The sequence below is a fragment of the Triticum aestivum genome, chromosome 4A (genome assembly GCF_018294505.1).
Source record: "Triticum aestivum cultivar Chinese Spring chromosome 4A, IWGSC CS RefSeq v2.1, whole genome shotgun sequence".
NCBI classification, from domain to species: Eukaryota; Viridiplantae; Streptophyta; class Magnoliopsida; order Poales; family Poaceae; genus Triticum; species Triticum aestivum.
Genome location: NC_057803.1, coordinates 686,623,747 through 686,689,505, shown reverse-complemented (window position 1 = coordinate 686,689,505; position 65,759 = coordinate 686,623,747). Strand labels below are relative to the sequence as shown.

General features: G+C 48.2%; 5 protein-coding genes, 1 non-coding gene and 1 pseudogene across 7 annotated transcripts; 5 read left to right on the top strand and 2 right to left on the bottom strand.

Annotated features, from left to right (window-relative positions):
• The first annotated feature begins 2,266 nt into the window (after positions 1-2,266).
• LOC123083138 (UPF0496 protein 3) lies at positions 2,267-4,799 on the top strand. 2 transcript variants are annotated; one of them, XM_044505263.1, is made up of 2 exons: positions 2,267-2,517; positions 3,496-4,799. In XM_044505263.1, exons 1-2 carry the CDS (start codon positions 2,436-2,438, stop codon positions 4,602-4,604), a joined length of 1,191 nt encoding a protein of 396 aa, XP_044361198.1. In that variant the 5' UTR covers positions 2,267-2,435; the 3' UTR covers positions 4,605-4,799. The 2 variants fall into 2 exon arrangements, with proteins under 2 accessions (XP_044361198.1, XP_044361199.1); XM_044505264.1 differs by lacking the exon at positions 2,267-2,517 and adding an exon at positions 2,915-3,350.
• An 18,213-nt stretch (positions 4,800-23,012) lies between these two features.
• On the top strand, positions 23,013-26,623 carry LOC123088148 (phosphoribosylamine--glycine ligase). The gene is made up of 4 exons (XM_044510319.1): positions 23,013-23,499; positions 23,718-24,091; positions 24,551-25,081; positions 25,954-26,623. The coding sequence occupies exons 1-4, from the start codon at positions 23,253-23,255 to the stop codon at positions 26,365-26,367; spliced, it is 1,566 nt and encodes a 521-aa protein (XP_044366254.1). The 5' UTR covers positions 23,013-23,252; the 3' UTR covers positions 26,368-26,623.
• Positions 26,624-27,345: 722 nt separating this feature from the next.
• Positions 27,346-27,541, top strand: LOC123088703 (U2 spliceosomal RNA). Its single transcript, XR_006442016.1, has one exon. It is a non-coding gene; the product is annotated as a U2 spliceosomal RNA (small nuclear RNA).
• Positions 27,542-30,908: 3,367 nt separating this feature from the next.
• Positions 30,909-32,333, bottom strand: LOC123083137 (7-deoxyloganetin glucosyltransferase-like; annotated as a pseudogene).
• A 3,198-nt stretch (positions 32,334-35,531) lies between these two features.
• On the top strand, positions 35,532-37,959 carry LOC123088147 (tubulin-folding cofactor C). Its single transcript, XM_044510318.1, has 3 exons — positions 35,532-36,639; positions 37,227-37,339; positions 37,639-37,959. Exons 1-3 carry the CDS (start codon positions 35,628-35,630, stop codon positions 37,729-37,731), a joined length of 1,218 nt encoding a protein of 405 aa, XP_044366253.1. The 5' UTR covers positions 35,532-35,627; the 3' UTR covers positions 37,732-37,959.
• A 107-nt stretch (positions 37,960-38,066) lies between these two features.
• LOC123088146 (mitochondrial inner membrane protease subunit 2) lies at positions 38,067-53,286 on the bottom strand. Its single transcript, XM_044510317.1, has 5 exons — positions 53,101-53,286; positions 52,721-52,978; positions 52,535-52,607; positions 52,285-52,450; positions 38,067-38,456 (listed from the first exon to the last, which is right to left on the bottom strand). The coding sequence occupies exons 2-5, from the start codon at positions 52,872-52,874 to the stop codon at positions 38,349-38,351; spliced, it is 501 nt and encodes a 166-aa protein (XP_044366252.1). The 5' UTR covers positions 52,875-52,978; positions 53,101-53,286; the 3' UTR covers positions 38,067-38,348.
• A 50-nt stretch (positions 53,287-53,336) lies between these two features.
• Positions 53,337-58,661, top strand: LOC123088144 (N6-adenosine-methyltransferase non-catalytic subunit MTB). The gene is made up of 7 exons (XM_044510316.1): positions 53,337-53,500; positions 54,248-56,119; positions 56,217-56,300; positions 56,647-56,751; positions 56,863-56,971; positions 58,003-58,154; positions 58,273-58,661. Exons 2-7 carry the CDS (start codon positions 54,329-54,331, stop codon positions 58,417-58,419), a joined length of 2,388 nt encoding a protein of 795 aa, XP_044366251.1. The 5' UTR covers positions 53,337-53,500; positions 54,248-54,328; the 3' UTR covers positions 58,420-58,661.
• The last annotated feature ends 7,098 nt before the right edge of the window (positions 58,662-65,759 follow it).

Here is a 65,759-nt window from a genome sequence, read left to right as displayed (position 1 = left end):
AACATGTTATTTCTCATCCTCAAACCAGAGTTCGGGTAATTCCTAAAACTTGAACTTCTTGCGTGGTCATGGCCATTAGTAAGATGTCATCTGGTAGTTTCACAATAAAAAAAATGTTATTATCCTGAATTTTTTTTTGTTCATGAGTGTTTTTCTTTTGTTCAGGAGTATCTCTCATGGGTCTCAAAATGATTTTTTAAGGTATAGGGCCTATTTCTAAGTCACCAGTGATCGATCCCCTGCCGTTGCCGTTGATCCTTGCCGAGCTTCAAAGATCCGCTATCCGAAGTTACGCTACCACAAAACGCCAGTTCACTAATGTATTCTAATTTTTTTTCTGATTTTGTGTCTATACTGTAGTCCCATGCTGTACAATTCCTCTCAATGAATTAGATAGTAACGTGCATCTTCCTATTTTTATATGTTTCGTTATCTGGTTGCTCTGGTTGATAAAGGAATTTGCATAGGTGCACTTAAATTGATTATTGTTATAGATGACATATGACTTGCATGGTTCAATTTGGTACATTTTTGTTGCGCCTAAACTTAGGTATATACATGTTCATCGAGGTTGAAAAGTCATTATCGATATTTGAAATTATCAGGATCTCAGGTGCTGTCAGGTTGTTGTACGTGATATACAGCAAGAAGAGTGCCAACCAGGACGCGGCGAGATCAAAACAAGCATAATCTTGCATGTTTTCTTCCTTGCACATTTTGCTGCCGTGACAAAAAATTAACAATGTATTCCCGTTACAACGCACGAGCAATTTTCTTACTGAATTTGAGTACACATCAGTATTCTCTCCCGTTGCAACGCACGGGCATTTGTGCTAGTATTAGCTTATAGATTCAACATTTCTTAGGAAGCGCTATGTGATGGTAACATAATATGTTGCTCCAAACACCTCTCTCCTCATCAACTAGGTGCCACATATGCAAACTTGTCTTAGGGATGTGTTATGTTACTCCCTTCGATCCTTTTTACTCTGCATATAAGAATTGTCTGAAGTCAAACTTCATAAAGTTTAACTATATTTATATGAAAAATTATTAACATCTACAATGCTAAATTTATACATTATGAAAACTAAAGTCATGACGCATCTAATGTTGTTGATTTCACATTCTGAGTGTTGGTATTTTTTTCTATAAACTTAGTCAAAGTTTATGATGTTTGACTTCAAACAAATCTTATATGCGAACTGAAAAAGACCGAAGGAAGTACTAGCTAAGTTACTCCCACTATGACCAGCCTAAGAGTATATGTTGTCTCTGTCCGCGTCCAACACGGTTCTGTTATCGACAAGCCGCCGCGCGCATGCGACCCAAGCTGGCCACCTTTATGGAGAGCGGCAGCTAGCGCTAGCGGAACCAGGACGAGGGAGAAGCCTCACCAACGTTGTTTCCCTGGCTACGTTAGCGTGTCTGTCAGCAGGGATATATGTTCCAGGATCAAAAGCCGTCTCGATCTCGATTGGTGTCGCGTGTGCGTGGCGCTCTGAGTATGTCATTTCTTCATTGATTAGCTGGTTCGGAATTTCCTAAAACAACAGCAATTCTCATGCATATGTTACTACGTCGGTCGATCTTCACGTACTGCAGTCGCCGATGAGGTCGATGTGGTGGTCGCCGGTACGCACGCACGCACGCACGATGGCGTCGGCGGCCGGAGTCGAGGTCGGTGGAAGGCGTGCCCGCGCCACCTTTCCCGATCGAACTCGCAAGGACAGACGCAAATCCAGTCATCCATCCATCCATCCATCCATCCATCCCCAGGTTCCGCGCCGCCACCCACGCAGGATGAGACGAGGATCCCATCGTGGAGCCGGCGGGCCACGCGCGAAGGCAACGCGCCGGCGATGGATAGATAGATGCTGGCCCGCGTCCGTCCGACGGGCCTCCGCACGCGGCCCCTGGAAACCCGACGACGACGACGATAACGATGGCTTGGTCGAGCCTAGCCTTGTGTCGTAGCTGCGTTCCTTCCTTTTTGATGATGGTGGCTTTGTGTTTGCCTTGGAGTGGTTGCCAACCTCGACCGGCCGGTCTTGGGCATGCTTCCAAGCTTCGTCGTCGTCCTCCAACTAGCTCCAACCGATGATTGGATTTGGAAGGAAGGTCGATGGCTTGCCTTTCCGCCCAAGCTAGCTACGATCCACTGCACCACCACCGCAGACACGGCGGTGTCTTAACGGCCGGAGCGCCGAGGCCGACAGGCTTTATAAGCTAGCCAGCCTGTGCTTGTCCCATCACAGGGCAGCCTCATTGTTTCACTTGGACGGGAAGAGACACGTACACAGACACTACGTCCTAGCTTAGCCACCCTGGTCAAAGGGAGCAGACATACCTCCGCCTGTTGTATATACGTACGCGCACACACGGGAGTGGCTAGCATCGGCGAAACAGTGCATGCACTAATTGGTTTTTCATCCATGGGCGCTGCCTACTACCTCAGGTGCTTTGGGTTTGGCGGGTGCGTGCACCCTCACCCCGCTGCGGTTGCTGACCGCCAAGGTACGTGCATACGTACGTACGTATGTTGTGTAAACAATTAATACCTGTAATACTTGCGTGCATTTTTGGCCACTTTGAGTAATATATTCAGATGGAGGAACTCCTTCCTCGGTGATTCTCAAAAAAAAAAGAAAAATACATGTAATACTTACGTGCATCGATCCCGTGCTAATTGTTCTCGTTAGCTGGTGTATATATACGTGTACTGTCTCTCTGTTCTTCATATGGTTTCACCACTCAAATTTGAGCTTTGACACCCTCAAAAAGAATTTTGAGCTTTGACTAGTATGGGAAGAACAAGAATATATACTTGCTACGTATAGTTGGCCACTAATAACTAGTAGTAATTTCATTTTTCTCCAAGAGTAGCTAGCTAGCTAGGACCAATTGTCCTAGCCATCCTGCATCGGACTCGGTAGGGCCGGAGGAGGAGCCAGCCGGCCTGTGGTATGTGCCGGGTGCGAAAGCCAGCCGCGGTAGCGTACGGCGGCGCGTGCATGCATGCGTGCCGGAGCACGGCAGACATCTCCACAAAGCAACCAAACCTTCTTTGGCGTCGCCTCGCTTCGACACATACGTACATGCCCAGGCCCAATCATCATTAGCACCACTATCCCCCTTCATTAGCCTGCCGACTTAACTAGCCGGTTTATCCACACGTATATAGCTAGACCGTTTCGCATATGTGAGATGTCCATTCACCAAAGAATTCACCTTGCTTGTTCATTATCTCGCCGGCCGGCACCCAGAGAGATCAGAGATGGCCGTCGGTACCATGATGTTCAAGTGTTTCGGCCCGTGGCCGTGCACGCGGCGGCGTCACCCGCAACAAGGTAGCCAGCCCCAGCCGCCCACAGAGCTCGCGCGCGCGCTCACCACGTCGTCCTGCACGCATCGACCGTGCACATCTTTGATGATTTCCATCAGCTGCTTCTCGTACGCCTGCTAATCCTTTCTTTCTTTGGTGATGGCACGCAGGAGCTCGCCACCGTGACCCCAAGAAGCCGACGGGCCAGCTGCAGAGCGCGGCGTCGTCGGCCTCGGCGTCGTCCTCGTCGGGGCTGGACTTCCGGGAGGAGTACACCAGCGCGTTCCGCACCGAGTCCTACAACGACTTCTGGGCGCGGGTGCTGGACATCACGCTCGCCCACGGCGCCGCCCTCGTGCCCAGGCCCGCCTCCGCCACCAGCGCCGCCTCCAAGCGCCTCTCCTCCTACCGCGTCTTCGCCGAGCACCTGCTCGACCCCGACCAGGCCGCCGCCGCCGCCGCGCTCGCCTCCGCGCGCAACCGCCCGGACGTGCACGGTCTCCTCTCCGCCTACTACGACGAGACGGCCGGCGCCTCCTTCCTCTGCAGCCACCTCCTCAAGGACATCGAGCAGATCCGCCTCCGCTACCGCCCGCTCAAGGCCGCGCTCCGCGGCAGGCTCGGCCCCGGCGGGAGCCTCGCCGACGTCTCCGCCGCGCTCGGGAGGCCATTCACCGCGCTGGCGGCCACGCAGGGCAGGCTCGGGGACGCGCGGCTCAGCTCCGCGGAACTCCTCAAGGGCCTCGACTGCGGCAGGAAGGCCGCGCGCCGCAGGATCAGGACGCTCGCCCGGCTCAGGCAGGCGCTCTCGGTGTCCTTCGTCACGGTCGTCGCCGTCGTGGCTGTCGTCGGCGCGTGCGTCGGCGTGCACGTCCTGGCGGCGTTCGCGGCGTTCCCGATGATGTCGCCCGCGTGGATGGGGCTCTTCAGCGGCCGCGCGGCGCGCCGGGCGCTGGTGCAGCTGGAGGCCGCGGCCAAGGGCACCTACATCCTCAACCGGGACATGGACACCATCAGCCGGCTGGTGGAGCGGGTGCGCGACGAGGGGGAGTACATGCTCGCGCTGCTGCAGCTCTGCGTGGCCGAGGAGGCCGCCGCCGGCGCCGGTGCCGGGAAGGGGAGGCTGGTGCGGGAGGTGCTGAGGCAGCTGTGCAAGAACGAGGAGAGCTTCAGGCAGCAGCTGGACGAGCTGGAGGAGCACCTCTTCCTCTGCTTCATGACCATCAACAAGGCCAGGAGCATGGTCATCAAGTTCATGAGCACTGCTGCAAGCCGGTGATCACTGATCAGCAGGGCACACTTCGGATTGTACATAATAGCATTCTTTTTTCATAAAACAGCAAGAAAAAAACCCCGAAAAAGTGAGATAAAAATTGGGATTTGAATTGGTCTTTTTTTGGGTTTGGTTGTTGTACATACACGCTGCATATTGCAGAATTTGAAGTAATAAATCTAGTTTAGTGATTTTTTTTCATGCATCTGCTGAACTGCAAAAAAAAATTTGTGAAGCAAAGCCCGACCCCTGCGTCCTCGCAGAGGCGACTTCGGGGGAACCCTCGCCCCCCCCCCCCCCCCTCTCTCCCCCGGACGCCGGCCCTCCCCTCCCTCCCCTCTCCCTCGCCGCTGTCGAGGGTCTCTGTCGGGCAAAGCTCAAGCAGTGCCGGCGGCGGCGAGGTCTTCCGTGGGCACGTCTCTATTGGGAAACGTAGTAGAAAACAAAAAAAATTGTCCTATGAACACCCAAGAACAATATGAAGATGCATAAACGAGTTGTGATCAATGATCGTTACCGACTCTGGAGGTGCAGTGAAAGTAGACGAGTCGGTGCAGATCGTACTTGAAATCTCTCGAGCGTTGATGGTGATCCTGCAAACCGCCCATGAATGATCCCTCGAACGGAAGACCGAAAGCACGGCCTCTCTACTTGGTTGCAAGCGTATGGTCTTCACGATCCAGTAGTGCTTCGCCGTCCAGAGCTAATCATCGCCGGAGAATTAGAAGGAGAAGATTAGAACCACACGGGACTTCGAATTATGAGGATTAGAGGTGGCCAAGGCTCGCTCTAATTAGTCAACTAGGATCAACTAGAACGCGCACTAAATCAACTAGAGGAGGATTCAAAACTTATCTAATCATAGGGTGGACATCCTCTAGTATATACTCCCTCCATCCAAAAATAAGTGACTCGACTTTGTACCAACTTTGTACTAAAGTTAGTACAATGTTGAGTCACTTATTTTGGAACGGAGGGAGTATATGATTGGGGGTGGGGGAGAGGGGGCTGTCACCAAGGGGGAATTAAGAGCCCCCTTGGGGCGCTGGCCAAGGGAGGGGGAGTAGGAGCCCCCCTCCAAGTAGGATGTGACGTCCCCGATTCAATCGTACACTAATCATACACGCAAATGTGTACGATCAAGATCAGGAACTCACGGGAAGATATCACAACACAACTCTACAAATAAAATAAGTCATAAAAGCATCATATTACAAGCCAGGGGCCTCGAGGGCTCGAATACAAGAGCTCGATCATAGACGAGTCAGCGGAAGCAACAATATCTGAGTACAGACATAAGTTAAACAAGTTTGCCTTAAGAAGGCTAGCACAAACTGGGATACAGATCGAAAGAGGCGCAGGACTCCTGCCTGGGATCCTCCTAAACTACTCCAGGTCGTCGTCAGCGGGCTGCACGTAGTAGAAGGCACCTCCTGAGTAGTAGTAGTAGTCATCGACGGTGGCGTCTAGCTCCTGGGCTCCAACGTCTGGTCGCAGCAATCGGGTATAGAAAGGGGGAAAAGAGGGAGCAAAGCAACCGTGAGTACTCATTCAAAGTACTCGCAAGCAAGGAGCTACACTACATATGTATGCATTGGTATCAAATGGAGTAAGGGTATCATATGTCGACTGAACTGCAGAATGCCGGAATAAGAGGGGGATAGCTAGTCCTGTCGAAGACTACGCTTCTGGTAACCTCCATCTTGCAGCAGGAGAAGAGAATAGATGGTAAGTTCACCAAGTAGCATCGCATAGCATAATCCTAACCGATGATCCTCCCCTCGTCGCCCTGTGAGAGAGCGATCACCGGTTGTATCTGGCACTTGGAAGGGTGTGTTTTATTAAGTATCCGATTCTAGTTGTCATAAGGTCAAGGTACAACTCCAAGTCGTCCTGTTACCGAAGATCACGGCTATTCGAATAGATTAACTTCCCTGCAGGGGTGCACCACATAACCCAACACGCTCAATCCCATTTGGCCGGACACACTTTTCTGGGTCATGCCCGGCCTCGGAAGATCAACACGTCGCAAACCTACCTAGGCACAACGAGAGGTCGGCACGCCGGTCTAAATCCTATGGCGCAGGGGTCTGGGCCCATCGCCCATTGCACACCTGCATGTTGCGTACGCGGCCGGTGAGCAGACCTAGCAACCTCCATTGCAAAGGAAGTTGCTTTACGCGGTCCAACCCGGCGCGCGCCGCTCGGTCGCTGACGTCACGAAGGCTTTGGCTGATACCACGACGTCGAGTGCCCATAACTGTCCCCGCGTAGATGGTTAGTGCGTATAGGCCAGTAGCCAGACTCAGATCAAATACCAAGATCTCATTAAGCGTGTTAAGTATCCGCGAACGCTGACCAGGGCCAGGCCCACCTCTCTCCTAGGTGGTCTCAACCTGCCCTGTCGCTCCGCCTCAAAGTAATAGTCGGGGGCTGTCGGGAACTCAGGCCCACCACTACCTGGATGGAGCCACCTGCCCCTTCAGCCCCATCTCTAAACAGTATTACCGGTAATGTAACAGTGTAAAGTATATAGTATATGCCCGTGATCACCTCCTGAAGTGATCACGGACCAGTAGTATAGCATGGAAGATGGACAAGGGTGTAGGGCCACTGATGATAATCTAGCATCCTATACTAAGCATTTAGGATTGCAAGTAAGGTATCAATAGTTGTAGCAACAATGACAGGCTATGCATCAGGATAGGATTAACGGAAATCAGTAACATGCTACACTACTCTAATGCAAGCAGTATAGAGAAGAGTAGGCGATATTTGGTGATCAAATGGGGGGCTTGCCTGGTTGCTCTGGCAAGAGAGAGGGGTCGTCAACACCGTAGTCGATCACAGGGGTACCGACAACGGTCTCGGGGTCTACCGGAAAAAGTAACCGAAGGGGAACACAATAAATAACAGAGCAATCAAAACATAACCTGACAAACGCGGTGCTAGAGGTGATCTAACGCAGGGATAGGTGATTCCGGTGAAGGGGGAAAACATCCGGGAAAGTATCCCCGGTGTTTCGCGTTTTCGGACCGGTGAACCGGAGGGAGAAAGTTGCGTGTTTGATATGCTAGGGGTGTGTGGAGGACGAACGGGCTGCGTATCCGGGTTCGTCTCGTCGTTCTGAGCAACTTTCATGTACAAAGTTTTTCCATACGAGCTACGGTTTATTTTATATTTATTTAAAAAGGATTTAATGAATTTCTGAAATTATTTTAATTCGAAAATAGAAGTTGAAATGCTACGGGTACCCAGCTCTGTGTACAGTGATGTGTAACCAGAGGCTGACATGCGGGCCAAGGGGGTCCCAGTTGACCGGTCAAAGTTTAACTTGTCAACAGAGGTGGGGCCCACTGTCATTCACTGATTTACCTAATTATAGTTTGATTAGTTAACTAGCAAGTTAATTAAAGTTAAGTTAATTAAGAAGCTTAATTAGGTTAATTAATAGATTAATTAATTATTTTTATTTTTGCTTGTTTTTTTCAGGGGCGGGTCCCACTGGTCAGCTGCCTAGAGGGGCTAACGGGCGTGCGGGGAAAGGCGGGTTGCGGGCGCAGGGGCGCTGTGAGCGCCCAGATGCACGAGCGCACGCCCCAGGCCACGGCAACAGCCACTACAGGGGCGGGCGCGTGTCGGCTGGCGAGCAGGGGGGCCACGGGTGAGGACCGGCGACGCCGACCGCCGGCGCGGCAGCGTGGGGGGTCAGTCGATGGAGGAGCCAGAGCTCCGACGGGCGCGCGAGGAAAGGCGTTGGCGGCAGCAGTCGTACGCAGCAGCGCAGCAGAGGCAGGGTGGGGAAGCGATAGTGGACGGGGCGGCGGGAACGCGGGCAAGGCCTCGTGCGGAGCGGTGAGGCCACGGGGCGCGGGCAGTGGTTGCGAGGCGCGCCCCGGCTGCGTCGAGGAGCGGGCGTGCGCGAGCAGGCGCGGCTATCGGCGCGCTGAGCGCACCGACAGAGGCGGCGGCCAGCGATGTCTTCGAGCGTTCCACGGCGACGGGAGCAGAGGAGAAGGGAGGGGACGGATGGCGGAGCTCACAGTGGAGCCATAGGGCATGGCAGCAGGTTCGGGGGAGGCTCGGGGTGGCCGGAGTCGGCGGCGGCGTGCGGAGTCCCGAGGAGGAAGTCGAGAGCGGGGCGGCATCGTGGAGGCGTCCTGGCGTGGTCGCGGTCAGCGCGGCGAGGGGTGCCAACAGGGGGAGAGGGGATGGGGCGCGAGGATGAGGGCGAGGGCCGGCGAGGCGGCCAGAGGGGGTTCGCCGGCGCAGTGTTGAGCACGAGGGAGTTCCTCTCCCTCGAGGAATGATGTGTGCGCGCGAGCGCTCCTGTGGGTGACGGCGGATCAGGGGAGAGTGGGGACAGCTTAGGGTTTGGGGCTGGACCCCTGGGGGGTTATAGCCAGGGGGCTGGGCCGGCCTAGGTGCTGCCCTGATGGGCCGAGGCCCATGGGGGAGGGGTTGGCCCTTTTTTTGTTTGTTTTGTTTTCTTTACTTTTTCTTATGTTTCTTTTCTTTTGCTCCTAATTATTTTAGTTTTAATAAAATACCAAAGTGGCTCCTAAATTGATGTTACAAATTATGTCACAACCACAAAAAGTTTCATCCCAAAATAATATAGTTTAGCATTTTACAAAATATAAAAGGCATTTAATTAATGGTTTTAACTACTGATTTATTTTGTTTGGTGCATTTTATAAGGACTTGGTTTCTCCACCAATATATCTTATGAATTATTTGTCACAGTAAGAACATTTTAGTTTTGACTTTTGAAAACTTTAATTGTTTAACTTAAATTAAATTTTGAATTTGAATCTGTATTGAACTATCGTGAGATTATCAATAGTAACCGAGGTGACATGGCATCATTAGCCGGGAATTACTGTAGTCTAATTATCCGGGCGTCACAATTCTCCTCCACTACAAGAAATCTCGTCCCGAGATTTAAGAGGGGAGTAAGGGGGAGAATAGATTATGATATTCTAACGATTCTTCTTGGTCTTGGTTGCTCTTCTCGAAGAGGTCGATCCATTACATTGAATTCTTCATTTTTCTGCTTTAGGTCCTCATGATGAAGTCATCATCCTTTCTTCGGGAACTCCGTCGCACTTACAAAAGAATAAAGGGTGGTTATTCTGGGAGAATGGACCGCTGCAAGGTTGACTATCTGGTCGTTAACATCGATGAAGGTGGCGGAAAGTAACTCTCGAATGGAAACTTAAGACAATATCGAGAGCAAAGTAAGTAGGTACCATGAGAAGTTTTGAGCGAGTAGGCAATCGTTCGATGCCTGAAACCAAGTGTGAAAGGGGTCTAGAGCAACGAGAATAAGTATTGGGTCTGATACCAGAATAGATCCCTAGGAAGGTGGCTCGCGAATTACCTACGAAACCAAGAGCAAGGGATAACTTTGTCAACAAGGTGTACAAGAGAGTCAGGTTTCGATCCTGTGGAACTGTGGGTTATGGGCCCACCATGTGGGTAAAAAGTAGGAAGGGCGGTGACGTCTTGCACGATCATGTAAGCAAGGCGTGTCAGAGGATAGCCTATCGGTTATGTCGGCAACTACCAAGGGCGAGGGACGAAGAGAACCATTTTCCTGCTCGTTGAACTAGGCGGACCAATACGCAAAGTTCTCATCCATCGGTGGTTACCGGAATGTCATCAACAATAGTATCAAGGTTACACCAGACATGATGGTACACCAAGGTGTTTGCATACGCAGAGAATTACTACTTCTCAGCTAAGTCAGATTGCAAGAAGGTTAAACAAAACAATGGAAAGGAAAAAATATGATTATCATATTAAACGGAAGAATGGAAAGGAAAATGTGTTTAAACACATATTTCAGGGGTATATCCTTCCCAAGGACAAGTAGAGCACGATATCCATGTCAGGATACAATGTAGAAAACTCTTTAGGTAAGGTGAGCGAAATTTCATGACTTTACCCATACAACGGTGTTTGGATATTTGAGCAGGAAACATTTAGCATCTGGGATTCAAATGTTCTTGTTGAAAATCAGAGTACCACATACATGCTTCGAGATAGCATTGACATGGTCAACAGGTGAAGATCAGACTCTGGAGACACAAAGGATCCATCAGGAATAACTTGAAGAATAGGTCTTACAATTCTCTCATGGAAGAAGGGATAACTTTGCTGAAAAGGAATCTATAACAACAAGTCCTCTGGCCAGGTGTGATAGGCATGACATCACCTTACCGATATATAAGGACCAATGTAATAATTCTTGGAAATATGTTCCGACCATCATATCTGACCGAGATTTAGATCAGATTGGTGCCAGGATGCCTCAGACTCGGGATGCCTGAGAAGAAAAGGTACAACATAATTGACGAGACGACATTGTAAGATTCTCGGGAAATGTACTATGGAAGCGAGTTCCGAAACAAGAGTTCATCATTAAAACCAAGGAGAGGATGAAGAGGTGGCTGATGAACTCAGCGACAATTCATTGAGATTTCCAAAAGATGGATTTCCACACTTATGTGAACAAGGAGATAACATTTGTCAGATCAAATGATATAAGGATGTATGCTCGAGGAAAACATACACAATTAAGCATTGGTTGAAAAGTGGACCCAAAATATGGTCTTAGGTAGCATGATCAATGTTAGAAAGGTGATTCAACAAGCAATAGTCTAAGAATGAAATATCGACCATTAACTTGAAAGCAATAGGGTTGCTAGAAACACGAACAAGTTTGTGTTGAATAGAAGGCAATAAAGTGGTCGATGATAACACAAACCATCAAGGGCAAGGAGGGTACTTCTCATCATGAATTCAATTGATATCTTGGAAGGGGTCAAAATGTTGATGATGATCACGACACATTTTGTCGAGAGGTTTCAAGAAGATGTAACCGATCGGCGATGACATCAAGTTAACGGAATGATGAAGCGAGAAGTTATTGAAACCATAGGTAACACACAAACTTGAAATCAAGCTTGTCATTCAAGGACAATTGTTATGACGAGGAAGATCGATGTAAGATTAGCTCACCTCGAAATTTTTGCTCTAGGAAGAAGGCCCAGGTAGCACAGTTAAAATCGGCATGACAAGGATATAGCCAAGCAGGCTAGGAATGACGTGATCGAGTTCAAACTCATAAGTCATGAAGGTTACCATGATTTGTTTAATCGCGGTGCAGACTTCAGTCAGTTATCGGTGTCTTTGAGTGTTTAATAACTCAGAGCCCGTGAAAAATTGGAATCAGTGAGAAAATAGCACTTGATGAAGAACTCATAAGAAGTATGTAGTTCCATGATAATCTCGAGATACCAGGGGGTAATACTCGACGACAAGTCATAGTAGAGGTTGGAATAGGGTAATGCTCTGCAGAAGACAAGTGCTCAAACTTGCACGACAAATGGAATCAAGGGGAAACATGGTCGGAACCATATCCACAGATACAAGATGAACTTATAACAAGTGGATAATTATTTTAAGAGAAGCTTCCTTGATAAGTTATACATCATTTTCATGGGCATGAACACAGGGTTCAAGGTCGACTCCCACTTGTTCAACGCATAACCTTTCATTTACCTCTCGTATTTTGAAAATGACATTAGTCATTGAAAGTTTTACCTGGTGCAATACCAGATAAGTATGACCTGTGAAATCTTTCGGGTTTGCACAGATTAGGGGAGGCATTAGTTCAAACCATCGGGTATCTTAGGAACATATATCACAAACTTCGGGAGTAAATAACACAAGCTCGAAAGTAGAGCATGGTTGACAAGGCAGAGGATACAATTTACCAAAGGCATTATATACCTGTGGAAAGGCTCACAAGGTTATTGAATATTAAGGACGATGTCGGATGAAATCCAACAATGGATCTGACGATCCACAACGGAGCTGATGTGAGTATCAGTACTCTACCATTAGAAGAAAGAATGCAAGGGGATCAGATGATAGAAACAACTGACTAACTCAAAGCTCAATTTCACATGAATTATGATTCCAAGACAAGGGATCAGAAGCAATGCTCTGAATAGGGATGGATAAGTTGAATAGTATTAGAGGTACAATCGTCGGCAATTTGATTGGTCGAGGTCCAGCTCATGTTCAAAATGACAACTGAGCCGGAAAGATAATTTAAAAGGATGAATTGACGTTTGCGCGCATTCGCTCACATGTTGAATCAATAGGATCAAAATGACGGTGTCAAAGGATACTAATGAATATCGCTAGACTTATGGGAAGCATCCATAATGCAAGCAGACAAGTATTTGCAGAGCATTAGTTTGGAGAGGATCCTCGGAAGATCGGATAGTATTTTCGAGTATCTTATGAAGGATATGAACAACTAGGGATGAACAGATACTCGATAAGTGCGAGGAATTATCCGTAGGGGGTATTCATGTGGTAAAGGACTGCAAGGCAGTAAACTCAAAGGATTCTCGGGACAACTGAGAGTATTTCGGGGCATCTTGGAATAACAAGAACAATGGAAAATGATTGTATGAATGGCAAGTGTATGCCGTTATCCATATGGATATATCGGTATTAGGGTATTGAAAAATCAGAGGGCACAAGGGTCTCGCGAATGATCGAAGAGTATCTTCAATATCTTCTGGTGAAGCAAGCGATCATCTGGAGTGAGGGGCTCCCCGGGAAAAAGTATTTTCGAGAACCTAAAGTTAGTCCTTTTAGCAAAATCATTTAACCCGAATAGGAGAGAGATCAGAGTCCCAGAGTATAGACGAGGAGTAAAAGATCCTAATACCACCCAATGGCAACGTGGGTCTGTAAGGCGCACAACCATGTTAGTAAAAGTTTTGTAATGACTAGACTCAACTTCGGCCAAGGAGTGTGAAAGAGGGATTCCTATAGGCAGTCGGCTCTGATACCAACTTGTGACGCCCCCGATTCAATCATACACTAATCATACACGCAAACGTGTATGATCAATATCGGGGACTCACGAGAAGATATCACAACACAACTCTACAAATAAAATAAGTCATACAAGCACCATATTACATGCCAGGGGCCTCGAGGGCTCTAATACAAGAGCTCGATCATGGACGAGTCAGCGGAAGCAACAATATCTGAGTACAGACATAAGTTAAACAAGTTTGCCTTAAGAAGGCTAGCACAAACTGGGATACAGATCGAAAGAGGCGCAAGACTCCTGCCTGGGATCCTCCTAAACTACTCCAGGTCGTCGTCAGCGGGCTGCACGTAGTAGAAGGCACCTCCCGAGTAGTAGTAGTAGTCGTCGACGGTGGCGTCTAGCTCCTGGGCTCCAACGTCTGGTCGCAGCAATCGGGTATAGAAAGGGGGGAAAGAGGGAGCAAAGCAACCGTGAGTACTCATTCAAAGTACTCGCAAGCAAGGAGCTACACTACATATGTATGCATTGGTATCAAATGGAGTAAGGGTATCATATGTCGACTGAACTGCAGAATGCCGGAATAAGAGGGGGATAGCTAGTCCTGTCGAAGACTACGCTTCTGGTAACCTCCATCTTGCAGCAGGAGAAGAGAATAGATGGTAAGTTCACCAAGTAGCATCGCATAGCATAATCCTAACCGATGATCCTCCCCTCGTCGCCCTGTGAGAGAGCGATCATCGGTTGTATCTGGCACTTGGAAGGGTGTGTTTTATTAAGTATCCGGTTCTAGTTGTCATAAGGTCAACGTACAACTCCAAGTCGTCCTGTTATCGAAGATCACGGCTATTCGAATAGATTAACTTCCCTGCTGGGGTGCACCACATAACCCAACACGCTCAATCCCATTTGGCCGGACACACTTTTCTGGGTCATGCCCGGCCTCGGAAGATCAACACGTCGCAAACCTACCTAGGCACAACGAGAGGTCGGCACGCCGGTCTAAATCCTATGGCGCAGGGGTCTGGGCCCATCGCCCATTGCACACCTGCATGTTGCGTACGCGGCCGGTGAGCAGACCTAGCAACCTCCATTACAAAGGAAGTTGCGTTACGCGGTCCAACCCGGCACGCGCCGCTCGGTCGCTGACGTCACGAAGGCTTTGGCTGATACCACGACGTCGAGTGCCCATAACTGTCCCCGTGTAGATTGTTAGTGCGTATAGGCCAGTAGCCAGACTCAGATCAAATACCAAGATCTCGTTAAGCGTGTTAAGTGTCCGCGAACGCCGACCAGGGCCAGGCCCACCTCTCTCCTAGGTGGTGTCAACCTGCCTTGTCGCTCCGCCTCAAAGTAACAGTCGGGGGCCGTCGGGAACTCAGGCCCACCACTACCTGGATGGAGCCACCTGCCCCTTCAGCCCCCATCTTCAAACAGTATCATCGGTAATGTAACAGTGTAAAGTATATAGTATATGCCCATGATCACCTCCCGAAGTGATCACGGCCCAGTAGTATATATAGCATGGCAGACGGACAAGGGTATAGGGCCACTGATGATAATCTAGCATCCTATACTAAGCATTTAGGATTGCAGGTAAGGTATCAATAGTTGTAGCAACAATGACAGGCTATGCATCAGGATAGGATTAACGGAAAGCAGTAACATGCTACACTACTCTAATGCAAGCATTATAGAGAAGAGTAGGCGATATCTGGTGATCAAATGGGGGGCTTGCCTGGTTGCTCTGGCAAGAGAGAGGGGTCGTCAACACCGTAGTCGATCACAGGGGTACCGGCAGCGGTCTCGGAGTCTACCGGAAAAAGTAACAGAAGGGGAACACAATAAATAACAGAGCAATCAAAACATAACCTGACAAACACGATGCTAGAGGTGATCTAACACAGGGATAGGTGATTCCGGCGAAGGGGGAAAACATCCGGGAAAGTATCCCCGGTGTTTCGCGTTTTCGGGCCAGTGAACCGGAGGGGGAAAGTTGCGTGTTTGATATGCTAGGGGTGTGTGGCAGACGAACGGGCTACGTATCTGGGTTCGTCTCGTCGTTCTGAGCAACTTTCATGTACAAAGTTTTTCCATCCGAGCCACGGTTTATTTTATATTTATTTAAAAAAGATTTAATGAATTTCTGAAATTATTTTAATTCGAAAATAGAAGTTGAAATGCTACAGGTACCCAGCTCTGTGTACACTGATGTGTAACCAAAGGCTGACATGCGGGCCAAGGGGGTCCCAGTTGACCGGTCAAAGTTTAACTGGTCAACAGAGGTGGGGCCCACTGTCATTCACTGATTTACCTAATTATAGTTTAATTAGTTAACTAGCAAGTTAATTAAAGTTAAGTTAATTAAGCAGCTTAATTAGGTTAATTAATAGATTAATTAATTATTTTTATTTTTGCTCTTTTTTTCGGGGGCGGGTCCCACTGGTCAGCTGCCTAGAGGGGCTAACGGGCGCGCGAGGAAAGGCGGGTTGCGGGCGCAGGGGCGCTGTGAGCGCTCAGACCGCACGGGCGCACGCCCCAGGCCACGGCAACAACCACTGCAGGGGCGGGCGCGTGTCGGCCGGCGAGCAGGGGGGCCGCGGGTGAGGACCGGCGACACCGACCGCTGGCGCGGCAGCGTGGGGGGTCAGTCGATGGAGGAGCTAGAGCTCCGATGGGCGCGCGAGGAAAGGCGTTGGCGGCAGCAGTCGTACGCAGCAGCACAGTAGAGGCAGGGCGGGGAAGCGATAGTGGACGGGGCGGCGGGAACGTGGGCAAGGCCTCGTGCGGAGCGGTGAGGCCACGGGGCGCGGGCAGTGGTTGCGAGGCGCGCCCCGACTGCGTCGAGGAGCGGGCGTGCGCGAGCAGGCGCGGCTATCGGCGCGGTGAGCGCACCGACAGAGGCGGCGTCCGGCGATGTCTTCGAGCGTTCCACGGCGATGGGAGCAGAGGAAAAGGGAGGGGACGGATGGCGGAGCTCACAGTGGAGCCGTAGGGCATGGCAGCAGGTTCAGGGGAGGCTCAGGGTGGCCGGAGTCGGCGGCGGCGTGCGGAGGCCCGAGGAGGAAGTCGAGAGCGGGGTGGCATCATGGAGGCGTCCTGGCATGGTCGCGGTCAGCACGGCGAGGGGTGCCAACGGGGGAGAGGGGATGGGGTGCGAGGATGAGGGCGAGGGCCGGCGAGGCGGCCAGAGGGGGTTCGCCGGCGCAGTGTTGAGCACGAGGGAGTTCCTCTCCCTCGAGGAATGATGTGTGCGCGCGAGCGCTCCTGTGGGTGACGGCGGATCAGGGGGGTGTGGGGATAGCTTAGGGTTTGGGGGGTTATAGCCAGGGGGCTGGGCCGGCCTAGGTGGTGCCCTGGTGGGCCGAGGCCCATGGGGGAGGGGTTGGCCCTTTTTTTGTTTGTTTTGTTTTCTTTACTTTTTCTTATGTTTCTTTTCTTTTGCTCCTAATTATTTTAGTTTTAATAAAATACCAAAGTGGCTCCTAAATTGATGTTACAAATTATGTCACAACCACAAAAAGTTTCATCCTAAAATAATATAGTTTAGCATTTTACAAAATATAAAAGGCATTTAATTAATGGTTTTAACTACTGATTTAATTTGTTTAGTGCATTTTATAAGGACTTGGTTTCTCCACCAATATATCTTATGAATTATTTGTCACAGTAAGAACATTTTAGTTTTGACTTTTGAAAACTTTAATTTTTTAACTTAAATTAAATTTTGAATTTGAATCTGTTTTGAACTATCGTGAGATTAGCAACAGTAACCGAGGTGACGTGGCATCATTAGCCGGGAATTACTGTAGTCTAATTATCCGGGCGTCACAATTCTCATCCACTACAAGAAATCTCGTCCTGAGATTTAAGAGGGGAGTAAGGGGGAGAATAGATTATGATATTCTAACGATTCTTCTTGGTCTTGGTTGCTCTTCTCGAAGAGGTCGATCCATTACATTGAATTCTTCATTTTTCTGCTTTAGGTCCTCATGATGAAGTCATCATCCTTTCTTCGGGAACTCCGCCGCACTTACAAAAGAATAAAGGGTGGTTATTCTGGGAGAATGGATCGCTGCAAGGTTGACTATCTGGTCGTTAACATCGATGAAGGTGGCGGAAAGTAACTCTCGAATGGAAACTTAAGACAATATCGAGAGCAAAGTAAGTAGGTACCATGAGAAGTTTCGAGCGAGTAGGCAATCGTTCTATGCCTGAAACCAAGTGTGAAAGGGATCTAGAGCAATGAGAATAAGTATTGGGTCTGATACCAGAATAGATCCCTAGGAAGGTGGCTCGCGAATTACCTACGAAACCAAGAGCAAGGGATAACTTTGTCAACAAGGTGTACAAGAGAGTCAGGTTTCGATCATGTGGAACTGTGGGTTATGGGCCCACCATGTGGGTTAAAAGTAGGAAGGGTGGTGACGTCTTGCACGATCATGTAAGCAAGGCGTGTCAGAGGATAGCCTATCGGTTATGTCGGCAACAACATCGGTACCAAGGGCGAGGGACAAAGAGAACCATTTTCCTGCTCGTTGAACTAGGCGGACCAATAGGCAAAGTTCTCATCCATCGGTGGTTACCGGAATGTCATCAACAATAGTATCAAGGTTACACCAGACATGATGGTACACCGAGGTGTTTGTATACGCAGACAATTACTACTTCTCAGCTAAGTCAGATTACAAGAAGGTTAAACAAAACAATGGAAAGGAAAAATATGATTATCATATTAAACGGAAGAATGGAAAGGAAAATGTGTTTAAACACATATTTCAGGGGTATATCCTTCCCAAGGACAAGCAGAGCACGATATCCATGTCAGGATATAATGTAGAAAACTCTTTAGGTAAGGTGAGCGAAATTTCATGACTTTACCCATGCAGCGGTGTTTGGATATTTGAGCAGGAAACATTTAGCATCTGGGCTTCAAATGTTCTTGTTGAAAATCGGAGTACCACATACATGCTTCGAGATAGCATTGACATGGTCAACAGGTGAAGATCAGACTCTGGAGACACAAAGGATCCATCAGGAATAACTTGAAGAATAGGTCTTACAATTGCCTCATGGAAGAAGGGATAACTTTGCTGAAAAGGAATCTATAACAACAAGTCCTCTGGCCAGGTGTGATAGGCATGACATCACCTTACCGATATATAAGGACCAATGTAATAATTCTTGGAAATATGTTCCGACCATCATATCTGACCGAGATTCAGATCTGATTGGTGCCAGGATGCCTCAGACTCGGGATGCCTGAGAAGAAAAGGTACAACACAATTGACGAGATGACATTGTAAGATTCTCGGGAAATGTACTATGGAAGCGAGTTCCGAAACAAGAGTTCATCATTAAAACCAAGGAGAGGATGAAGAGGTGGCTGATGAACTCAACGACAATTCATTGAGATTTCAAAAGATGGATTTCCACACTTATGTGAACAAGGAGATAACATTTGTCGGATCAAATGATATAAGGATGTATGCTCGAGAAAAACATACACAATTAAGCATTGGTTGAAAAGTGGACCCAGAATATGGTCTTAGGTAGCATGATCAATGTTAGAAAGGTGATTCAACAAGCAATAGTCTAAGAATGAAATATCGACCATTAACTTGAAAGCAATAGGGTTGCTAGAAACACGAACAAGTTTGTGTTGAATAGAAGGCAATAAAGTGGTCGATGATAACACAAACCATCGAGGGCAAGGAGGGTACTTCTCATCATGAATTCAATTGATATCTTGGAAGGGGTCAAAATGTTGATGATGATCACGACACATTTTGTCGAGAGGTTTCAAGAAGATGTAACCGATCGGCGATGACATCAAGTTAACGGAATGATGAAGCGAGAAGTTATTGAAACCATAGGTACGACACAAACTTGAAATCAAGCTTGTCATTCAAGGACAATTGTTATGACGAGGAAGATCGACGTAAGATTAGCTCACCTCGAAATTTTTGCTCTAGGAAGAAGGACCAGGTAGCACAGTTAAAATCAGCATGACAAGAATATAGCCAAGCAGGCTAGGAATGACGTGATCGAGTTCAAACTCATAAGTCATGAAGGTTACCATGATTTGTTTAATCGCGGTGCAGACTTCAGTCAGTTATCGGTGTCTTTGAGTGTTTAATAACTCAGAGCCCGTGAAAAATTGGAATCAGTGAGAATGTAGCACTTGATGAAGAACTCATAAGAAGTATGTAGTTCCATGATAATCTCGAGATACCAGGGTGTAATACTCGACGACAAGTCATAGTAGAGGTTGGAATAGGGTAATGCTCTGCAGAAGACAAGTGCTCAAACTTGCACGACAAATGGAATCAAGGGGAAACATGGTCGGAACCATATCCACAGATACAAGATGAACTTATAACAAGTGGATAATTATTTTAAGAGAAGCTTCCATGATAAGGTATACATCGTTTCCATGGGCATGAACACAGGGTTCAAGGTCGACTCCCACTTGTTCAACGCATAACCTTTCATTTACCTCTCGTATTTTGAAAATGACATTAGTTGTTGAAAGTTTTACCTGGTGCAATACCAGATAAGTATGACCTGTGAAATCTTTCGGGTTTGCACAGATTAGGGGAGGCATTAGTTCAAACCATCGGGTATCTTAGGAACATATATCACAAACTTCGAGAGTAAATAACACAAGCTCGAAAGTAGAGCATGGTTGACAAGGCAGAGGATACAATTTACCAAAGGCATTATATACCTGTGGAAAGGCTCACAAGGTTATTGAATATTAAGGACGATGTCGGATGAAATCCAACAATGGATCTGACGATCCACAACGGAGCTGATGTGAGTATCAGTACTCTACCAGAAGAAGAAAGAATGCAAGGGGATCAGATGATAGAAACAACTGACTAACTCAAAGCTCAATTTCACATGAATTATGATTCCAAGACAAGGGATCAGAAGCAATGCTCTGAATAGGGATGGATAAGTTGAATAGTATTAGAGGTACAATCGTCGGCAATTTGATTGGTCGAGGTCCAGCTCATGTTCAAAATGACAACTGAGCCGGAAAGATAATTTAAAAGGATGAATTGACGTTTGCGCGCATTCGCTCACATGTTGAATCAATAGGATCAAAATGACGGTGTCAAAGGATACTAATGAATATCGCTAGACATATGGGAAGCATCCATAATGCAAGCAGACAAGTATTTGCAGAGCAATAGTTTGGAGAGGATCCTCGGAAGATCGGATAGTATTTTCGAGTATCTTATGAAGCATACGAACAACTAGGGATGAACAGATACTCGATAAGTGCGAGGAATTATCCGTAGGGGGTATTCATGCGGTAAAGGACTGCAAGGCAGTAAACTCAAAGGATTCTCGGGACAACGGAGAGTATTTCGGGGCATCTTGGAATAACAAGAGCAACGGAAAATGATTGTATGAATGGCAAGTGTATGCCGTTATCCATATGGATATATCGGTATTAGGGTATTGAAAAATCAGAGGGCACAAGGGTCTCGGGAATGATCGAAGAGTATATTTAATATCTTCTGGTGAAGCAAGCGATCATCTGGAGTGAGGGGCTCCCCGGGAAAAAGTATTTTCGAGAACCTAAAATTAGTCCTTTTAGCAAAATCATTTAACCCGAATAGGAGAGAGATCAGAGTCCCAGAGTATAGACGAGGAGTAAAAGATCCTAATACCACCCAATGGCAACGTGGGCCCGTAAGGCGCACATCCATGTTAGTAAAAGTTTTGTAACGACTAGACTCAACTTCGGCCAAGGAGTGTGAAAGGGGGATTCCTACAGGCAGTCGGCTCTGATACCAACTTGTGACGCCCTCGATTCAATCGTACACTAATCATACACGCAAACGTGTACGATCAAGATCAGGGACTCACGGGAAGATATCACAACACAATTCTACAAATAAAATAAGTCATACAAGCATCATATTACAAGCCAGGGGCCTCGAGGGCTCGAATACAAGAGCTTGATCATAGACGAGTCAGCGGAATCAACAATATCTGAGTACAAACATAAGTTAAACAAGTTTGCCTTAAGAAGAGCAGAAAGTCCGTCAGCGACAGATAGGAATAAAAAAGGGAGGGTAATGGATCGCCTTGCCGTAAACCAGAGGACGATACAAATGAATCCAAGATGGTCCCATTAGATTTCAGAGAATATCTCACCAACTTGACATAAGACATTATTCAGTCTACCCATGGACGAGGGAAACCCAACTTTTGCACCACTTGTTCCAAGAAGTTTCAATCCACCCTATCATATGCCTTCGAGATCTCCAACTTATAGGCGCAAAAACTCTGTGGATCTTTCTCTTGCTTGATATCATGAATGCATTCAAAGAGTACTTTGGGCAGGGGTGATATCAAAGAAGGAGAAATGTGGCTTTCAAAGAGTACAATATCATTGTTTTGTTCTAATATCTAGATAGTATTTTGGACGGGGTAGCTAGTCTTTTGGACAAGGACAACTTTTGTATTTTGGCGCCTAACCATAGTATTTTGTGGGCTAAGTGTACGAGTGAAATGGCTTGTCTGTTCTTACTTGAATGATTGTTCAGTGCCACCACTTGTTGCTAAAAATAAATTATTTGCTGAGTTCAAATTTAAGTTTTAAGTGGTCCTTACTTCTAATGACAAGTGCTACTGAATTCAAGACTGATTAAGCATAGCTGTAGAGTACTACAGTAAGTCGGAATTTATGTGTTGTTGATTTCGTATAACATATAGACTGTTGTTTTCCATTACTGCTAAGTGCAGAATGCGCATTGTTGGGTGGTTCCAAACTGAATTTCACTATTGATGATTCAGTACAGGACATTGGTCTGTTGTCGAATTCCTGAGCAATCCCAAGTCTGAATCTTTTTTTATTGAAAACTATCAGTTGATGTTCTGTTGCCGAATGCCTTAGCAATCCCAAGGTTGAACCATTTTTTACCGAAGGTCGGTGCTGCGCTCGATGCCTGAAAAAATGTAAGTTTGCTGGTTTTTTAACTGAGGCAAGTGTTTTTTGGCATCAACCTTACTTCTTTATTTATTAAGATATAAAACAGGAATTTCATCCGAAATAACACGCAAAATACAATCCGGGGTACTTCGCCCTAAAATTCAGAAACCTTACTACCAACATCTTGTTTTCCTACCCTGCAAAAAGAACACCCAGTTTTCCTAACACATGGACAGCCCATTAGCTGATCGTCGGATCCAACTAACTTTGTGCTCTTGATCACGGCGACATCTATGGTTCATCCATCTCTATGATATTTTTTTATACCACTTCATGTGGACTATGATCAATAAAGCTTAATTATACCCCCCCCCCCCCCCCACCCACACACACAAAAAAAAATCTAACTTTGTGCTCTTCTAAAGAAAAAAAAGCTATTTGTGCTCATGCCCCGTTAGCTGTCCGGCAGGTGACATATTCCTTGACTAGCGTTGTCCGTTGGATGTTGAATGGATGGTAGATGGGTAAGATGCAGCGTGACTTGGCAGAGGCAAGTCACTGGATCCGGCTCCCAGGCCTGACCGAACAAACCCGCGACGACAACCCTAGCCGCCTCCTCCTTTCAGCCGCCGTTTCTCCCCCCCGTCCCCGCCCCCGACCACGTGCTCCGCCGGCGGCCATCTTTCGCCAGATAATCGACGCCGCCGCCCCCGTCCATCCCGTCTCGCCGCCCCCAGCTCGACCTCGCCGCTGTCCAGCTCGCCGCCAACTAGCTCCCTAAGCTCAGAACAAGGCCTTGGGCGGGCGCCCTTTTTGCTCTATCTCAGGGCCGGCCCCGATGGCTTGTGCGGCTTACAGCATCAGGGGGCATCTCAAGCTTGCCACGGGGCCTGGCCTGGATAGTAATCATCTGTGCGGCGGCTGGAAGCCTTCGGTGTCTTGGCCCGTTTCTCGGGCATGGAGTAGCAATGTCTCCAATAATGCAGTGCAACACGTCGCCTGCCATTCTCATCTGTCTGTCCGGAATTCAGAAAGATGGCGCTCAATCCCGAAAGCTTCGCCGGAGGACGGGACCGTTGTTGCTGGTAGGTAAATTACATTTTTGGTCAGTTAGGTGTGATTTCTTCAACAACTCCATGGTGTTACAAGAATGATGCTTTTCTATGTTATGAAACCTCAATTTCTAATGTGCCGTGAGACGAAATGCATTGCCCAAAACCTTTCTTCTAGTTAACACCAGCAGCCAGTTTGATGTAAATTGCAGCACCAGTGTTCTAATTTTTTGTCTTGTTCTGTTCTTCAGAAGGGAGGATAACTGTACTCGTCATTGGTGGTGGAGGAAGGGAGCATGCGCTCTGTTATGCTTTGACCCGTTCGCCTTCTTGCGGGACAGTTTTATGCGCCCCTGGCAATGCTGGCATTGCTCAGTCCAGGGATGCGATCTGTATATCGGACCTAGACATTTCCAGTAGTGATGCTGTTGTATCGTTCTGCCGCAAGAGGGGAGTGGGAATGGTGGTAGTGGGTCCTGAAGGTCCTCTCGTTGCGGGTCTTGCGAATGACCTTGTCAAAGCTGGGATACCGACGTTTGGTCCTTCATCAGAGGCTGCAGCATTAGAGGGGTCAAAGGACTTTATGAAGAGACTGTGTGATAAGTGTAATATCCCGACTGCTCAGGTAATTCAGTTTACATTTGTGTTAAGTACTACATTTTCCAGGGTCCACAGGGGTTTGTTTTCACGAGATGCCTGCATAAGAGAAATGTTACATTGTTTTAGGCATTAATATTTCGTTCGTCCTGAGGCAATGCTGTTAACCGTGTTTATTTTGTGCCGATTTGCTGCTACTAAGTATACAGAAGCTATGCAATGAACTGTTACTTTCTGCTGGACAAACATTGTGTGACTGCATTATTTCCAACCATAGTTCATAAGTCATTGTTGATAATTTGATATCCCTCTAAAGGCAGATTGCTTTTTGAAATGAAGTCATCTTATTACTGCAGAAAAGGACTGTGAAATCACTTTAGCAGAAAACAGTGAAATTGATACTCCTCTTTGTTGATACTTACTGTAGATTCAGATGTTAAGGCATACAATTGAAGCTAATACCAGTACTCTTCTCTCTATGATGTAGTATCGCACATTCACGGATCCTGCAAAAGCTAAAGAGTACATCAAGAATCAAGGGGCCCCTATTGTTGTCAAAGCTGATGGATTGGCAGCTGGAAAGGGCGTCGTTGTTGCTATGACTTTGGATGAGGCCTTCGAAGCAATTAACTCTATGATGGTTGACGAGTCGTTTGGTTCTGCTGGTTCACGGGTCGTCATTGAGGAGTATCTGGAGGGCGAAGAAGCCTCTTTCTTTGCATTAGTAGATGGAGAAAATGCTTTGCCACTTGAATCAGCACAGGATCACAAAAGAGTTGGAGATGGTGATACTGGTCCAAACACGGGTGGCATGGGTGCATACTCCCCTGCGCCAATAGTGACCGAAGAGCTTAAGAGCGTGATCATGGAAACTATAATTATTCCAACTGTTAAAGGTATGGCTGCTGAAGGATGCAAGTTTGTTGGTGTGTTATATGCCGGGCTTATGATAGAGAAGAAATCTGGGCTGCCTAAGCTTATTGAATATAATGTGCGATTTGGGGACCCAGAATGCCAGGTTAGTGATTATCTGTCAGTTTCTCTTTAGATATTTATATTTCCCAATTCAAGCATTACATTTTTTTTAGTCACAGTATGATCAAAATATTCTTGATGAGGCTGGACAATATCACAATAGAATGCAATGTTGTTGAACTCCTTCCTAACGGGGTTTGTCCTCATACTTGCCCTAATGAAGTTCTCTTCATACTTTCTTTAGTGATGCCTTAATAAAGTTCTCATGCTTTAGAGCTTGTTGGTTAAGTGATTTTTTAGTAACATATTCTAGTCTATGACATGAGAAATCGGCATTCAGAGGTACATCTTGTAGAATGTGCTCATGTCCAAAATAATGTATATTTGTAACAGAGTGAGTGCCTTAGAAATGCCATCTGAACTTTGTGTCTTATTCTCATGTTCATTTACTTGCGACACAGAAGCAGTGCAGCCTGCTTTTGTTCACTGCTCAAGCTTTCTTCTTTTGGAACTTGCTTGCTATTTATTTCTTCAATTATCTGTGCCACCTCTTGCTGTTCTATTGTTTCATGTAATTCCAGAAGTTCAGTCAATTTTGCTGACATTTGTGGGATCTTCAATTTTTAGCTGTCTGCTTAGGCATATGATTTTTAAATTAATGATGCAACTTTAAACTCACAGTTCAGTCCAATATGCCGTTGTTAAGTTTGGTAGGCATTTATAAATATTTGATAGCTGATGCGATTTTTTGAAAATTATCACATGAGCTATCGTGCTTCTGAAGTACACAACATAATGTCTTACCGCATTTTTAGTATGTTTCTTAATTCTCCTAGTTTACCTGTTTACATTTTGTTTTTCCAGCAAATTCTGGCTGTACTGCAATAATTTATTAATTCCTTTCCTTTGTGTCAGGTTTTGATGATGAGATTGGAGTCTGATCTTGCACAAGTCCTGCTATCCGCATGCAGAGGCGAACTGGGCAAGGTTTCACTAACCTGGTCGCCTGAAATCGCGATGGTGGTTGTGATGGCGAGCGAAGGATACCCTGGCTCTTATAAGAAAGGCACCGTAATAAAAAACATGGACAAGGCCGAGCAGGTTTCTCCGGCTGTCAAGATATTCCATGCTGGAACAGCTTTGGATGGAGACGGCAACCTTGTAGCTGTCGGAGGCCGAGTTCTTGGCGTCACTGCGAAGGGCAAGGACATCGAAGAAGCGAGGTCGAGAGCATACGATGCGGTGGATGTCGTCGACTGGCCGGAAGGATTCTTCAGGCGAGATATCGGCTGGAGGGCACTGAAGCAGGAGCAGACGGCTAACTACTGACTTGTTAGGTTTTCCTAAATCCGGGGTCAGCTTCGAGCGTCAAGTGAAATGAAGACAGTAGAGTCACCATTGTCGTGGTTGCGGAATTGACAGGAGCATAGCTTCTCCCGTCGAACATGAGCATCTTTTCACCATGGTTTTGGCTCCGAACCATTTGTAGCAGTCTTGTGTTTTCCACAAGGCAGGCAACTTTGTCAAGTGCAATTATCTCTTGATGTGCAATAATAATACCACCAACTAATTATTTTCTAGTGAACATAACCACGTGAACTCTTCATAAGCATTTGCTTATATGACAATCCTTCATAAGTAGTAGAAATTATGTGGTGAGCTAATGACACGTTAGAGGAGGGAGAACACCGAAATAAGTGAATCTACACTAATATATGTCTACATACATCCATATGTGATAGTCCATTTGGAATGTTTAAAAAGACAAATATTTAAGAACGGAGGAAGTATTTGGTAACATCTAGAGCATTCTAGTATGCATCCTCGCCTCGTATTGTTTGAAAGTCGCTGGTTTTAACTGTGAAGTAGTACCGGTGCTACATATTTTAGCATGTAAACAAAAGAAAATAGTGTAAAGGGATGCCAGTGGTGGCGGCTGAAAGAAATTTCTCAAAAATAAATAGTATGGGTGTCTAGATTTTTCCGTTTCTCTTTTTTAGAATAATAAAATAAAATATATTTGTTGAGAATTGCAAGAAAAAAGTCTGGACGAAGGACATTTGCTTGCTGAGCTCACTAGCCCATCTCTCCTGGGCTTTTATTCAACCACGGCCCAAACAGACCGAAACGGGGCCTCCCAGAGCAACGAACGGAGCAGAGTCGCGCGGTGCTAGCGCAGAGCTATCATTTCGTAGCACTCAAAAAAAAAAAAAAGCTATCATTTCGTTTAGTTCCACCTTGCGCAGCCACAGCGGAAGGGAGGCGAAGACATGCTATATAAGGAGACCCTTGCCACCAAGAAGAAGCATACCTTTCTCGGCCTTTTGGCTAAGATCAAGTGTAGTATCTGTTCTTATCAGTTTAATATCTGATATGTGGACCATGTGCCCACAACGATATTAAATTTATTTTTTATGGGGAAGGGACCATCACAGTGGCTTGCTGCTGGGGCCCTTGCGTGTCGCCCAGGCGTTGCACTGCTGCCTGGGCTGGCGCACCCCACCAAATCATCGGATTGAAAAGTTGTTTCTCCTGCCTTCTTCAAAACCCAAAACTGATGTTCGTTACTGAAGCTAATAACTTCAATCTTTGTGAAGCGATTTCTGCTCATCTTCTTGAAGCAGCTGCGCGAGGAGCACCTCCTCATTTTCAGGAAAACCATCCTCGCTTCAGAGAAGTGTCCTATGTGTCTTGAATCCACTGAACATGCGCACATCTGTTCCTCCATTTAGATCACCAGGCCAAACTGCACTGACATCAAGCTCATTTTGAAGATCAATGTCCAGCAACGCCTCCCTAGAACATTGCAACCCTTCATGACACTAATTGCTGTTCCTCTGGAAGATCTGGGATGCCAGAAATGCATTGGTCTTTAGACACCAGCTGATGTGCTCGCAAATGTAAGCTCTGATTTAATTCTGTGGTGACTTCCTCTCCTCGCGATAAACGCTAGCTCTGCAAAAAGCCCCTCTTATGCTCTAAACGAAAATTCAGAACTCAGGTGGGACCCCCCGCCCCGCCGCGACATTTCAAAGAAAATGCGCAGAGAAATTCTAAAAAAGGCGCCTAAGTAGATTATTGAAATCACGAGATTTCCCTTAGAATATGATCGATTCACGCGAATCAAATGGAGATAGTTTCATCAACCTTTTGTATTTTGTTTGTTCTTCTTTAGGGTAATAGAGAATATGCTCGATTCACATGAATCAAATGGGTGAATAGTTTCATCAAACATTTTGTTTGTTATTATTTAGGTTAATAGGCAGCCTAAAATTCTATAGAAAAACTTTTGTATTTTGTTTTTGTCTTCTTTAGGGTAATACGTATTATGAGCCTCAAATTCTTTCTACTATAGAACCTTTGTATTTTGATTTTGTCTTCTTTAGGATAATAGGTAGTCTCAAATTCTTTTTTTTGCGGGGTAGGCTTAAATTCTTTCTATTATAGAAAAAACTTATGTAATCTGATTTTGTCATCTGTAATTTGATTTGGATTGTTTCTTCATTAATTTTACTTGACCTATTTTCTTTTCTTCAACAGATTCTCCTTCTTTCTTCCTGCAGTTTATCTCCTTATTTCATCTTATCCTTTTTACTCAGTTTCTACTATGTGCATATATACTTTGATCGAGAACACAAGTTCTACTATCTATTTTGACTGGAATTGCACATTTCGCAGGGATGCAAGTTCTGCTATGAAGAATGCAAGTTCTGCCATGATGAGTGCAACTTCTGCTATAAGTTTGATTCAATTTTGAAGGATGCAAGTTGTTATTCAAGTTCTTCTACTTGTGCATGTAATTTGTTATACTTTTTTCGTCTAGTTCTTCTACATGTAATTTGTTCAAGCTTCAGATTTCACATACATGGGTGAGTTCTTCTGATCTGTGTTTTATTCAAGATCATCGACCTCGGCCGCCTGGGATCTCTTCTGTTGCAGCGGCGACAGAGGGTTAGGGGAGGGTGTGTTGGATCGCGTGCAAGTGATTCGACCAGGTGTGTTTCCTTCGTGTTTTTGACTTTTTGTCTTTGTGTGTTATAAGCGGGTAGCGAGTAAATTGCAAAAAACCACCATAATTGCGGACCCTAAATCAAAAAACCACCATCATTCATTTTTTTTGCAAAAACCCACCACTATTGTGCTGACAGTTTGCAAAAAACGCTGATAGGTCAATTAAAGCAATTTGATTGAAAACCTAATGAGTAGGTCTCACTGTCAGGTGCCACGTGGCACTGATGAAGACGGCGCTCGTCACACCGTTTGGATCACCCGTTAGGTTGACTTGGGACCCACCCCACTACAGTTAGCGTTGCCGCCGCCGATGGGGTCGATACGGCAGCGCCGCCCTCGTGCGCGCCGCCCGGCCCCGCCGCCACGTCTGGGCAGCTCGCACCGCCGCCGCTGCTCCTTGCGCCCGCCGCTCGCCACCCTCTTTTCCTCTTCCTCTCCTCTTTCTGTGCGCGTCCGCAAGCCACATAGCTACGGCCATGGCTCGGTCGGAGGTCAAAGCCGGTGGATCTTATGCCGCACGATCTCCAGCTCCGGTTAGCCCCGGACCACGTTCTTTGCTTCCTCGCGTCTCCAGGAGGTTCCTCGGGTGCCGCACCGAGCTGGGCAAGATCCAGAGCTTGGAGACGACGAGCACCGAGCCGTGGAGCGAAGCCGTCGAGGTGAGCCACATCAACGCCGGAACCCGTCGTCGTTCGCGCGCGAATACATACGCACGTACAGGTGTACAACAAGCTGCTTGATTGATTCATACGGAGGCTAGCCAGCTATGTACTGGCGGATGGATTGAACGACCTGAGTCACTGACCACCTCCGGGAGCACCCGTGCACCAGCGAGTTCGGATGGCGCTGCGTGCGCATGGCGAACGGCGAGCCCCGCGCTCAGATGCGTGCAGCGGCCCGGAGCAGCACGATGGCCAGGGCGTGAGCCGAGGTCTCGGGCCTGCACGGCGGCTCGGACGCACCGACGCAGAGGCGGCGCGGTGGTGGCCACCACGCGGCGGTGACAGCGCACGGCGGCGGCGACAGCTCGGCCGAAGTATGCGGCCAGCACGGCGATGCCCGTTATCTGGGAGGTTGAGGAGCATGGGGTGGTCGTGGATGTTGTCAAGGACCTTGAAGACCCAGTGGCGCACTACCCAGGCGGCGCGGCCGCGTCTTGCCACGCTGCCTGCTAGGTGTTCGATCAAATGCAAGAAGATAGAGGAGGGCCTCTTGGGAGCTCGACCATGGCGGAAAGGAGGCGTCCGGCCTACTGCTAATCCATTTGAGCATATAGGCGGCGCACGTGCACAGCTTGCACGAGGTGGAGCAGCATAAGAACTCCGCGTCCAGTGCTGGCGCTGGTTGGCTTCCGATGAGCCGAGCGTCGTCCAGAGCAGCGTCCATGGCGGGCAGGAGCTGCAGCGGCGGGCGGTGCGCCATGTCCGACGGCGGCGCAGGGCGAGGGCGGTGGGCTCGGGGGACCCAGCTGCACCGGTGGGCGCGCGTGCGGGCAGACCCAGCTGCACCGGTGGGCGCGCGTGCGGGCAGACCCAGCTACCTTGGCTGGCGGCCTGGCGCTGCCGCGCGAGTCAAAGCCCCTATCGACTTAACAGTATAGGCTAACGGTGTGACATTTGACCGCCACGTCAACACTTACAACTGGATCCCATCTGTCAGATTCTGTGTTAAAAGCTGCTTATTGATCGGTTAGTGTTTTTTGCAAAAGGATTGCTGAATACCTGGTTGTTTTTGCAAAAAAGAATGAATGGTGGTCATTTTTTGATTTAGAGTCCACAATCGTGGTGGTTTTTTGCAATTTACTCGCGGCTAGCAGGTATAGTTTTGGTCGAGACTCTCACAGCCCAACTATGTTTTGATTGAAAGAAAAAAAATCTATTGAAAACAGAGCTTGTGTAAGTCGATTTTGGTCGTACTGAAGTTCTGTTGGACCGTTCGATCACAAATCCAACGGCAGAAAAAATTCGACTTACACACACTCGCTCCCATTTGTTTTTCGAATTTCTCCGCCGATGGTGCAAAAAAAAGACCGTGCATCATGGATGGAGCAGGGCAGGTACAATACTAGCTAGCAGGATTGCCGTGGAAAGATGGAGCTAGCACGTCGCGGATCAGCTCGTCCAAGTTGCGGCGAGACGAGCCGCCGGCATCGGTTGCCATGACCGCCTTCTCCCTCCACTCCCGCGCCTTCTTCTTCATCGCCTTCCCCTTCTCCCCCTCCATGACCTCCGTGATAAGGCCCGCGATGGCGTCGCGCCGGACGCTGCCGTCGATCTCCATGCCGACGCCCCATACGGTGCACTGGTACCGACAGTTGGTCTGCTGGTCCGCGAAGAACGGCCAGCTGATGACGGGCACACCGCCGCACATGCTCTCCAGCGTCGAGTTCCAGCCGCTGCGCGTCAGGAGGCCACCAGCCCGCGCCCCGCCGTCTCGTCCGAGAACTCCAGCGGCAGCACGGCGGCGTCGCCCTTGACGAGGTCCGGGCGGATGACCCAGAGGAAGTGCCTGCCGCTCTTGGCCAGACCCCACGCGAACTCCACCAGCTGCTCGTTGGTCATGACGGTGATGCTGCCGAAGTTGACGTACATGACGGAGCCGGGGTCCTTGCCGTCGAGCCACGGCAGGCACTCCTCCCGCGGCTTCCATAGGCTCATGCTGATGGCGGAACTCGGGCCCTTGAGCGGTGCCAACAGCGAGAGCGGGCCGATGGTGTAGACCTTGGGCAGGCCGAGCGCCTCCATGGCCGCCACCTCCTCTCCCTCGAGGTCGTCGAAGGTGTTGACGATCACCGCCGACGCGCCGGCCGCGCGCTCCGTCATCCCGAGCGCGAAATGCAGCATGTAGTCGTCCGGGGCCGGGCTGCGTATGAAGCTCGAGAAGTCCCTGAACCTCATGTTCCTCAGGCCCGGAACGTCCTCCACCGGCGTGTCAAGGTACTCGTCCGTCAGCTGTTCGACGTCTTTGATCGGCGCGAGGCCGCGGGCGAAGAGGAGGCGGTAGTGGCGGTAACCGAGGAAGCTGATGGCGCTGGCCGTCCACAGCTGGACATAGGGGAGGCCGAGCTCCCTGGCGGCCTCCATGGAGAAATCCATGACGACGTCGGAGACGACGCAGGTCACGGGCGGGCCGCCTGCGTTGAGGTCCGCGAGGAGGCGGCGGAATGGCCACGTCGAGCATGGGGATGATGTGCCCCTGCGCGGGCGCCGGCAGGCACACGGCGTGCGCTCTCTCGGCCAGCGCCGGCGGTGCCGAAGAAGAAGCCATTTCCCCGTGCTTTTCGAGCCGAGACGACACTGGTTGCTGCCAATCGAGGATATGAATTATTTATAGGCAGCAGGATAGCAATCACAATCACGTCTTTGAACTGGTATCCTGGTAGGAGTATGTAGGAAGTGAAACGCAAGTGATTACGTCGATAGACTCGGTTTGTTGACTCCATATATTGCTTATTTATTGTCTTATCACATATCATATCTTATCATATCTCCCGGAGGATGCAAACTTTCAGTGGTGAATATCTTACTCGGCCAAAAGTCTACAATGGTAGGTATTTTTTTTGCAAATTTTTTGCCTCATTGATTAATAAAGAAGAAGAGAATTGCCCTGTTAGTGACGAAGAATCGGGTGAAAACCAATACAAATATATCACATGTGAACTACTCACAAATTATGGAACACCACAGCCGCACGATCAATCCAACAGACGAAACCAACATGCAACAACAATCACTTACGCTTGTAAAACACCCAACGGGGAACACCTCGACTGAAGACAAGGGACATCACCATGGGAATGGTCCAAGACATTAATTGCAGATTATCCATTTAAGCAAAGCAACATATATAAGTAACTAACATAGTGTAATGAATGCTGGCCTTTGATTGCTGATGCTTATTATTGTGCAAAAAGATTTACATAGGATCCTCCAATTAGTGTATCGTGGCGTAAAAAAGGGGCGTATTGTTAGGGGAATTCTGGGAATTCTCTCTCAACTAGCCATTGAATCTGGATCGAGGTTTCGTTTACATCTCAGGGAATCGGGGGAGGAGGAAGGAGAGATACACACGCTACAGGCCAGCTAGCCGTTCCACCGTACCCCCCTTTTCCCAGTCGTTCACACCCATATAAGTACTCACACCTACATGGCCCATTCCGGCCCAGCCAGCCGAGCTGGTAAGCGAGGCTGCCTCTTGGGCCGGCCTTGACTTTCAACCTCTTCTCTTGGCACCTTGGAACTGGGTGCACTCTCGCTGACACGTATACACTAATGCATATAGTAATTGTCTCTTCTAAACAAATCATACACTTTATTCATGAAATCAAATGGGTCGCATTAACTAACTCTACATATTTGGAGATGAAACGTATGAATTCCAGGGAGTACAAGGATCTGCCATATTTAAATATAAGGTTTTAGCGCGGTACAAAAACAAATTCAACATGTATGACTCGAACAAATTTTGAGTCCCTTAAAAAATATAAACGTAACAAAACAAAAGTTTTTTGTGGGGGACAAACAAATCAAAAGTTAATGTTGTACCCAGAACAGACTATTGTGAATGCATTCTCAAAATTTGTCTGAAGGAACTGAAATCTGATTGAAAACAAATGCAATAATCTAAAATTGTATGTAGCAATTCCATTCACATGTCAAATTAGTAGTTTGTCAGCCTTGCAAACATGTTGATGCATATACAAGTTAAAATGATGCCAGCTCAATATCCCGAAGGTGCTTGTAGGGGTAGTGTGTGCGTGTGCATGTGTGTGTGTGTGTGCGCGCGCGCGTGCGCACACGCGTGCCTGTTTATTGCATGTGCGTGTATGTGGGCTTCTGCGAGTAATACTCACTAAGTCAAGAGTTCTTAGCAGTATATTTCCCCATTGTTAATCGGCACCTTTCCAAAAAGAATTATTGCCTTCCCGCAAATTTTTTATGGCCTATGTAGTATCTAACCTCTTTGAAGGTAAGAGATCATATGACCCTTGGATCAAATAACATAGACGGCTAAGATAGTTTTGGATCATGTTAAATTTTCTTTATCATATAATTGATTTGAGTGAATAATACCCATGCGTTTAGACTTTTGCTCTACCAATTTTTATTTTGGCAGAAATGATTAGGATATATTATAAAGACTCATCATAAGTACAAAGCACCCGAACATAATAAAAATTAAATTGAGGCATCTGAACAACCAAACTACCAACTGTCGTTAGGACGAGCATCCGACGTGCCGTTGTCACAACTCTCATACGGAAGCCGGTCTGACCTTGTTGATGACAACCGAGAAGTCTTTGTACACGTAATCCTCTACCATCTAATGCGGGAGGATGTTTTGGACACCTCCGATATGCTTATGGTCGTAAAACAGTGGATTCACATTTGCTATGCAACACACAATTTTTTTATTTCAATTTTGAGACCTCTGCAATTTTGTGGGAATTCTGGAACTTTATGAATGATTTGGGTTTCAATAGGAAAATATGCTTGAATGTGAAGAAAAGTCTAGATCTTGAAGTATCCGAGGAATCAGGAAGTGCCTTTCAAATACCTAGAGGACGGGAAGATGGAAAAATCATGGTCTTTGTACTTCTGTTGTTCCGTAATATAGTGTGCATTAGCTTTCATCGAATTTATAGATTTTGATCAAGTTTATAGAGGAAATTACCCATATCCACAATACCAAATGTCTACCATATGGAAGCATGTCTCATGATGAATCTAGTGTTGTTGATTTGGTATTCTAGATGTTGATAAATTTTCTATAAATTTGGTCAAAGTTTGACTAAAAAAATATAGCACACACTATATTTAGGGAAGGCTAACATGGTATGCATCATGATAACTTTTGTAGTATTCCATATTGCTCCGTGGCCTACATAGTTGTAATTTGTAAGATATTCGGGAAATGAGACAATAACTATTTTTTGGAAATTATTTAGAGGACATTCACAAGAATGCCAAAGTGCCAGGCATATTGTTGTCAGCATCTAACAGATGTGAACAACAAAAACAACAATATGGGATGGAATCATGTATCCGGTTTACCCATAAATGAACAGAAACCTTATGGCATCTTGATACAAATGATGCTTTCTACATTATGGAAAACACGACATTGATTCGTTTGTTATTTGGATATGAATGAACCCAAAATCAAGAGAGTGATTTCAGCAAAAGGAAATACAACAAAGAAACGGCCTATTTGATGCTAACTGTTGCATTTGGAATGTAAATAAACAAAATTGGTGATGATAGAGCACAGACAATGTAAAAAAACAGAATAATCGTATGTAAGGGCATATATGTCTTTCTTTGAGTATGTTAATCAGTTAGCCTCTAGTGGTATTTTGGCATGGAAAAACTGAAATGAGTCCTTTTTCTTTGGAAATAACTGAAAATGAGTGCTGTTTTGACACACTGATTTTCAGTAGTGATATTTGTAACTTTTGGTTTTCACTAGTTTTACTGATTGCAGACCCCCAAGTCGCATCGCATGCCCGCATCCACCGAAGGCAGCCAAACCTAGCCGTAAGATCCAAGCCTCCAGCGCCGCCTCCTGCTGCGGCCGGGATGGAGCTGCCGGATCTCGACGGCACCAAAGCCGCCGCCGGCAACCGCAAGCACCTGGCCATGCTCGAGCGCCTCTCCAAGCGCACCGCCGCCCCCTCCGCGGGCTCCCCCGAGGCGTCCCCCGTCGCCGCCTTCCTCTCTCGCTTCGCCGCAGCCAAGGCCGCCGCGGGGTCCGCCCTCTCCGCCTGCCGCTCCTCCCCGGACGACGCCGCCGCCTCCCTCGCCGCGGCCTCCTCCGCCGTCGACGACCTCGAGCGCCTCGTCGCGGAGGCCTCCCACTCCCTCCCCCCGTACGAGCTCCGGTCCGCGCTCGCCGCCGTCTCCGACCTCCGCGCCGCCCACAAGCTCGCCGCCTCCGAGGTCCGGCCCAAGAAGTCGTTCTCCTTCAGGAACAAGAGCAAAACCCCGAAGAGCCCCCTGCCAGATCCTCCTGCCCTGCCCCAGCCGCCTCCGGAGCAGCCAAAGCTTGATCCCGATGCCATCCTGCCAGGGTTTGGGTTCCGGAGCAGGAATGGCGCTACCCTGGTGAAGGATCTGAGAGCTGCCAACGAGAAGGATGGGGATTTCACGCTCGCTGATCTGGTTTCCTGTGAGGTGTACCTCAAGGGGAAATGCCGGGCGCTGTACATTCACAAGCTAAGAGATTGCCGCGTCTTCATCGGCCCGGTTTTCGGCTCGGTGCTCATAGAGGATGTCGAGCGCTGCACGTTTGTGATGGCGGCACATCAGATCAGGATTCACGAAGCCAGGGAAACAGATTTCTACCTGCGGGTGAGGAGCAGGCCGATCATTGAGGACTGCAGCGGTGTGAGATTTGCACCACATGCTCTGAAGTATGAAGGGATCGAAGAGGATCTGAGGGACTCTGGGCTTGCAGAGGACACTGGTAACTGGGCCAATGTGGATGACTTCAAATGGCTCAGGGCAGTGCAGTCACCAAACTGGTGCTTGGTTCCGGAGGAAGAGCGTCTGCCGATTGTCGACATTTCAGAAGTTCAGGAACAGGAGGATTGTAAGTGAGCTGCTCTGGAGGTTTCGCTCTCAGCTCCAGTTTTGGATTAATGTTCTGGACTGGTTGAATCTTGATGCTTATGGTGATTACATGTTCTGTTTGTTCATGTTTATTATCTCATTGTATCTAGAGCTTGCCAAATTAAGGATAAATTGGAAGCGCGTGAGATGCTTTAATGCGTGCTCAGAAAGATGTTGATTATTTCATAGTTATGCATACTTAGTAAGATCATGCAGTTTCCTGAGCAAGAAGCCTACATGGTGTATGAGTTTTGGTTGATGGGCACCTGGATCCAGACATGTTTATTCAGGTGTACAAATATATTGGTTTATCAAATTCTGTGACCTTCAGTGCTCCAGGAGCTGTGGAATTTATAATTTTGCAGGAATGCGTGATTTTGTGGTACTGGTACATAGTTCCCTTCCTGCGTGTAAAATTTGTGTTAGCCTACTTCTCCAGCACTTTGTATTTGCTGCTGGAGGTACATAAGCAACCTTGCCCATACAGTATACACCGAGTATTAACCTACACCTGTGCAGCACTATGTATTCCCTGCTGGAGGCGATGGCTTTATATATACCTGATAGTCGACGAGAATGGCAAGTTCAGAGAGGACAGTTTTCAGAAATGGCTGCCCTTGCTCCTGCTAGTGGCAGTGACAAGAAGAGGGGACATGGGCGGAAAGAAGGCGTCTCGGCAGGTAAACCCAATGAGGAAAAGTGACATGTTCAAGATGGTGAAATTGATAATTTAGCATCAAGATGATCCTATGGTTCTTTTTCAGCTTCGGCAAAAGAGAATGTGAAGATTGATAGTCGTTTTACAGGATATGATTTTTTTTTGTGTGTGTAGCTCAAGGAGGCACATGTCTTGGTTGATTTTTAATATCCTGCTTATGCTCTAGATGACCAAGATGGACCTGAATGGGGGGTGATGAGAAAGTGAACATTCAAACCATTTTTTCTTTTCTTTTTTGGACTGCTATGGATTTTCTTTCAGATGATGGCAAAAGCTTCCGCAGGTTTCAAATACGCGTCCCTTGCTGGAACACGGCATTGGCGTGCATCACTCTGGTATATTGCCCAATTTTAAGTGATTTTGCAACATCCCTGTCGGGGCGGAGCCGGAGCTGGAGAAGGCTACAAGCTGTTCCCGGACCTGCTGACATAATTGCATGAAGGCGAAATTTAAGCAGCATATTGTCGTTGCTACTACAGAACAGACTCAGCATCCTTACGAAGCTGAATTACAGTAGTGCTAGTCATTGGAGGTAGCACTCTACAGTGTGTTGGTAGGGAACTTGGAGAGCATTAGGATTTCAGCTGGCCTTTTTGGTTTTAGTTGCTCTACATACACGCTGCATATTGCAGAATTTGAAGTAATAATAAATCTAGTTTAGTCTTTTTCTTTCTTTCTGTCCATCTGCATCTGCTGAGTCCAGTACAACAAGTTGCAAAAGTTCATTGCCAAGCTGTATCTGTTTGCAAAACATATGATTGAGTGTGAAGGGCCTCGATTGAGGTTTTACATTTGACCAATTCGAAGACAAAATTGTTTACACGAGGAAGCAACAACAACAAAAAATGGTGGGCTAAAGGAAATTTCCGAACAAATCTCACCAAAACTTGAACAACGGGTAGCTAAACTTCTGGTAGCCACAAAACAGGCTAAAGTGGATGGATCATCATCACGTGCGGTGAGGAGTCGAATCAAAACGGCGGGATTCTATCTTCGGGCCATTTTCTCTCCACTCTGCCCATCTTCGACGGCGGCCAGATGATGTGGGTGACCCTCCCGTTTATTAGGCCTAAAGGGATCTGAAGAAACACCAAACGTTAGTGAAACAAGTCATATGATGCAACATAGAATAGAGCTGGATGAAATAATAAGTTGAAAGAAAAAATATGTAGGCAATATAAAAGTACATAACATATTTGTTTTCTGTATCTATTACAACGCTTTGTTTGATCTATTGTATCATATATGCTAAATTGCTAATTATAGCCTAAGTTAGCAACTTTACAAGCACTGCAGCGACATGAATAAGAAGATGCCACCGCAGACTGCCAAGCTTAAAACTCTTCCACCTCGGGCCTTAGCACACAGATGTGCCTGCCTTCTAATGTACTGATGTGTTACTTACAGTATGGGTTTTCCCGAGTATCACCTTTTTGCTTTATTCTGTTTTTCATTTAGTGTTTTCTTTTATTTGATGTCTAGTTTAGTGCACTATAGTCCATGGAATTTCCAATCGTTAGGTGATGAAGACATGTGCCTAGGGTAGGGGCACGGACCTGTCCAAGGAGCCCTACCCTAGGACATTCCTAGGAGAAGTCACCTTTCAATCGACTTGAAGGTATCCCACTCGACGGACTCAAGACACTCGACCAGGAAGCTATCACTCGACCATGAAGCCAACCACTCGACCGCCAGGAGACCTATAGTCGCTCCGCAGGCAAACGGTCAGTTGTTAAGTAGTCTTTATGGTCATTATAGCTCTTTATTAGGGGCGTTACTAGTAACGCCCGACCTTAAATGTACCTTAAACCCTGCATTACTGAGGGCAGGAGGGGGCCGGCGAACTCTATATAAGCCACCCCCTCCTCAGTATGAAGGGTTCGCACCCCTGTTATTCACACGCCAGTAATCCAGTCGACCGCCTCCGGGCACCGAGACGTAGGGCTGTTACTTCCTCCGCGAAGGGCCTGAACTCGTACATCTTGGTGTGTTTACAACTCCCCAATAGCTGAGATCTAGCCTCTCCATTCATACCCCCCTACATTGCTGTCAGAGTTAGAACCACGACAGTTGGCGCCCACTGTGGGGCAGGAATCTCAGCGCCTGATTGGAGAAGTTGCGATTTTTCCGATCCCTTTGATCATGGTTTCGTGCGGAGTTTTGGTGGAGGGCCGCGAGATCCGTCTCGGCGCGCTCACGTTCATCGGCGACGACTCCGCCTGGCTTCAAGAGGTGCCACTCGACGTCGACGCGCTCCCCGTCCGCGGTGCGACGCATTTCCGCGCATTCGTTCGTGGCGTCCTCCTGCGGCAGCCGTCGACCCAGTATCGGTCGGCCCCCGTATCGTCTCCCCGCTCTGTCTCCCACCGGCGCAAGCGCTCCGGTCGGTCGAGACTCCAGAGGTGGGTGAGGCATGTCGTGGCCCGCCAGTCGGCCACCCCGCAAGTCGCGGCAATCGAGCCCGACGAATCCCTCTGCGGCCTGTTCGACCTGTCGACTGGCTCCGCGAAGACCGCATCCGAGTGCGACAGCAGCGACCCAGCGGCTGAGATCCCGGCGGTCGATGGAACGCACAGTCCTCCCGGTTTCCCTCGCGCTGATGGAGGCGCGGGTGGGGGCGGCCCGTCGCATCTCCACGATGAGTACCTCCCCGAACCTCTCACGTCATCACAGCGAGAGGAGCTTCGCTGCCGGAACACGAACGCCCTCCGCACCCCTATCGTCGGAGAGTCCTCCGAGGCCCGGGCCTTGGAGGACGCGCGTTTGGCTAATTTGGCCGAGCGCACTCGACTGGAGAATCTCCAGCGAGCACTCGACGAGCGAGCGCGTCAGCGGGCTCCCGAGTCTAGTCGACGCTAGCTCTTCCCGCCGACGCAGGTATATCGAACCCCAGTTCAGAATTTTGCCGCTGCGGCCCGTATAGCAGAATCAATTCAGCCCTCCCAGTCGGAAGCTGGCAGGGGCTTGTTGCAGATCAGAGCGCTGCTCCGGGCGGCGGGAAACCAGAATTCCGCCGTTTCTTAGTCGCGGAATAGGATCCACAGTCGATCCGTTGCAACAGATACAGTCCAGTCGGCTCACAGCCCGCGGTCGCCCCCGAGGCGTGGAGGACGTGGCGACCGGCATGATCAGTACAGAAGGAACGAGCAGTATGATCACCGATCCGATCGTGATGATCGACGTCGAGTGCCAACCCCTCCCCCGAGGAGTGGGTCATATGCGCCTCGACATCGAGATGACAGGCGCCCTCATAGCGTTGGGCAGAGGGTTCCCGTCGACCCCAGGGACCCAGGCTTTGACGCGAGATCTGTCCTCGTTCAAGGCTTGGTTGACAGGAACAGGGCTCATCGAGAAGGCCAGAACAGAGATGCGCCCGCCAGCAGCAGAGTACATGCTTCAGGGCCAGAGTGTTTCAGTCGAGCCATCAGAGCCGCAGTGATTCCTCCCAATTTCAGGCTGGCGACTGGAATCAGCAAGTTCACCGGTGAATCTAAGCTTGACACCTGGCTCGAAGATTACCGAGTGGCTGTACAGATTGGCGGTGGCAATGATGAGGTGGCCATGAAGCATTTACCTCTTATGTTAGAGGGCTCAGCCAGAGCGTGGCTAAATCAGTTGGCACCCAGCAGCATTTACACTTGGGAGGATCTCTCCCGAGTGTTTATCACAACTTTTGAAGGAACATGCAAGCGACCTGCAGGCCTTACAGAGTTGCGGTCTTGCGTGCAGAAGCCGAATGAAACCCTGAGGGAATACATCCAGAGGTGGATCACACTGCATCACTCGGTTGAGAATGTGCCAGACCATCAAGCAGTCTGTGCCTTCAAGGAAGGCGTTAAATACAGAGAGTTGAATCTGAAGTTCGGTCGAACTGGAGAGATGTCTCTGAATCGGATGATGGAGATTGCCACCAAGTACGCTAATGGTGAAGACGAGGACCGACTCCGGAGTGGCAAGCACAAGGCAGTCGCCCAAGAAACCGGAGAAAACTCCAGTCGGAAACAAAAGCGGAAGGCCGAGCCAGCCGCTCCTGGGAAGGCCCTGGCCGTAGCCCAGGGAAACTTCAAGGGAAAACCCAAGGGCACCTGGAAGCCCAAGAAAGTCAAGGATCTGGATGGAAACGATGTTTTGGACCTACCGTGTCACATCCACACCAAGAAAGGTGAAGAGGGTAATTTTATTTACCCAAAGCATACCACTCGACAGTGCCGGCTCCTAATCCAGCAGTTTCAAGGCAAACAGTCCAAGGATAAGGAAAAAGAGTCAGACAGAGTCGAGGACAAGGAAGATAGCGACGACGGATACCCCCAAATCAATTCCACCCTGATGATTTTTGCTGATGTCGAAAGCAAAAGTTGACTGAAAGTCATCAACCGTGAGGTGAATATGGTTGCTCCGGCAACACCCAGTTATCTGAAGTGGTCTCAGACTGCCATCACATTCGACCAGTCTGATCACCCTACGCACATTGCCACCCCTGGGAGGCAAGCGCTGGTGGTCGATCCAATTGTCGAAGGCACTCGACTCACCAAAGTCTTGATGGATGATGACAGTGGCCTGAACATACTGTACGCCGAAACTTTGAAAGGAATGAGCATTTCGATGTCCAGACTGAGTACCAGTAACATGAGCTTCCACGGAGTCATTCCTGGCAAGAAAGCCGAATCACTCGGCCAGATTGCTCTTGATGTGGTTTTCGGTGATTCAAAGAATTACCGCAAGGAAAAGTTGACATTCGAGGTTGTGGACTTCCAAAGTGCTTATCATGTCATTTTGGGCAGGCCAGCTTACGCACGCTTCATGGCTCGACCATGTTACGTGTACCTCAAACTGAAGATGCCTGGCCCTAAAGGGGTAATTACTGTTACAGGCAATCGGAAGAAGGCAGAAGAGTGCTTTCAGAAAGGCTCAAAGATTGCAGATGCTCAGATGGCAGTGGTCGAGCTGCAAGAGTACCAAAAGGCTGCCGATCCGAGTGAATTGCTACGGGCCAAGAAGCCTGCTTCAGAGTCAGCTTTTCAGTCGTCCGGTGAAACAAAGACAGCTCACATTCACCCGACCGACCCCGACGCTGCTCCGACTCACATCTCGACGACGCTCGACTCCAAATAGGAAGAAGCGCTCATCCAGTTCCTTCGTGAGAACTGGAACGTCTTCGCATGGAAGCCTTCTGACATGCCTGGAATTCCCAGGGGGCTAGCTGAGCACCGTCTACGAGTCGACCCGAAGTTCAAGCTTGTGAAAGAACATCTTCGACGGTCCGCCGTCCAGAAGAGGAAAGCCATTGGCGAGGAGGTGGCTCGGCTCTTAGCAGCGGAGTTCATCCGAGAGATTTACCACTCCGAGTGGCTCGCCAATGTCGTCATGGTCCCCAAGAAGGACAAGTCACTTCGCATGTGCATTGATTTCAAACATATCAATCGGGCCTACCCGAAAGATCATTTCCCTCTCCCCCGCATCGACCAGATAGTGGACTCGACCGCGGGATGTGAGCGTTTGTCTTTTCTAGATGCTTATTCAGGGTACCATCAGATCCGTCTGTATGGACCCGACGAGATCAAAACGGCTTTCATCACTCCATTCGGATGCTTTTGTTACGTCACCATGCCGTTCGGCCTCAAGAATGCCGGAGCTACGTTCATGAGAATGATTTAGAAGTGTCTACTCACTCAAATCAGTCGGAATGAGGAGGCATACATGGATGATATTGTGGTCAAGTCACGGAAAGGTTCCGACCTATGGGCTGACCTTGCTGAAACTTTTGCTAACCTCAGGAGGTATGATATCAAGCTCAATCCATCAAAGTGCACGTTCGGAGTTCCAGGTGGAAAGTTACTCGGTTTTCTCGTTTCCGAACGGGGGATCGATGCCAATCCAGAAAAGGTTGGCACCATACTCCGGATGAAGCGTCCTGTACGCGTGCACGATGTCCAAAAGCTCACAAGCTGCTTGGCCGCTCTAAGTCGATTCATTTCTCGTCTCGGTGAAAAGGCGTTGCCTCTTTACCGACTGATGAAGAAGTCTGACAAGTTCGAGTGAACTCCAGAAGCTGACGCAGCATTTGCAGAGCTCAAAGCTCTGCTCACCACCCAGCCGGTGCTTGCTGCCCCAATCAGCAAAGAGCCTCTGCTGCTTTACATTGCAGTCACAGGACAAGTTGTCAGTACAGTACTTACGGTCGAGCGGGAAGAAGAAGGAAAGGCCTTCAGAGTTCAGCGCCCAGTCTATTATCTGTCTGAAGTTTTGACCCCTTCAAAGATACCCTCACTACCAGAAGCTTGTATATGGGATTTACATGACCACGAAGAAGGTTGCACATTACTTCTCTGACCACTCCATTACAGTCGTCAGCGACGCCCCACTGTCAGAGATTCTGCATAACAGAGATGCAACCGGTCGAGTGGCCAAGTGGGCGATTGAACTCCTTCCCTTAGATATCAAGTTTGAAGCAAAGAAGGCTATCAAGTCCCAAGCAATCGCAGATTTCATCGCCGAGTGGATTGAACAACAATTTCCGACTCAAGTTCACTCGGAGCACTGGACCATGTTCTTCGATGGATCTAAGATGCTGAATGGTTCCGGTGCTGGGGTAGTTCTAGTCTCCCCCCGAGGAGATAAGCTCAGATATATTCTCCAGATTCACTTCGATTCCTCCAATAATGAAGCAGAATACGAAGCACTTTTGTACGGGTTGCGCATGGCCATTTCACTCGGTGTCCGTCGCCTCATGGTCTATGGCGACTCAGATCTGGTAGTTAATCAGGTGATGAAGGAGTGGGACGTCAGAAGTCCGGCTATGACTGGTTATTGCAATGCAGTGAGAAAGCTAGAAAAGAAATTCGAGGGATTAGAGCTTCATCATATCCCCCAACTGAAAAATCAAGCAGCTGATGATCTGGCAAAGATAGGCTCCAAGAGAGAAGCCATTCCCAGCAATGTGTTTTTGGAGCACATCCGCTCGCCGTCAGTCCAGGAGGACCCTTTCACAGAAGAAGCCCCACAACCGAAAAGTGCCGCATATCCGACTGAAGTCGAAGTTCCTGCTATGGTCGACCTGATCATGGAAGTCTTGGCCATCACTCCCGACTGGATGATACCGTACATCGCGTATATCCTAAGGAAAGAACTCCCAGAGGACGAGGAAGAGGCTCGACAGATCGTCCGCCGATCCAAGGCCTTCACAGTCATAAAGGGGCAGTTGTATAGAGAAAGCGCGACTGGAATTTGTCAGAAGTGCATAACACCAGAAGAGGGTCGGATAATCCTTGATGATATCCACTCGGGGACCTGTGGTCACCATGCGTCCTCTCGGACCATTGTGGCTAAAGCATACCGAGCGGGATTTTACTGGCCTAGAGCAAATGAGATGGCAAAAGAGATAGTCGACAAGTGTGGAGGGTGCCAGTTCTACTCCAACATGTCACACAAGCCTGCGTCAGCCCTGAAGACCATTCCACTCGTCTGGCCCTTTGCTGTCTGGGGACTAGACATGGTTGGTCCACTGAGAACAGGCAGAAGTGGTTTCACCCATGTGCTTGTGGCAGTCGACAAGTTTACCAAATGGATTGAAGCTAAGCCTATCAAGAATCTTGATGCTTGCACTGCTATCAGCTTCGTCAGAGGGCTAACATTCAGATATGGAGTCCCGCATAGCATCATCACTGACAATGGGTCAAACTTCGATTCGGACAAGTTCAGAGCTTTTTGCGCCTCTCAAGGCACTCGAGTCGACTACGCATCGGTCGCCCACCCCCAGTCGAATGGACAAGCCGAAAGAGCAAATGGTCTAATCCTCAAAGGACTAAAGCCTCGACTGATGCGTGATCTCAAGCACGCGGCAGGCGCTTGGGTTGACGAGCTTCCGTCAGTTCTGTGGGGATTGAGGACCACCCCTAACCGGTCGACTGGAAGAACTCCATTCTTTCTGGTTTATGGAGCCGAAGCGGTTCTGCCAAGTGATCTTCTTCACAACGCGCCCCGAGTCGAGCTTTACACCGAAGATGAAGCAGAACAGGCCCGGCAAGACGCAGTCGACCTCCTAGAAGAAGAGAGGGAGATGGCCATGATCAGATCGACCATTTATCAGCAAGACTTGCGTCGATTTGACGCCCGGAATGTGAAGAGTCGAGCCTTCCAAGAAGGAGATTTGGTCCTCCGAGTGGATCAACAGAAACCACACAAGCTTGCTCCTACTTAGAAAGGCCCCTTCATCATCACCAGAGTCCTCCACAATGGAGCGTATCACCTCTACAATGTTGATCGCAAGATCGACGAGCCACGAGCTTGGAATGCGGAACTACTCCGCCCCTTTTACACTTGAGCTCTCCCTTGGACGAGATGTAAAAAGAAAAATTTCTGCAGTTTATTTTTATCAAAGACAAGAGTGTTTCAATAATTGCTGTCACTTCTGTTTACTTACGAAATCCCCCAGTGGGTGACTTAGCTGCGAATCCGTTTCGCCTAAGCTCAAAAAATCCTACCGAGTGGAGAGCAAACCTCCCACTCGGGGGCTTAGCTGCAGTCCAGCACTCGCCTAAGTTCTCTCACTTAGAGACTTAGCTGCAGTCCGGCACTCGCCTAAGTTTGAAAAAATCCTACCGAGTGGAGAGCGATCCTCCCACTCGGGGGCTTAGCTGCAGTCCAGCACTCGCCTAAGTTCTCTCACTTAGAGACTTAACTGCAGTCCGGCACTCGCCTAAGTTTGAAAAAATCCTACCGAGTGGAGAGCGATCCTCCCACTCGGGGGCTTAGCTGCAATCCAGCACTCGCCTAAGTTCTCTCACGTAGAGACTTAGCTGCAGTCCGGCACTCGCCTAAGTTTGAAAAAATCCTACCGAGTGGAGAGCGATCCTCCCACTCGAGGGCTTAGCTGCAGTCCAGCACTCGCCTAAGTTCTCTCACTTAGAGACTTAGCTGCAGTCCGGCACTCGCCTAAGTTTGAAAAAATCCTACCGAGTGGAGAGCGATCCTCCCACTCGGGGGCTTAGCTGCAGTCCAGCACTTGCCTAAGTTCTCTCACTTAGAGACTTAGCTGCAGTCCGGCACTCGCCTAAGTTTGAAAAAATCCTACCGAGTGGAGAGCAAACCTCCCACTAGGGGGCTTAGCCGCAGCTCAGCGCTCGCCTAAGTGTTTAAAAATCCTACCGAGTGGAGAGCAAACCTCCCACTCGGGGGCTTAGCTGCAGCCCAGCGCTCGCCTAAGTGTTTAAAAATCCTACCGAGTGGAGAGCAAACCTCCCACTCGGGGGCTTAGCTGCAGCCTAGTGCTTGCCTAAGTACAAGACACAACCCAATCCGCGAGTCGACTGCTACCTTCCCCTTCGGAGCGGCACCGCTGGCAAATACAAGGTTATTCCGAGTGAAAATCAAGGTCCACTCGACGAATCGAACCATGAAGATATTCAAACGAGAAATCAAGATCAGATAAAGCCTAAAAGATCCCCGACCTCAAAGTACTCGAGCCCTCGGCTCGGCAGAGTTTAACGGTTACAAATCCACTCGGCATTCCGAGGTAAATTTAAAGTTTTTCACTCCTCAAGAGGAGGACTGGAAGGGGCGACGAACTCATCCAAGTCGATCCCGTTGGCAATACGGGTGGCAGCGGCGATGAAAGTCTCCATGAAGTCTTGAAAGCTGTGCTTCTTGGTATTGGCAACTTGGATGGCCGCCAGCTTTTCTTCTCGCGCCTCCTTGCAATGGACGCCGACCAGAGACAGAGCGACATCAGCACCACATCTAGCAGAAGATTTCTTCCATTCCGCCACTCGACCTGGGACTTCGTTAAGTCGAGCCATCAGAGACTCGAGGTCGTTCTAAAGCGTCGTCCCAGGCCAGAGTGATGTGTCGATCCGCGACATCGCAACTTTCAGCCGAGCCAGATAGTCAACGACGCTGGCAGTACGAGACTCCAGACGGAGCACGTTCATTGCAACCTCGTCCTTCAAAAGAGAGTTAACAGGGTCCAAGCTTGGCTCCACTCGACTGGTCTCCTCTTCAAAGTTCTGGCAGAATTCTGCAAACATGATTCAAGAGTAAGACAGTGGCCCTACACAGGCTTGGTAAACTGCAAGACAGTCGGGGCAGAGTAATTACCTTCGAGCGTGACGAACAGCTTCTTGGCAAGTCCACCGAGATAAGCCTCCAGATCTTTTACCTTCCCCGCCAGCTCACCCGCCTTGTCGTGCAGAGCCATCTTCTCCTTCTTCAGTCGACTGGCGTCTCGATTAGCTGTCTCGAGAGCAGTTTTCAGTCTGGAGTTCTCTTGTTCAAGAGTTCCGACCGAAGCCAGTTTCTCTTCTGCGAGCTTCCTTTTGCTCGAGGCCTCCTTCTGTGCCTCTGCAAGGTCTTGGTCCTTCTTCTTCAGAGCTTCCTCCAGTTTCTCTGCGGCGCGTCGAGTGGAACCAACATCAAGAATGGACAAGAAAGAAAAGCCACCCGTTAAGAATGGAGAACCTCACCAGCCATACCTTTTGCTTCTTCTTGCGCCTTCTTCAAATTCTCCTGAGCAAGCTTCAAGTTAAGGTTGAGCTGGACCTGCTGATTCTTCAACTCAGTATAGCGAGCTACAAGTTCGCAAGATTTCTGTAAAAAGAAAAATCAGTTGACAGACGTCCAAGATAAGTTGCTTCCGAGTAACTAAGAGACAATGACGACGTTTCTAAGACCACAGCCGAATCAAAAACATTCGACAGTAGTCTCGGGGACTACACCCAGTGGGTGCACTCAGCGTGCCCCCACTGGTTCGACAAAAAAAAAAGTCGACTGCCCGCAGTCGACCGGATACAGTTCCACTCGACCTGGCCCGACCAAACCGAGTGAAGAAATGCAGCTACAGCAACACAATGTAAAGACTACAGTCGACTGCCAACAGTTCACCGTAGTCTCGGGGACTACACCCAGTGGGTGCACTTAGCGTGCCCCCACTCGTCTGAGAATTGGAAGACACACCCAGTGGGTGTACAGATGCAGATGCAAAAGATCTTCGGAAAAGAGACTCTTAAAACAGCATATCATAACAGACCAAGTGTTGAGTCGACTGACCTGGACGTTGCTCTGGAGAGCCGAACTCGCGTCATAGGCTGCTTGGCTGGCCTCCCGAGCCATCTTCACTTGCTCCATCATGATCCCCCCCTGGCGTATAGCCTCTTTTGCAGCAGCCGCTTGGTCCTCAGGGACGGGGTATGCGGCAAAAAGTGAGAACGGATCCGCAGTCGACGACGAGAGCCGCGCACTCGCCAGAGGAACGGCGAAGGTCACAGAAGCCCGAGTGGTGTCACCACCATCCCGAGCCACGGCCTCGGACGCCGGAGCGGATTGGGGGGTCTTGTCAGCCGACGCCCTCTTGTGCCTCCTCACTCTCAACGGACCGTTGTCGTCGTCATCCGGGAGGTCGATAACATGAGTAGGGGCTACAAAGGAAAAGTTCAATCGACCAGAGTTGCAATAAATGATCAGTCGATTCAATACAGAACGTCAGTAATCGTACCAGGGTTGGAGGTAACAGCATCCTCCATCTCTTGGTCGTCGTCCTTGGCGGAGACCTCAGAAGTAGCAGCACTGCAAGCCTCGAAAGTCAGTCGGATGGCTCAATGAATCGACCAAGGATCCGTCCACGGTCGACAAAGGAAAACAAGTTTTATTATTACCCGGAAATGGTAGGGACAGCTATCTTCATCTTGGGCAGAGCCTTGGGCGGCTTGGACAGCGTCGTGCGAGGGTGCTTGGGAACCTTCCCAGTCGGCGTAGGAGAAGAGGTCCGAGGGCGTTTCGACGACTGCCCAACAGAGGCAGTCGCCTTGCCACGTTCCCGCGCTGGGTCGTGTGTGTGCTTGGACCGCCCCTCTGGGCTGGGGGGGGGGGGGGCTCGACCTCCTCCTCTTCGCTGGAGTCGACGGTGTCGTCTCCCTCTCCTTCGCCGTCGGACTCCCACTCGCCTTGGTCGTCCCCACTCTCACCTCCGCTCGCCTCCCCTTTCTCAGTTGGCTCCTGAGCCCCGTTGGGCGTCGAGTACATCTCGGTGGTCGCCTGGAAAGCAATAGACAAGACGAAAGTCAGTCGACCAACTCAAAGAAGACCAATGCAGAAAACAAGATTTCAGTCGGGAGAATAAAGACATACCTGGTCCACTTCATACGAGTTGTCGAGTGGAGTTACCCTTCTGGCTCCTCGGGGGTTGTCTTTGTTCCCCGTGATGCTCGACAGCCACCCCTCCAGCATCTCGTCGGTGACCTCCTCCGGGTGGACCCGAGTGGTGTCATCGAGGCCAGAGTACAACCACATCGAGTGGTCACGGGCCTGGAGCGGCTGGATGCGCCTCTGGAGGAAGACCTCCAGTAGGTCCATCCCGGTCACACCCTCACGGACAAGCTCGACCACTCGACCGGCCAACACTTTGACTTGGGCCCTTTCCTCCGACGTCACTTTCAGAGAAGCGGGTTTTTCAGCTCGGTCGAGGGAGAAAGGAGGAAGACCAGTCGACTGTCCTGGGGTCGCCTGGTCCTGACAGTAGAACCAGGTCGACTGCCAACCACGGACCGACTCCGGGAAAGTAATGGATGGAAAACAACTCTTCCCCCTCACCAGGATCGCCAAGCCCCCGCACAACTGGATCACCTGCGTCCTCTCGTCACTCGACTTGGCCTTCTTGACCGATTGAGAACGGCAAGTAAAGATGTGTTTGAAAAGTCCCCAATGGGGGCGGCAACCCAAGAAAGCCTCATACATGGAAATGAAAGCGGCAAGGTATACAATGGAGTTAGGAGTGAAGTGGTGGAGCTGCGCTCCGAAGAAGTTCAAGAAGCTCCGGAAAAAAGGATGGGGCGGCAGAGAAAACCCTCGGTCGATGTGGGTGGCTAGGAGCACGCACTCACCGTCGCGGGGTTGAGGTTCGATCTCTCCCCCCGGAAGACGCGCGGCTTGGTGGGGAATGACTCCCCCTTCGACCATGTCGTCGAGATCCTCTTGCCGGAGCACCGACGGCATCCAGTCACCCTGGATCCAACCTTTGGGCAGAGCGGTCCTAGAGGAAGATCCGCCCCGAGCTGACCTCTTCCCTTTCCCCGCCGCCGCCGCCTTCTTCGCGCGCTCCAGGGCGGAGGTCTTGCTCTTCGTCATCGTCGCCGGCGAAGTCTCGCACGGGCCTGCTGCGCTGGGGCGGGAACAGAGGTGGCGGAAGGACTTGCGAAGGGAGAGAGGTGGAAGAAAGGAGGAGAAGAGAGCGCACTGCTTGGAAACCCCAAGCCGGCGATTTATAAGGGACCGCTTCCGAGTGGCCGACTGGTAGGCCCAGGCTATCCAGTCAAATCCCGCAGCAGACGCGCGCGCAGTACGTGGCGAAAAAGGCGGCGCGGGGATCGAGGAGCTTCCGCTTTATCGCTTCCGATTACTGCGGCCGCTCCCGCCCCGCGCGCTTCCCAAAATCCGAATCCTGCGACATCCGCGGGCCACAGAACAACTTGTCAAAACAGAAGACCCCGATCGCGCCGGCGCTCAGTATGTCACAAGCAGAGAAATTCACTCGACGAAAGGCCTAGAATGGATCAAGGCGACTGAAAAAGGTTGGCAACGTCATCCATGACGATTGACCCAAAACAAGGCGCTCACGTAGCCCAAAGAACCAGTCGGAAAGATCTCCAACTCTTTCCCCACTCTAGCCTCGATCCATTCGGGGGCTAATGATGAAGACATGTGCCTAGGGTAGGGGCACGGACCTGTTCAAGGAGCCCTACCCTAGGACATCCCTAGGAGAAGTCACTTTTCAATCGACTTGAAGGTATCCTACTCGACGGACTCAAGACACTCGACCAGGAAGCTATCACTCGACCATGAAGCCAACCACTCGACCGCCAGGAGACCTATAGTCGCTCCGCAGGCAAACGGTCAGCTGTTAAGTAGTCTTTATGGTCATTATAGCTCTTTATTAGGGGCGTTACCAGTAACGTCCGACCTTAAATGTACCTTAAACCCTGCATTACTGAGGGCAGGAGGGGGCCGGCGAACTCTATATAAGCCACCCCCCTCCTCAGTATGAAGGGTTCGCACCCCTGTTATTCACACGCCAGTAATCCAGTCGACCGCCTCCGGGCACCGAGACGTAGGGCTGTTACTTCCTCCGCGAAGGGCCTGAACTCGTACATCTTGGTGTGTTTACAACTCCCCAATAGCTGAGATCTAGCCTCTCCATTCATACCCCCCTACATTGCTGTCAGAGTTAGAACCACGACAGTAGGCACCACGAATATTGAATCATCACATGCTAAAAACTCTGGAGTAACATTCTTTTGGCCTCAGGCCCCACAAAAACAAAGAAGTATAGCCACGTTTGCAATAATCAGGTTACCAGGAGGAGGCTCATAGCTCAAGTACTATGTTCTGCTAGTCATCCATGTTAATTTGGCATGTTCTAGCATATACGTAGCATTTACATAGCATTGTTAAAAGAAGAACCCACAAAAATGAAGCCTACAACAAATTGGCATACTCTAAGAAGTTTGCTAGATTATTTTCTATCACTTAATGTTAACCTTAGAAGCGCCAACTGCACATCTATCCATAGATTTCTGGTGCAAATCTTAAGGGTCATATACATGCAGTGAGATTAATATGCCCATCCCCATCATACGGTACATAATATATGCATATTTTAGGTGCCCGTTTTTTCTATTGAAGGAACTCACAATGTCAATTTGCATAGTACTATGAGTGCTGGCACAGAGGATCAAAATGCGGCAAAACTCCACCGTTGAACAAACAAGCTTCTAGCCCATCAATACGATATAACGAGACTGGGGTCATTAATATATTACACTCAAACAACTACTCCATAGGCTTGAACATTTTCCCAAATCAGCCAAATCAAAGTAGGCTAATGTCGTAAGTTGAAAAAGAAATGGAGATGAAGTAACTTACTGGGCCAAATGATCTTGAATCCCAGCTTCTAGCAGCATTATCCCCTTCAACCCAGCAATGCCCCTGTGGGACCTTAATTATCTCAGAAGACGCAGGGAGCTGTATCCACTCACCAGGTAAGCCAATCAGTCTCTTCACAAACACTTCCTTGTGATTACTAGGGCATCTGCAAACAGAAAAAAAAAATCGTTGTATGGATTCTCGTGATATTTTCTTTTCCGCTATTTTCCAGCAATATCATGGCACATACTTGAACAAAATGACATCTCCACGGGAGAATTTGTACTGATCGAGGCAGCCCTTCTCCGCTAACACGATGTCACCTGGTTCGAGCCGAGCAACCTGGTCAGCACAAAATCATTGAGTATGGATTGCAGGATAATCCAACTCTCATGCCATGCCTGCACTGATATGTAGAAACCAAAGCCACGAATACCTCGCAAGGCGCTGTCGGTGCCCGTCATGGTGGGATGCATCGAGTGGCCCTTTATGGCCACCACGGTGACGTAGCGGTCGGAAATGGTGATGCCGATTACACCCCCGGTCACCGACATCTTGGCGATCGACCAAAGCTGATTGCGGGTTCCCATTATCCAAACTATCCAGTCACTGCATACAGGTAGTATCTGAACTGAACCTCTGAAGTGCAGACACACGGCAGAAATGCAGTGAACCGAGCTCCGAAGCGGAGACACTGCAGAGATGTACGGTGCTAGTCCGTCAGTACGGCGAATAATTCTGCAGCTAATCTAGTGGATGGTGCAGACGAACACTTAGATGTAAGATGGACCAAATCCAAGCAGCCGAGGCTCTTACCGAGAAATCTTCCTCGGTTCCGTGGGGGTGGAGGCTGGCGACCAAGGCTTTGGAGTGGCTCCGTGGAGGTGGGCGAGGAAGAGCGGCGGGAGTGGCGGCGGCGACGACGACGACGCCGGTGTGTGGTGGCGTCGGCGGCGGATGGCTTGAGTCGTCGGGGCGTCGGAGGCCGCAGGGTAATTAACGAAGCGCTTACGGCCCGCCGTCCGATCGCGTAATCAACGGCCCATATCAAATAGCGGGGCCTCTCTTCTGTACTAGTTCTGTTGGTTTAGGCCGCCTCTCCGACCCTCACCCAAACCCTCGCTGCACCTCCCACCGTCGGCGGCGGCGGCGGCGACCACCCCACCGACCGCGCCGCGTTCGAACGTCGCAGGTCGGCGGACCCCTCCCCGCTCCGGTAAGCCCCCCGCTCCCTCTTCCCTCCTCTCCCGAGCCGCTCGCGTGCGTGCTATAACCCCTCCCCGGGCTCCAATCCCGCCCAGTGCGGCTATGAAATCTCTCCTGTCGTCCGCTGCCGCCGCGCCCTAGAGCTCCCGCCGTGCCGCAGCTTAGCGTCGACGCGGGCGTCCCTGCTTCCTCCACCCGGTCCCTGCGTCCTCGGCGATTGATTTAGTGACGCGCTAACTTTTAGCCGCCCAAGTGATTTACTTCACGAATTTGGGGCGTTTAGGTCCGCCCCCTGTCTGCTCCCCGCTCTGTGTTTTTGTTGCAGCAAATTTGTTGGATTTAGTCATTGAACAGCCTCGAGATTTTTGACGACTTGCCAGTAGCTTAATAATCACATGATGTGGTGGTGGGTAGGTCACTTGATAACTACATTGATCCATTTACCAGGCTTGAACTTCTCTTTTTGGTGGTAATGCCATGCAATCGCTTGTTCTCACCTGTTCTGGGGCCGGTGGATAATCAGGCGTGCTACTCAATATGTGCTATGCAGTGCGTTGGTTCTTCCCAGAGTCCAGTTTTAGATTTTGGTCCAGTGCTACACTTTGGTTTCCATCGATTCACTTTATGCTGAATCTGGCTCAACTTGTTCTAATCTTTCACATACTTCAGGTTTAGATTTCCTTTTCGCGCAAGACCTTGTTTCCTTGATTTTCTTATTCTGAAGTTCACTTTTCTGATAAAATGTTTCTCTATGCAGTGGAATCTGAAGGTTCCAGCCAAAGCTTCTCAACTCGGTTGTAATCCTAGGAAGAGAGGTAGCAACAATTGCAGTTGGCTGATGGATGGGTCTAAATCTAATGCCGAAGAAGATGACTATCATGTGATAGGAGACCTAAGATCACCAAAGATTCCAAGGAGAAGTCCTGATGGTTCCAAGGAGAGAGACGACAGGAAAGGTTGGGACTCTTCAAGAAGTGAAACTTCTGCAGACAGGGCTGATACAAGAGATGGTGGTTATTCTTCTGACCATAATAAGCATGGCAGGGAAAAAGAGATGATTCATGGCCATGCAGATGAGTCGGGTGGAATTAGAAAAGGTGTGGACTCTAGTAGTTCAAGGGGCGGGAGGTCCGATGAGGATATCAATGAGAGGAGGGGATCTGCTATGGCTGAGAACATCAATGAAGATGGCAGACCAGCGGATCAAAGTCATCAAAAGGAAGAGATTCTTGGGCATACAGTGGAATACGGACATGAAAGCAAGGGTGGTGTGGAAAAAGAGGAGACGTCACCCAGAGTGGGTAACGATGGATGGGAGTCATCAGGGGATAGAAGGAATAGAGACGCTCCACCTTCACAAATACCGGATACACCAGACAGAGGGAGAGACAGCAGTTGGAATGTGAAAACACAAGAGGTTGAAGGATCTGAGCAGTACTCGAGGAGCCGTCAACTGCGAGATCCTAAAGAAGCAAATGTTTCTGAATGGAGGAGCACACAGGAAAGGTTAGATGGTACGAGTTTTCAGGGTCGCGCTGGGTACCGGCAGGATTCCAGGGGTAGATCTGAAAGTTTCAGAGGTTCTTCAACCTATGGAAATCGGTATGACAGGTCTGATTCAATAGAGATCAGGCCAAATAGCAATTTTGATTTCGGGCGAGAGGGCTCTGTTTCTGGAAGAAGATCTGATGTGGGAGCTCCCGGAACAACTGATGATAGTAGCACCAATCATCCTGAAGCAGATCAAAGTGGTGGCACCAGCATGGTTTCTCCATTTACTCAGCAAGGGCCTAAAGGTGATAGATCCTCTAGAGGAAGGGGGAGGCCAACTGGAAGGGATTCTCAGAGAATTGGAGTTCCGGTGCCACTTATGCCGCCACCTTCATTTGGTGCACTCGCCCTGCCACCAGGGCAAATGCAACATATGGGGCCAAATATTCCCCATTCTCCAGGTCCTCCTCTTCTACCTGGTGTTTTCATGCCGCCGTTTCCTGGACCTATGGTGTGGCCTGGAGCAGGAGGTGTTGATGTCAACATGCTTTCTGTTCCACCTAACCTTCACATCCCTCCTCCAGTTGCTGGTGAGCATAGGTTCACTCCAAGTATGGGAGCTGGACCTGTTCATAATGTTCACTTAAATCAAATGGGCCCAGGAATGGGCACTCCAACGAATATGTCAGGATTGGGTTTTAACCAGATGAGCACACAAAATCGTGAAATGACACATGATAAGCCATCTGGTGGTTGGGTGCCACATAGGCATGGTGCACCGATCAGAAAAGCTCCTTCAAGGGGTGAACAGAATGATTACTCTCAGAACTTTGTGGACACTGGCATGCGACCTCAAAACTTCATTAGAGAACTGGATCTTACAAGTGTAGCGGAGGACTATCCAAAATTGAGAGAACTCATACAGAGGAAGGACGAAATTGTTACTAACGCTGCTTCACCACCGATGTATTTTAAGTGTGATCTACGGCAACATGTTCTTTCTCCAGAATTTTTTGGTACAAAGTTTGATGTTATTCTTGTGGATCCACCATGGGAAGAGTATGTTCATCGTGCACCAGGAATAACAGATCATATTGAATATTGGAACGCTGAGGAGATTATGAATTTGAAGATTGAGGTTGTTGTTCTTGTCTGGTTGTTTCATCCTTTTTAAGGGTGTTCATTTTATGCCACAGAATTATTAATATACTTCCGTCAATTGTTTGAATCAACAGGCTATAGCTGATACTCCCTCTTTTCTCTTCCTTTGGGTTGGTGATGGCGTAGGTCTTGAACAGGGCCGTCAATGTTTGAAGAAGGTGAGACAGCTTTCTCTTTCAGTAATATAACACATGCAGTTTTATGTTCTGCTTTGTTGTCAATTTTTCTGGGCATGATGCCAGCTTACAGAAGGCCATCCAGGCTCATGTGTCCTCTCCAAAACATTATAGCCACAATGCATTTTGATCATGTTTCTGTCATTGCCATTCCGTTTAGTTGCAATCAAACTCCAATCTGCATAAATCTCACATTCTTTCCAATGTATTCATCTGTTTCAAAAGATATAGGCACTGTTTTATTCAATTTAGATCTGTCATACAGTTTCCAGCTGAATGATGAAACGTAATAATAGATGAAGCTAGCTGAAACATCTCTTTTGTCCAGTGGGGATTTCGTAGGTGTGAGGATGTTTGCTGGGTGAAAACCAACAAGAAAAATGCATCATCAGGTCTGCGGCATGATTCTCGTACATTGTTGCAGCATTCAAAGGTAGTGCTGTTATTAAGTATTATATGTTTTATAGCATTATTTCTGTTTTTTACTTTGCAATTTCCCCATGTCTCTGGGATTCTTGTGAAGTATCCATCTTTCCTTGTGCAGGAGCATTGTTTAATGGGTATAAAAGGAACGGTACGCCGTAGCACTGATGGTCATGTCATCCACGCGAATATCGACACTGATATAATAATAGCTGAAGAACCCACTGATGGTATCTATCACGTAGCTGCCATTTATAATGCTTATTGTTATTCTTCGTTTATGATATCTGTCTTCTAAACTGTTCTGAGGCCTCTTTTCCTTTCCTGTCTTGTTCATGTATGAAATTAAATTCACTGTTTTGTCTTTGTTGTCATGGTATGAATTTCTATGGTTTGGCCCATGAAAAGTGGAGTATGATTTTTAAAAGAATTTGATTTGTTGATAAAAGCATATTCTATCTGGCTTGTCGAAGGATTGGTTTATTACGACTGGTTTGAAGAAAATTGTATTACCTCTGTTCCTAAATATAAGACGTTTTGGCAGTTCAATTTGAACTACCAAAACGTCTTACAGTAGTGACCAGAGTAGCACATCTTTGTTGCCGCTATTTTCTTGTTGACCTGCCCATATGAAGCTTGAACTCTGAATATAATCCTTGTAACACTAATTGAAACTCAAACAAAACAATATGGCGTCGATTATCCTGAAGCAGCTGTAGCAAGTGTGCCAGTATGCGTGCATTTTCTGCATAATAATCTCATGAGAACCATCAAAGTATGTCCAAGATTGGAGAAACGTTTATTCATGTAAAATATTTTTAAGATTTCTATAATGCACGAGTGTGCACATTTAAAAGGAGATGTTAGAGATTTCATGTGTTGTACTGTTGATTCTTGGCATAAAGGTAATGGGACGTGGAAGATGAGCAGATGTTTTTGGCTCGGCTAAATAATCGTACTATTTATCCTCCCGTGATAGCCTTTTGCAAGTTAGCTATTCCTTGGTCATTTTCATGATTTTGGTATGCTTGAAAGAAAAACACATATTTTGGTGAAGTTACTAAGGAAGGTCTTACTACTTTCTCTTCTATGATCATGGTACAGATATCTAGCTATCCATTTGTTGACAGCTTGGAGTATATTTCAGAATTCCTTATGTTTACATTGTTTTTTGAAGTATAGCCTTTAAAAAAAAAAGAACACATCCTTTGAAGCATAATATTCGTTTGTGATGCCTAGAAGTATATGTCTTCTTTTACAGGTTCAACGAAGAAACCTGATGACATGTACAGGATCATTGAGCATTTTGCTCTTGGAAAGAGACGCCTTGAGCTCTTTGGTGAGGATCATAACATCCGCCCTGGCTGGCTTACGCTTGGGAAAGACTTATCATACTCCAACTTCAACAAAGAGGTAGAAAGCTGGATCTTCAACTTGTATGCTCATGGACACAGTTACACCAGAGCATATATGCATTGGCACGAGCTCCACACATCAATGTCATCTCTGCTAAGAAACTTCACTATTGCAGGCGTATAACAAGAACTTTGCGGACAGCGATGGGAAGGTGTGGCAGGGAGGCGGCGGGCGAAACCCTCCTCCTGGGGCTCCGCATCTGATCGTGACGACTCCGGAGATCGAGGGCCTCAGGCCCAAGTCACCCCCGCCGAAGAACTGACAGCATCTTCGCTAATGGCGGAAAACCCCCCTCCATGGAGCTCGGTGAACCGGGATCTGTTTTCAAGCTGCAGTGGTGGCTACATTTATTTTTCCATATCTGTAGCTTTTATTTTACACCTTGTAGGGAGAGTTTGAGCCACTTGTCGTCGGAAAAATGTACTGTATGTCAGTGTCATGGATGGTGGATGTTTCGATGAAACTGTGGCAATCAGAATAAGAAGCTTTACCTTTGCGCGTGCATGCATGTAGTGATCTGATGGATTTGCGTTTGGGCACTTGGAGTGGCTTAATGCCTCTCTTGTGTGTAATGTGTAACTCTGCGCCGGAGAACTGTGATCACCTCTCTGTTGGCTGTGCCGTCGCAAATATTGTTTGAAATAAGATCTTACAGTGACTTATGCAAATTGTCACGCCACCATTGGAACCTACTACATAGGAATGGGGTGGACGAAGAGGCTCTCAATAGTCTTTTGAAGATGCATGCCAAAGGTGAATCCATCTTTCTGATCCGCATAGTATATGGTCCCACTATTAATCAAGTTTAAAATCCGCTTCACCACCGGGAGCGGTGCCCCATGTTCAAAGCGAGCTTCATTTATTGTTTTCCATTCAGCTTCAATCAGCGAATGGATTCTGGCAATAGCAACCTCGCTTGTGACCTTATGCTCGACCATGTAAGACTCCAAACAGGTTGCCACATCCGCCTTGGCCTTCTCGCCCTACAAGTTTATACAACATTACCAATTTTGGTACATTGCTTTTTGAGTGGTCGTTGCAGTAAAAGATTTTAATTGGGACAAAATCCAAAAAAGATCATACTTTCAATGCAGCAATGTCATCAAATATACGAAAGGTCACTCGGGAGCTGGAATGTTTTTGCTGTACTGGATATTGAATATGAATGCTGCACCCTTCGGCTGCTGACTGTTCGTTTCATCTCCCGCGTACCCTTCAGCTCCCGGCGCAGCCTCTCGCCTCCTTCTCTTGCGCCTATAAAAGGGAGGTCGCTCCTCTCAGAGAGGCGCACCTGAATCTCTTCCTCCTCTCGCCACAAGTTCCCGAGCACTGCGCTGCTGCTACGTTCTTCCCCATCCCGTCTTGCGGCGTGCACCGCAGGTCGGGACAGTAGGCCTCCGAAACCGCACCTTTTGAGTCCTGTACGGGAGAAGGGTGATAAGGTTTTTGGGAAGCGCTCAACGCGACTACTGGCTGCTTCATCACGGACGATCCGGTCGCCGACGACTACTTCCCCGACAACGACTTCTTCCCCGACGTCCACGACCTCCTCGACGACATGGCAGACGAGGACACCGACCCCAAGTCCACCGCTTCTGCTGCTGCTGTCCCGTACGTGTTCCTGTCTTTCCTGTTAAAGGTTCTGCAGCAGTTCCTTATTCTAGTCCTTGTCCTACACATAATAGGTTCTACTTCATATATGCAACTAGTTCTACTGTCTGCTATAGATATGCTAGGCTACGGTTCATATATGCAGAAGCTATTTACCTTCTCTCTGTCAGAACGCATGACTTGTTTTATCTCTATTATATTACTCATGCTTTATCTAGTATTTCTGTTAATAAAATCATTTGGTAAATTGCTCATATTTCCAACAATCCAAAAACCTTATCATAGGCAATTTACACCAAGTGGTTTTGCTGCTTCCATGAGACCTTCTATGTTTGAGGGTATCCACTATAAGAGGTGGCGCGTGAGAGCAGTCTTATGGTTTCAAACCATGAGTTGCTATGACGCCACTCTCGGCAAACTTGAAGGAGAGCTTGATGCTTAACAGGCACAAGCTTTTCAGAAAATGGATACTCTGTTTAAGGCTGCTCTCTTGAGTGTTCTTGGTGAGAACATAGTTGATGCTTATGCGTCAATTGATAATGGAAAAGATATGTGGGATGCACTCGAGGCCAAGTTTGGGGTCTCGGATGCTGGCACTGAGCTGTAAATCATGGAGCAATTCTATGATTACAGGATGACTGAAGAGCGCTCCATGGTTGAGCAAGCTCATGAGATACAGTCATTTGCTAGAGAACTTGAGCACTTCAGTTGTATGCTACCGGACAAGTTTGTTGCCGGAGGTATCATCACTAAGCTTCCTCCTTCATGGAGGAACTTTGCTACCTTGCTGAAGCATAAGAGGCAGGAGTTTTCCGTCCCGGATCTCATTGGCACTCTTGATGTGGAAGAAAAGGCGAGAGCAAAGGACACACGTGCTCGAGGTATTGACGGAGGATCTAGTGCCAGTGTGTTACAGAAGCAGAACTTCCAGCCCCACAAGTTCAAGAACAAGGACAAGTTTGATGGTAAAGCAAAGTTTGATGGGAAGAACAAGGCTGTGCAACACACGAACTTCAAGAAGAAGAATGGCAAGAAGAAAGGTGCTTGTCATGTGTGTGGGGATCCTGATCATTGGGCTCCTAGTTGCCCTAATCGCTTTGACAAGCGTCATCCTGGGAAAGGCGGCAAGATCGCTAATGTTGTCATTGGAGACACTGACATGAAGGATGCTGGGTATGGTATATTTTCCACTATTCTTTCAGTATGTCATTCTCCTGACTAGTTGATTGACACGGGTGCTAATGTGCATGTATGCGGTGATATTTCCATGTTTTCGTCTTATCAGACCGCAGGGACTTCAACCGTGCTGATGGGCAACGGTTCAAGTGCTTCTGTTCGTGGTGTTGGCACGGTCGATCTAAAGTTTACTTCGGGGAAGATCGTGCGGCTGAAGAACATGCATTATGTCCCCTCCGTCAATAAAAATCTTGTTAGCGGATCTCTTCTGTGTAGAGATGGCTACAAGCTTGCCTTTGAGTCGAATAAATTTGTAATATCCAAGTATGGAATCTTTGTTGGTAAAGGCTATGAGTCAGGAGGCTTGTTTCGTTTATCCTTATCAGACGTTTGCAATAAAGTTGTTAATCATATTTGCAACAATAGTGAATCCAATGTGTGGTATTCACGTCTTTGTCATGTTAACTTTGGTTGCATGTCGCGACTAGCGAAGTTGAACTTAATCCCTAGTTTCACCACCGTCAAGGGATCTAAGTGTCAAGTGTGTGTGCAAGCTAAGCAACCTCGTAAGTCTCACACGACTGCGGAAATAAGAAATCTTGCACCACTAAAGCTCATACATTCAGATCTATGTGAAATGAATGGTGTGTTGACAAAAGGTGGAAAGAAATATTTCATGACGTTAATTGATGACTCCACTAGATACTGCCGTGTGTATCTTCTGAAGTCTAAGGATGAGGCTCTGAACTTTTTCAAGATCTATAAAGCCGAAGTGGAAAACCAACTTGATCGAAAAATCAAGAGGCTTAGGTCCGACCGTGGTGGAGAGTATTTTTCCAATGAATTTGATGCTTTTTGTGCGGAACATGGTATAATCCATGAGAGGACGCCTCCCTATTCACCTCAGTCAAATGGGGTGGCCGAAAGAAAGAACCGTACTCTAACAGATTTGGTTAACGCCATGTTAGACACTTCGGGTCTCTCCAAGGCATAGTGGGGGAGGCGATATTGACTGCATGTCATGTCCTAAACCGAGTTCCCACAAAGAACAAAGAGATAATTCCATTCGAGGAATGGGAGAAGAAAAGGTTAAAACTCTCTTATCTGCGAACATGGGGCTGTTTGGCAAAAGTCAACGTTCCAATTCCAAAGAAGTGGAAACTTGGACCAAAGACTGTGGATTGTGTTTTCCTGGGATATGCTTTTCATAGCATTGGCTATAGATTATTGGTTGTAAAATCTGAGGTACCTGACATGCATGTCGGTACGATCATGGAGTCGAATGATGCGACTTTCTTTGAAGATATCTTTCCCATGAAGGATATGGCTACCTCATCTAATCAGGAGATGCCTAGTTCATCGAATCAGGAACCAGTTACAATTACCGAACCTATAATTTTGATGGAACACTTTGAAAGTCCTGTGGAGGAAAACAATGAAGTTCCTATTAGGAGCAAGAGACAGAGGACTGCAAAGTCCTTTGGTGATGATTTTCTTGTGTACCTCGTAGATGACACTCCCAGTTCTATTTCAGAGGCCTATGCATCTGAAGATGCTGACTACTGGAAGGAAGCGGTTCGTAGCGAGATGGATTCCATCTTGGCAAATGAAACTTGGGAGATAACTGATCGTCCTTATGGGTGCAAACCTATAGGATGCAAATGAGTATTCAAGAAGAAGTTTAGGCCTGATGGTACTATTGAAAAGTACAAGGCTCGGCTCGTGGCTAAGGGTTATACCCAAAAGGAAGGTGAAGACTTCTTTGATACTTACTCACCTGTGGCTCGACTGACCACTATTCGAGTTCTACTTTCACTAGTTGCCTCGCATGGTCTTCTCGTTCATCAAATGGATGTTAAGACTGCTTTCCTAAATGGAGAGTTGGACGAGGAAATTTATATGGAACAACCAGATGGGTTTGTACTAGATGGTCAGGAAGGGAAAGTGTGCAAGTTGCTGAAGTCTTTGTACGGACTTAAGCAAGCACCCAAACAGTGGCATGAGAAGTTTGAAAGAACTTTAACAGCTGCAGGCTTTGTTGTGAACGAAGCTGACAAATGTGTGTACTATCGCCATGGTGGGGGCGAGGGAGTTATCCTGTGCTTGTATGTTGATGACATACTGATTTTCGGAACCAATCTGAATGTTATTAAGGAGGTCAAGGATTTCCTATCTCGTTGTTTTGAGATGAAGGATTTAGGAGTGGCTGATGTCATTCTGAACATCAAGTTGTTGAGAGACGATGATGGTGGGATTACATTGCTTCAATCTCACTATGTGGAAAAGATCTTGAGTCGCTTTGGCTATAGTGACTGCAAGCCCTCTCCAACACCATATGATGCTAGTGTGTTGCTTCGAAAGAATCGAAGAATTGCTAGAGACCAATTGAAGTATTCTCAGATTATTGGCTCGCTTATGTACTTAGCCAGTGCTACAAGACCTGACATCTCTTTTGCTGTTAGCAAACTGAGTCGGTTTGTTTCAAAACCAGGAGATGTGCATTGGAAAGCTCTAGAAAGAGTTTTGCGTTATTTGAAAGGCACTGCAAATTATGGAATTCACTACACCGGGCATCCAAAGGTGCTTGAAGGGTATAGTGACTCAAACTGGATCTCAGATGCTGATGAGATAAAGGCCACGAGCGGTTATGTATTCACTCATGGAGGTGGCGCTGTTTCTTGGAAGTCTTGCAAGCAGACCATCTTAACGAGGTCAACAATGGAAGCAGAACTCACAGCACTAGATACAGCTACGGTTGAAGCAGATTGGCTTCGCCGGCTCTTGAATGACTTGCCGGTTGTTGAGAAACCTGTACCGGGTGTCCTTATGAACTGCGACAATCAAACTGTGATCACGAAAGTGAGCAGTTCAAAGGATAACATGAAGTCATCAAGACACGTTCAGAGAAGGTTAAAGTCTGTCAGGAAAATGAAAAACTCCGGAGTTATTGCATTGGATTATATCCAAACGTCTAAAAATCTGGCAGATCCTTTTACCAAGGGTCTATCACGTAATGTGATAGATAATGCATCGAGGGAGATGGGTATGAGACCCACAATATGAGTTGTTCACAGTGGTAACCTATTCTTTGTGATCGGAGATCCCGTGAATTAGATGTGGAAGACAAGCTGTTGGTCAACTGAGAGGAGAGTATCCTTACTATTCACAATACCACTCCATGAAGATGCAATACTCTCCTAATCTGCATGGCAGGTTGATATATATCTTAATGTGTTCTAAGTGGCTTATTTAAGCAGAGATGTTATCCTGCAGAACATCTTTTGAGGAACACACCTATATGAGTCTGATTGTCAAACGTCGCAATCTATGAGAGTAGGGTTCTCTCTAGTAAACTCATGAAAGGTCACGGAGTATGACGCATAAGCTCCACCCGCGGGGAAGACCCACGGTAGCCACGTATCGGTCAAGGCTTTATGTGAAGCTAGATTCGCAGAAAACTTGCAGTTCAAGGCCCAGTTCACTATTCAAGTTGCTCACTAGTGTAGCATAGAGTTCTAGGTGGAAGTTCAACTTAACAGTCTCCACTGTAGTACCGATACATAAAACAGTGTTTTGGAACCAAAGGCAAATTTCTGTGTGCCTCTGGGATCTGGTGGGGGATTGCTGGAATTTAGTCTATTTTGGGCAGCCCAATAACTATTTCAGAAATTCCTAATAAATCCTAGAGGCCCACTTAGCCCATTTGTGCAAGGCAAGGGATACTACTAAAGTTTAGTCCCACATTGCTAGTTTAGTGGGAGTTGGACCTCCTTATAAGGGAGGTTCTTTCCCCACTTGTACGAGCATGAGAACAAGAGGGATATCCACGCGCGCTCCTCCTTCACCGCCCGCCTCGCCACGCCATGCCTCGTCATGACGCCCGCGGGTTACGGGAATGAGCCGGGCCGATATCTAAATTTTTGCCACGCACTATGGGTATACGAAAGGTCACTCAGGAGCTGGAATGTTTTTGCTGTAGTGGATATTGAATACGAACGCTGCACCCTTCGGCTGCTGACTGTTCGTTTCATCTCCCGCTTTCCCTTCAGCTCCCGGCGCAGCCTCTCGCCTCCTTCTCTTGCGCCTATAAAAGGGAGGTCGCTCCTCTCAGAGAGGCGCACCTGAATCTCTTCCTCCTCTCGCCACAAGTTCCTGAGCATTGCGTTGCTGCTACGTTCTTCCCCATCTCGTCTTGCGGCGTGCACCGCAGGTCGGGACAGTAGGCCTCCGAAACTGCACCTTTTGAGTCTTGTACGGGAGAAGGGTGATAAGGTTTTTGGGGAGCGCTCAGCGCGACTACTAGCTGCTTCATCACGGACGATCCGGTCGCCGACGACTACTTCCCCGACGACGACTTCTTCCCCGACGTCCACGACCTCCTCGACGACATGGCAGGCGAGGACACCGAACCCAAGTCCACCGCTTCTGCTGCTGCTGTCCTGTACGTGTTCCTGTCTTTCCTGTTAAAGGTTCTGCCGCAGTTCCTTGTTCTAGTCCTTGTCCTACACATGATAGGTTCTACTTCATATATGCAACTAGTTCTACTGTCTGCTATAGATATGCTAGGCTACGGTTCATATATGCAGAAGCTATTTACCTTCTCTCTGTCAGAACGCATGACTTGTTTTATCTCTATTATATTACTCATGCTTTATCTAGTATTTCTGTTAATAAAATCATTTGGTAAATTGCTCATATTTCCAACAAGAAGTGCAAAAGACCTAGGCGGGCCATGGCCCAGTTCGGCCCTAGCTAAGATTTGCCTCTGCACATCATATTTAAATGGATGTGTGTATCCCTAGTGAGTGCAATGAA

Coding starts and splice junctions, on each gene's coding strand:
- LOC123083138 (XM_044505263.1), top strand. CDS start 2,436: ATGGGCGCTGCCTACTACCTCAGGTGCTTTGGGTTTGGCGGGTGCGTG. Junction 2,518..3,495: donor TGCGGTTGCTGACCGCCAAG/GTACGTGCATAC, acceptor GATGGCACGCAG/GAGCTCGCCACCGTGACCCC.
- LOC123088148 (XM_044510319.1), top strand. CDS start 23,253: ATGGCTTGTGCGGCTTACAGCATCAGGGGGCATCTCAAGCTTGCCACG. Junction 23,500..23,717: donor GGACGGGACCGTTGTTGCTG/GTAGGTAAATTA, acceptor TCTGTTCTTCAG/AAGGGAGGATAACTGTACTC. Junction 24,092..24,550: donor GTAATATCCCGACTGCTCAG/GTAATTCAGTTT, acceptor TCTATGATGTAG/TATCGCACATTCACGGATCC.
- LOC123088147 (XM_044510318.1), top strand. CDS start 35,628: ATGGAGCTGCCGGATCTCGACGGCACCAAAGCCGCCGCCGGCAACCGC. Junction 36,640..37,226: donor AGTTCAGGAACAGGAGGATT/GTAAGTGAGCTG, acceptor TATACCTGATAG/TCGACGAGAATGGCAAGTTC. Junction 37,340..37,638: donor GAAAGAAGGCGTCTCGGCAG/GTAAACCCAATG, acceptor ATTTTCTTTCAG/ATGATGGCAAAAGCTTCCGC.
- LOC123088146 (XM_044510317.1), bottom strand. CDS start 52,874: ATGGGAACCCGCAATCAGCTTTGGTCGATCGCCAAGATGTCGGTGACC. Junction 52,451..52,534: donor GGAGATGTCATTTTGTTCAA/GTATGTGCCATG, acceptor TTCTGTTTGCAG/ATGCCCTAGTAATCACAAGG. Junction 38,457..52,284: donor ATTCAAGATCATTTGGCCCA/GTAAGTTACTTC, acceptor GTGTTTCTTCAG/ATCCCTTTAGGCCTAATAAA.
- LOC123088144 (XM_044510316.1), top strand. CDS start 54,329: ATGGATGGGTCTAAATCTAATGCCGAAGAAGATGACTATCATGTGATA. Junction 56,301..56,646: donor GCCGTCAATGTTTGAAGAAG/GTGAGACAGCTT, acceptor TCTTTTGTCCAG/TGGGGATTTCGTAGGTGTGA. Junction 56,752..56,862: donor CATTGTTGCAGCATTCAAAG/GTAGTGCTGTTA, acceptor TTCCTTGTGCAG/GAGCATTGTTTAATGGGTAT.